A 53,894-nucleotide genomic window follows, 5' to 3' on the forward strand; every position below is an offset into this window, starting at 1 on the left:
CTTACCAAAATATGTATGAAACAAAAAGTACAGGTAAAGGTGCGTTGATTTTCATTTCTATTTAGTTTGATTGCTTGTGTAGTTGTAATAAATAAATAAATCATAATTCACATACATATGCCGATTTTTTTTTTTTTAGGTTTCATTATTTTCCCGCTCTTTAATTGTTCTGGTTAACCACAGGTTCTGAAAACCCTCCTCGCACACCACGACAAAAAACCCAACAAACTTATACAATTTGAGGTTAGAGATTTTTTTTGCTGTTCTTATTGTCTCGGTATTGGTTTCAGTTGTCGGTGGTGGCAATTGTCTCATTACGTTGGTAGTGGTTAACGATCCTCTTCAGTTCCGTGGTTTTTGGGCAAAAATAGGTGTTAAAACGCGCAATGCGTCGCGTCTTCAATAGCGTTAACTTGACGGAAATAAAACGGACAAAAATATAAAAAAAAATAAATATATTTTTGATAAAAGAATTGTAATCGGATGAAGTGTAATATTAAGAAGATATTTAAATAAAATAATTTTCTTAAAATAAAATAAAAAAAAATTATAAATTTTTTATATATACTTTTTTATCGCTTGCTTATATGCAAATATTAAGTTCCATGGTGTGTGAAAGTGTTATTCACTCAAAAATGCATCTTAAGGTAAATTCAAGAATAGATAAATTATCTTTGAAATATTATTATCATTGATTATCATAAAAAAGAAAATAAAAAAAGTATAACAAACTCAAAGAAACAATTTTTGATAAAAAATAAAGAACTTAAAGTAGCAGTGTTTATCAAGTGTATGTGAATCGAATATTTTAAAAACTGGATTAAAGTGCCAATTTGTCATATCTTAAAAACCAAAAATAGAGATTTATATTCGAAATGGTTAATTTATAACAAGTTGCAACAATAAAGCTGTTACAACAGAATGCAAAATAGAAGTAGACTTCGCAATTCTGGAATCCTGAAAAACAGCTATGCAACTGCCCTACGATTAATGTTATTCCTTTTTGATTGTTATTCATTGAATCAGAAGTTGTTCTCTTAGTGAAATATACAAATTATGTTGTCATTAGTGTTCTTTTTAATTAAATCAGAAAAATATTTGCAATATTAATTCAAAATTTCTCCACATTTATCAAACTAATTGCATTTGAAGTCATAGTAACTTATTTTATATTTCCTATCCAATAAAGGAACAGAATTCGGAAGAATTACAAAATACTCACCTGTATCTAAGTACTTTTGAAGTGTTAATATTTAATATTGAAGTATTTTATTAAAGTATCGACATTTTCATTGGAAAGAAGGAAAAAACCTAATAAAATTTCAGGAAGAACCTGTAAAAATGTTTTTCTATAAAATGTATGTAATTTGTAACCATAAGAAAGTAAATCTTGTAATAAAAATGTATTTTGGAGTACATTAAGATATTGGGAATACGATATTTTGTTCGTTGGGAATGAAGCGGCTCGAAGTGAATTCAAAACTCTGTGCTAGTCAAGAATTTCTAGAAGTCTTGGAATATATTTATAGGGTTAATCGTATTCGTTTAAGAACGAAAAACGATTAAGGAAAAAAGCCATTTGTAATAGTGAGCGCCAATATTAAGTTTTAAAGCAAAAGTTAATCGAAATAAAAGTCGAATATATTTAACTGAACAATTCTAAATATAATTAAATTCAAGAAAATGATTTTATGTATTAATATTATTTAATACATCCCTTGGTCACTTCCACCAAAATACGGAAATTTAGTTTACTGACAGAAACATTTAATCAAAAGTGTGTTTCATCTCTGAACAAAATTTTCAAATGAACGCCATATATGCGCTATCGGCGCAAGGTGGCTCATATCTCAATTTCATCGGCCAAAAGTCCAACTTTCTGTTAACTCCGATTTCAAAAATTTTAATGCCATTGAATAGTAAACACATGGAAACTAAGGTAGCCAAAAAATTAGATAAAAATATTGTCAATTCTGTGCGTGGCATGTTGTTAAAGTCAAATATTTTATGTCATTTTATAAAAATGTGATTTTTGTAAATTTGATCAGAAGTAAATTATCATTACTGGCAAACTATTATAGATAATTGGATGATTTTTCTTTTGTTATGTTGGTAGGATAATAGTCTTTAAGAGCTGATATGAATTGTCATTGTACCGTTTATACCTGATGTGTTATTAATTTTTTTCTCAGGTTTTGTATTTTAGCCAAATTTCAGTGGAGTAAAAGTGCTTAGGGTCAAAAGGGGTTAAACAAATTTTACAACCAGGAGAAAGTCCAAAGTGTCCTCTTTAAGCATATATATACTTGTTGACCTGTTTGTTGAACACTTTTTTCATTTGAATGAAATTACTCCCACATTTTTGTTCTATTTTTATTTTATTTGTTCATATGACTGGTGCAAAGTACAAGTCGCAATTTTGAAGATATTGCGATAAAATTTGATACATAAATTTTTTCGGGCCCGAGGACGAATTCTATTGAAAATTACTGGAATCGGTCCACTATTTCACCTAGCACCCATACAAATGTTCTCCCGAAGTTATACTTTATCGGTCGTAAATGGTTAATTTATATATGTATCTGCACAAATTTTGCTCCAAATAAGTTTTATATAAACCGAATTAATGTCACCTAATTTTATGATGATCGGTCCATTATTAGTCATAGCTCCCATATAAGACCCGCTTCCGAAAATCACTTTAACGAGCATAAATCTCTTAAAAATGTTGGTATAAACATAAAATTCAATAGAAATAACATTCATATAGACGTAAATCACACGACCTAATTTCATGGCGATAGGTCCATAATTAGTCATAGCTCCCATATAAGATCCGCTTCCGAAAATCATTCATATATAGTCGAGCTTGGCTGAACATACTTCCTTACTTGTTTTTATCTGCTGATAACTTTTTTAATAAGTATAGCTGATTCAAAAAACAAAAAATTTGCATTTTCATACTAAATGCTATAAAAAATTAAAAGTTCAACTTTAACCTTAAATTGCGCAACAACTGCTGAACCGATTTAAATGAAATTAAAACTGGAGAAAAATTAAAGAAGTTATCTGTCCACCAAGAAGTTATCTGTCTAAAATATCTCTATCGGTTCAAAAGTTACAGAGTTTTGGCCGATGATAAACGAAAATGAGCCACTGTGCGGCGGCCACTTGCCCGAAATCAAATTTCAACAAGAATGCCATAAAAATAAATTAATTAAGCCAATTGTATTAATATTAAAAATGTTTTTCTCAGTTTCATTTCAATTTAAAGTTCTCCGCCTCTAAAAACAAACCCTTTATACTTTGAATATCCCATATTTCTGGCCTTTCTCTGGATTTAAGCGATTAAATTGTTTACGAAGTTTAGTTTGAATGTCCTTCAGATATTTCACAAACCAAAAATTGTTAATTATTAAACAATGGAAAATTAGGTTTAATTTTTACAAAACCGACTTAGTATTTTGTTGGAAATCCCTTGACATTTATAACTGCTTCAAAGCGACAGTGCATTGAACCAATTAAAGATTCAACCGACTCTTTTGAACTTTTAAAGTTTGAAATTCACTTATAAACGCATTTTAATAATATAATCATTTTGAGTCGGTGTTTTGCAATCTACAATATACCTCATCGGATTGTAACTGCTTGATTACAACCATAGAGTTGTGTTTGGGATCATTTTACAGATGCTTTTTCACAAAATTCATATATTTTTTAAAGTAGTTTCTTTCAATATTTAGATTTTGTAGATTGCAGCAAACTCTTAATTAACCTCCTTACTTTTTAAAAAACCTAACTTGAAAAATATAAGATGCCAATAAGTTTGAAAAATAAAAATATTCCGATTCAAGTACAGTGTAATATGTTCGTTTCAAAATTCAATTCTTAATTTTATGTAAAAAATTACCTTTTATCCTCATCAATGAATTAATAAAATCCAAATTTAGATTGAGGAGTTTTTAAACATTTTGAAATTGAGGTATATGTATTTGAAAATCTAAAAAAGAAAAGATTATCAAGCAAATTAGATAAGGAAGGTACTCCATAGGATTAAAGATCAGTTGGATACACTTAATATTTGATTGCTGACACTATAGTTACAATTTAAAAAAATAGCTTCCCTTCATACACTTAATATATTTTGAATCTAATCAGTTCGGAGCATTTTTAGAAAGTTTCTGGAAGTTGTATTACCTATTCAAATAAATCTATTTTTTTAAAAAAGATAACCAGTTATTATTTGTATACGCCCAAGAATTTCTACAGATGCTCACGAAATCTTTTTATATTTTCCAACTCAAAAAACAATCGTTTTGGGACACACCTTTGCTTGTCTTGTAATTTTTCTTAAAGTTACAATATTCAGATTTGTTGTGATGCCCAAATTTATTGCTAATTGAATTATTCTATATAGCAATAGATTGGCAAAGAAGTATTACGGTTGAAATAACCGAATTTTTTTCACTCAAATCAAGTCACAGGATTTATTAAAGTGCCTAACATTACAACTTTAAATGATATTTATATTTAGAGAAAATAATAACAATAATAGTGGTTTAAATTTTTTATCTAAAATCTGATTAGAAAAATTGCTCTTTAGAAACTAAAGAGCAATAAGTTTTTAATAAAACAATAGAATTTATTGATTTTATATCGATGAACACTACGTATGTGACAATACCGATTAAATGCCTCTATTAAATTAGAAATTGAACAACCAAATATAGTTTAAAAACGCTGGTTTTTGGTATAATTTAGAATTAGAAAATTCCCGGGATTGAAAAGATTGTTTAATATCATCCCGGGAAAGATTCGGAATCCTATTTAAGATGCAATGTATGCATGAAATTTTTTGGTATTAAGTTAGAAATAGGTTATCATTGTCAGAAAATATTTATATTTTATATTTAAACATCAAAAAATATTTCTTTTTGGAATTTTTTCCATAAAATCTGCTGTGGTTTTTAATAATAATAATTTTTTACTTTGATAGCATCAAAAATCAGAAAAATGCAAAATAAGTCCAGCCTAATGTATGATCGCGGTACAAGTAAAATTAGACTTTATTAAGCTTCGGAAGTAGCTGTAAGATTATTTCTCTTGTCTTTAAATGATCTTAATTTTTATCTTAAAGCATAGCTTTGCTATAAATTATTGCCTTGAAATTTTTTTGATACAAATGTTTGATACAATGTGCGATCCTCAAATTTTTAACACTCCTTGTTAAAACAAAATATTTTCACACATTAATACTTTTATTATTGTTAAATTAAATGAGCAATATAATAATGAAAATAATTAAATGACAGCCAGCCTTTAATGACAGTTTAACACGTTATAAAACTAATAAATTATAAACAAAATTAAATGAAAGAAAAAATATGTACAGAAAAGCCCTAAAAAAAGAATTAAAACTAAAACTCTAGAAAAAAGTGGTAATAAAAAATTAAGAGTGGGTTTTATGGGTTTTTAAAATAAAATTTAAAAAAGAACACAACAGACACCAGAAATAATAACGAAGGCATTGAGAAGGCGGCATTTTATAAACAATTAGGGAAAAAATAAATTGATAAGAAATTAATAAAAATAAAAAAAGGTTTTAAGCCCACATAAGAAAACACTCACAAAATATAATATAAAATAGAAATAGAAACGAAAAATGAGTGTAAAGGTGAATCTTTTAATTTTTTGAAAGATAGAAAATATCTGTCTACAATTGAAAAAAAGAAAATGAAAAGTGTCACTTAAATGCCGCAAAATAATTTTAGGCGCGTGTCTAATACACATATCTAAAGATGCAGATAAGAAATTGATATAGAATTTCATTAAAAAAACAGACATATGAAGGGATAAGTTTTAAAAAGGTTATAGAAAATTGTTTGGCTTTTTCGAATAGCAACTGCTTTGCCGCAATGATCATTTATGTTAAAATTGATAGAAAAAGTATTTGACACTTATGGTTACTTAAGGAAGTTTAAGAAATCTAAATAAGGAATATGTTGCAATTTGAAACTTGCAGTACTTCAATATAATTTACTTACTTAAATTGATTTGTTTTCAAATTCGGCCAGATCGGCTATATAGCAGCTATATGAAATTGTGCCCCAAATCATTTGAAACTTGGCAGGTCATCTTGGGAGTATAAAAAATGTATACAAGCCAAATTTCAATTCAATTGCTTTTAAATTAGAGTTTATGCCAAAAACCAGTGTGCCCTGGTGGTTATGATGCCCGATCACTGCTTTAAGTACCTTTAAACAAATTTTAATTTTACGAGTATATATCGCATTGGTTTCTCTAAAGAGCGTCAACTCAAAATTTTCCAATTTTCACTTTTTGCAGTGGTCATATCTACCCACTGTAAAAATCTGCTATTATTTTCTCTACTCTTTCGTCAAAAAATACAGTTGTATCCGTACAGTTGTTTCATTGTAATATACTGAATACTGAACATTTTAAAATTTTGAGTTGACGCTCTTTAGAGGAACCAGTGCGATATGTATTTTACTGATTTTAAAAAGGAATAAGAATTATTTAAAAATTAATAAAAGATACACTTTTATCTAGAACGACTGACTTTTGTCATGAGTCATAATCGCAATTGACAAACAGTTAAAAAACGTTAAAAGAAAACAAAACAATATCATAAAACTATAAATCAACAATAAAAACAGCCATCCATAAAAATGCAAAATCAATTTAAATTGAAACAAACAGCCACAAATAAAAACTCTAAAATTTTAAATTTCAACAATAACGAAATCAACAAAATAAGATGAAAAGAAACAAGTAAGAGTGCTATATTCGGCTGTGCCGAATCTTATATACCCTTCACCAAATTATACTTCAAAATTTTAAATATTTTTAGGTAAACAAAATTTAATTTTTTTTCCAGATGTTTTTTGAATTTTTTGGAAAAAAAAATTTTTCGATTGTTATTTTAAATTTTTTTTTTTAAATTTTAAAATTTTTTTTTTTTTAAATTTAAAAAAATTTTTTTTTTTAAATTTTAAAATTTTTTAAATTTAAAAATTTTTTTTTTTTAATTTTAAAAATTTTTTTTTTGTTTTTTAAATTTTTTTTTTTTTAAAAAAAAAATTCGGGTTCAAAATTTTTTTCCCGATTTTGACCCATTGTAGGTCCAACTTACTATGGTCTTATATACGTCGTTGCAAATGTCTTTGAAATATCTATCATTAGATATCCATATTGTCTATATTAATGTCTTAGTAATCCAGATATAGGTAAAAAAAATAGGTCAAAAATCGAGGTTGTCTTGGTTTTTTCCTCATATCTCAGCCATTTGTGGACCGATTTTGCTGATTTTAAATAGCAAAATTCTCGAAAGCATGTCTGACAGAATTATTGAAGATTTGGATCCCGAAGATATCTAGGGTCTTCAGAAAACTGATTTCAACAGACAGACAGACAGACAGACGGACAGACAGACAGACAGACAGACAGACAGACAGACGGACATGGCTTAATCGACTCCGCTATCTATAAGGATCCAGAATATATATACTTTATAGGGTCGGAAATGAAAAATGTAGAAATTACAAACGGAATGACAAACTTATATATACCCTTCTCACGAAGGTGAAGGGTATAAAAATTAAATAAAATAAAAGCTGAAAGATCCATTATCTTTACGAGCAGTTAAAATAAAATAAGATCCGTAGGTAAAGTGGCGTCAAAATTCCTTACTACCTCACGCAACAAAAAAAAAACACAGACAAAAACAGTCAATTAATTTTTTTTTCGGTTTCAAAAGTGTCACTGTGTTTTACAGCACTCATGACGGTAAAACCAAAAAAGAACAAATATAAAAAAATACATGGCATTGGGTCAAAAAAAAAGGGAAAAACAGCATACAAATGATTAGAAATTATGTCGCCTAAATCCATTAGGATGTCATTACACAACATTCAAACTGAATAAAAAGAAAAATTCATTCATAAAAATTTCAGCCTAGAACATGACAATTGAAAACTAAATTACTTATCAATTTGACAATATTATCACCTTAACGAAAATATAAAATGCAAGACAAAACTAATGGGAAAAGGATATTAAGGATAACACTTACATTGCATTAGATATGACAGGTAATTTACGACTATTTTAAGGAAGTTACAGCAGAAGTTTTATGAATGAATTCTGGTTTTTGTGTTGGTTATAAATAAAAACACTTTTTTTTAGCCGAAATTTATATTTTAATGTAAAATAATCATTAAGTAGGACATTTTATGTGATTTGCAAAACAAGGATACTAAAGGCTTTTTAAATGTTATTAAATATGTTAATGTTAAACAAATCATAAAATCCTTGATAAATGACGATCATAGGTTTGCATTTTTATTGAAGTTTAATTGTTTAGCATTTAATGCAAAAATGGAAAATAACACAAGTTTTCAAAATTTATTTATTTAAGTTCATCTACCCTCACACATTGGTATCGAAGCGATTTTCTTTGGAAATAATTTTGTATCTCGATAACTATTGGAGTTATTGTTACAAAATTTCATATGGTAGGAGCTGAGGTGCTTCGAGTTGATCTACAGTTGTTCAGCTTCTTAGGGGTACTGGGGGCCAGTGAGAGGCTCTTCAAAGTAGGTCACCTAGGGTCTCAATTTTTTTTTAAAAATTACCAAAAATCCATTTATGATCTGAATGAGCTGAAATTGAAAATATAAACAGTCCTTGAGAAGGTCTACAATAACTATGCTTACATGTGCAAGTTATCTCTTTTGTTTTAAGAGATATTTAGGTTTATTTATTTATTGTTTTTTTAATTTTGCTCGATCTATTTTAGTTTTTTAGATATGGCGGGCTTATGTATATTGGAGATAAAATTGTAAATAAAATAAAAAAAAACTTGCTAACTATTATCTCGCCCCTATAAACAGCTACACGCATCCAAATTTGGAACATGTAAAAAGGTCCTTACTTTTTACGTATTTTCCCATATAAGGGACAATATACAATTTTAATATGATCCGGAAAAAGAACTTACTACAAAAGTGTGAAAAGTTAAGTTTGACTGACTTAGGCGGACATAGTATCCCCCAGAACTATCCAAACTTGGCCAATTTAAAAAAATTTTAGGATTGAAAAAAAATTTCTAAAAACGCAAAGCACAGATTCTCGAAAAATCTTCCAATTTGTATAACCCTGTATATTATTTAAATGCATACAAATTCTTCTTACTATCGCACGGTAAACAACGTCACAGTCTGCACTTTTCTAAAAAAAACTCAGTTTATGGAACACATTTCCCACGTTTTAGGAATTTCGGTATTTACAAATAAAAAATGTCAGAACTTTAAGGACATTTGGATTTACATTAGTTTTGATATGTTTAGCCGTTAAAATTTTACATTAATTAAAATTCTATATTTTTCTTCATGGCAAATTACCATACTATAATTATACAAGTTTGTCATTCCGTTTGTAATTTCAACATTTTTAATTTTTGACCCCACAAAGTATATATATTCTGGATCGTTATAGATAGCGAAGCCGATATAGCCATATCCGTCTGTATGATGAAATCAACATTCCGTAGCCCCCAAATAACTTACATGATTCATACATCAATATATCGGCTCACAATTGGATGAGATATAAGGAAAAAACCGAGACAACCACGATTTTTGGCCTATTTTTGATCTATACCTATGGATATCTAATGATAGATATTTCAAAGTCCATTGCAACGATGTATAAACGGCTATAGTAAGTTAGATCTATGGGTCGGGAAAAATATTTTTTAACACGAATTTTTTTTTCATAAAAAATTTTTTTTCTCAAAAATTCTTTTTCCAAAAAAAATGTTAAAAATTTTTTTTTCGAAAAAACTATAAAAAACAAGTAAAATAGCTATATTCGGCTATACCGAATCTTATATACCCTTCACCAAATTATACTTCAAAATAAAAATTTTAAATATTTTTAAGTAAACAAAATTTATTTTTTTTGCAGTTATTTCATTTTTTGGTTTTTTAAAATTTAAAATTCTTTTTTTGTTTTTTAATTATATTTAGCGAAAAATAACTTTTGGTGAAAAAAAAATCGGGTTAAAAAATATTTTTTCCGATTTTGATATACGTCATTGCAAAGGTCTTTGAAATATCTATCATTAGATATCATCCATATTGTCTATATTAATGACTTAGTAATCCAGATATAGGTCAAAAATAGGTCAAAAATCGAGGTTGTCCTTTTTTTCCCTCATATCTCAGCCGATTTTGCTGATTTTAAATAGCAAACTTCTCGATAGCATGTCAGACATCCCGAAGATATCTGGGGTTTTCAGAAACTTGATTTCAACATACATACAGACAGACGGACATGGCTTAATCGACTCCGCTATCTATAAGGATCCAGAATATATATACTTTATAGGGTCGGTAATGAAAAATGTAGAAATTACAAACGGAATGACAAACTTATATATACCCTTCTCACGAAGGTGAAGGGTATAATTAACAAACAATTTGGAAAATTTAAGCAAATAGAAAACAGAACACATTAGAATCGATTTAAATTTAAATATTAAAACACGGATGCTTAAATTTTTATATGAATTTATATGAAAAAAATGTACTTTTAATAACATTTTTCCTTATAACTCCTGAACTTATCGAGTCTCCAACGAAATTTTTTTACACGAATATAGTAGAGAGTGTCCTCATCCGTGTTCTTTGATATTTTTAACATTGAAATATATACTCCGAAAATTGACCTATAACCTTTTGGAAGTAAACAATTTTATTAACACCGTTTTAAGGACAATATCTTTGGCTTTAAAATGGAACTTTGAGTAGTTCCAAAGTATATAATTTTAGACAATTTTAACAAATTTTTCAATTTTCAAATCGCGGTATTTTTACATTGAAATAAGTTTCCATTGAAAAAGTCACTGATATAAGGAACATATTGGATGTATTATATATGTGGTAAATTTCATTAAAATCGGAGATGGTAAATCCGACTGCTGTCCGATTTCACATGGATCTTACCATTTGTAATACACAGTTTGAGACCCTCCAAAAAAATTTATTTCGGCTGGAAATTAAAAATTAGCAAGAATTTTTCCGAATCTGTAGCTATCGATACTCCTTCAGAGTTTTCATTTAAACAATGAATTTTAATGAATTAAGGCAGTAAAATCTGTTCAATAAATCTTTTAAACATCATTCCAAATGAAGAGTAAACGCCTGAATTATTTCAAAAAGTTACTTGATTAACATTAATTATGATTGGAGACCAGTGTTCTGGGAATTTTGTCCAATTTTACTCAGTGGCACCTGCTGTATGTAATTACTTTTAAATTACTTGTCCCTGACCTTTAAAATCATCAAACTTATCTCAAGTACATAAGCGATTTTCAAAAGATAACATACTTATGTAGATGTTCAAATAAAAAGTATATTCGTTAAAATACATAGATTACAAATGATTACGATGAGTATTTTACAAAAAACAACCAATTGGCAAACTATAAAATACAATAGCGAAATATGAATACCATTTGTATGCTTTCCTTTCAATAAACACTGATTTGTAAATATTATTGAAATCGAAAGTTTCGGATAAGATATTACCGTCGTCTACAGGCCTTAAAACTTTATTTTGTTACACTCTTTGTTTGTCGTTCATAAGCAAATATGAATTTCAATATAGATAAAACCTTAACTCACGTGAGATAAGTGGCAAATGGAAACAAATTATCAAATCAGTTAAAAAACCTGACACGTTTTTCTCCAAAAACGCATACTTACTCGTATTATCATATATTTACAGATCGATAACCCTAGAGAAGTGAGATAATGAATGACACACAAATAAAAATACATAAAACAGTACATTACATACATTTTTTTACTAACTGGTATGATGTGATCTTGTCAAACAGATAATTAATAAATATTTGCTAGAATTTCAAACAGTGTTTTATCTATCAATTTAAGCACAACAAATAGAATTTTGTTTAAAGCTTAGTTGTCAAACAAAACTACTTTTATTTGAACTCCTACTATTTACATATTTTATACAATATTATATATTTTGTTTTATTTACTGTAAATATCAGAGTATAGCCTTATAGAATAATATAATTTTTTTGCATGTTTATTATCGATAAATGTCTTACACTATCTTGTATGTGGTTATCGCAATCAGTGATAAAACTATAAACATAAACACAGGTATTTAGGTGATATTTTATGCAATTTTTGTTATTCTTTATCGTATGACGTTTTATTTATGTTTATCTTGTATGTAATGACGTTTCAAATGTTTACCTTTTCATTTTTGAATGACACTCTTTTAAAAGCTCTAATTTATTTTATTTATGATTTTTTTTTTAATAAAAATTGTTAGTTAGTAATTTTGTTTAGTGTGTATATTTATTTATATTTAAAACATATTTAATTTTCAAACATATTTCCAATGAGTAATCGTTTAATTATAGTTAAATATTTGTGTAATATTGATGACCTTTGGAATTAATTTGATTCATCAAATTTTATTACAATATATGACTCAATGTTAATGTCATAAAGTAGACACATGACACCAGACACTATAAAAATAGAAGCTTAAGACTAGGGTATTCATTCGACTAATGATCGTTCGATTAATCGAATAATTACTTACGATTAATTATTCCAACAATTTAAAAATGGCCATTTTCGAATAACGAATAATTCGAACAATTTTATGTAGAATAATCGAATAAAACGAATAAATGTTCATATATATTTAAATTTATTAAATTGCTTAAAATTTGTCATAATTTCAAATTTAAATAAGTTATAATGACTCACAAAAATTGTATTGTTTCTGTAATTCGACAAATAACTAAAGACAAAGGAACTTTCGATCACTGTAGATAAGTGTTCCGATAGCTCCTTCTATAAATATTACTGCAAGAAGTTACAATTCCAAAAACAAATCTATCAAAATTGTTAACTTAGGACTTGAACCAATGAAAATAAAAGGTACGGAATAAAATATTTGTTATTTGTTAGATTAAAGTGGAGTTGAATGTGATGGAGAATGTGATTTTGAAACGGTCGTCGAAAGTGATATTGAGGTTGACATTTATAATGATTATATTGAAATAGATGAAGGCCATAATCTTAAAATATATGTATATAAGTGATGTTATTAACCGCGTACGTAAGTGTTGGAAAATATTTAATAAATCGAATGATAAACACAAATATTGCAAACTAACGTTGTGTTGCAAGAAAAGCATGAAGTTCGTCTTATACATGATTTTGAACATCGTTGAACATCTTTGTCTAACATGCACATAAAAAACAGATTCGTGATAGCAACCGAATTTGTTGCCAATCGAATGATTCGGTTGCACACATAGAATTTTTCAGTTCTAACAACAGAAAGTCAGTTGATAAAGAAGAATTTCAGTTGAGGCAACCAAACTTTAGTTGTTCCTTCCAAAATATTGTAGCCACAACTGTAAAATTCGGCCACTAAGACAGAATCATTCGATTGGCAACAAATTCGGTTGCTATCACGAATCTGTTTCTCTGTGTGGTAATAAACTTTTTGCGTATTTGTAAATGCGTCAATCATACACTGCCTGACTTCAAATTAGCCACGCTCACTGACAATGATATCAAACTTTGGACAGATTCCCTTTATTGTGTAATTCCCCAAGACCACTTTATTAAGCAAAGATTCGGCAACGTTGATAGATGTATAATACAATTTGTTAAAAAGAACTTAGAAATAGTGTATAATTAATTTACTAAAGAATTAGTTATTCAATTTAAAACCCGAATTAATGAACGACATAAAAAAGTTTTATAATACGTTTATATTGTATTTGAATTCAGGATCATGTCCAACTAGCTCAAATTTTTTAAAGCATAGCTCCAAAACGGAAACTTAAGGGATTGCTAGTAAATTGTTTTGTAGATTGTTCGGGAGTTAATCTGTTCAGAATATTTCTGTTTAAAATTTAATGATGGACTTTGTTTTCGAATGTTTTTTAACATTATCAATACTTGAATTGTTAACTTTAACGTTATTTTTTGTTTTTCTTTAACAATAAAATATTAAAAAACCCGACATCAAAACTTCATTCTTTACTTTTTTAAAAAAATTGTAATTATTCGAATAATTCGATTAATTTTAAACTTGTGATCGAATTATTCGAACAAGTTAAAATCTCTTATTCGAATTATTCGTTTTATTCGAACAAGACAAAAATCGAATAATTCGAATACCCTACTTAAGACATTATTTTTTACTAATTCATAATCACCATCAAGAGTTTTAACATTGTGGTTTCGTATCTATATTAAAAATTGTATCCTGGTTTTGAAAGGGTTAACGATTCCCGATTTCAGTAAAGTTGTCAGCATATTTTCCATATAGTTTAAATAATAATATTCCACATATCAATAGTGAACAAACGAATATTTAATTTTACATTATTAGATGATCACCTCGACTACTTATATCAAAAGCATTGTTCCAGCTAGCTTTCTTCGTGGTATAATGTTGAGTCCGTGTTTTGCTATATGGCGATTGGGCATTCAGTCAAAAATCGTATCTCATTGGATTGTAACCACTCAGTTACAATTGTTTGGGTTCATTATCGTGCTGGAATCAGCAGATATGAATTGATCCCATACCTTTCCCTGAAAAACAAAAATTAGCATAAATTATAATCACTAAAATATGAAACAAATATTTCACTGCCTCACACTTAAGGTGGTTTTAATTGAATAAACGTTCATAATTTTTTTATTATTCGAGTGATCGAACGAATAACGAGTACAAAATCTTATTTCCATAATTAAATAAAATATATTTAAAATCAGAACATGTTTAATGAACTTTAAATGAGTTTTACTAAAAAAGATTATAAATTATATCTATAGTATATTGTTTATTATTAATTGGAAAATCATTAAAAGTCTATTGCTGATCGTTTTTAAGTTAGATTTCATAATGTTCTGATATTAATTTTATAATCCAAAGTCGATAGAAACATTTATGCAGAATGTCGTTTATAATAAAATTTTCAATTTAACAGACGTTATGAAATATTGGTATAGTTTCATTGAGTAGATAGTTTTGTCCAAATTTTTGTTTATATAAACTATTATTTTATCTTAGAAATAAATTTATTAAAATAATGGCAATTATTGAACGAATAAATTTTTATTCTAAACTGAAAAATGCTATTCATTCGAATAAGAAATATTTGTATTCCTCGATTTTTCTTGGAATAATTTTTACACGAATGAGAATCGTACTCACGATCGCCTTAGAGCGTGAACATTTGTTGAAAAAATTCAGTTCTTTGAAACGGATTTTCAAAAAGTCTCTTCTGTTCGAAAGGTAAAACATGTATCTTTTAAATAAAAGAAATTATTTTAAAATCAATTTCAAACCAACATACTTCCCAATAAGCATCAAAGCCCTAAAAATTCAAGTACTTGAACATTTTGTTGGAATTTGACTTGAATTCAAATGTAATTATGTTTTAAACTTGAAAAATTAAATATTTTTCAAACAAAAAACATATGGCTTGAATTTATGTTTCCTTTTTACTGGAGAATGCTATTGAAATAAAGTGTAATACAACTGTAATTCAAGTGTTTGACTATAATTCAAGGCTTGAATTACACTTGCTTTCAACTTGAATTCCAGTAAAAGTGCTTAATGGGTTATTATATTTTGAATTTGTAGCTTTAAGATAATCGTTATTTCACTACATTTGCTAATATAAAAGTACTAAACGAAGTGATCGAGAATTGCTACATGAGAATCCCTGCATATATTTGATGTAGCATAGTGTTATCTTTCCGAGGTCTTACTCCTTGTGTTTATACAGTACCTGTCTCACGAATTTTTTTTATAATTTTTGAAACGGCTGATTTATTAATTGAAAATTTATCACAGATAGCTTTTTGCTTCAATCTACACACAGAAAACAGATTTGTTGGAAATCGGTTATGATTATTAAAATTTAATAATATATATCGAATATTTATTGTAGTTATTAAATAACTACAAATTTAACTGAATTTCGGTAATAAGAATCGTAAAACCATAATTGCAATTGAAATATGGCTGAAGCAGCCTTAAAGCACCGGTTTGTGTCTTTACTAAACTTAATATAATGAATTCGGAAAACACTACCGAATTATATTCAGCATATTGATGGTTGCAAACGAAAAATTCCATTATGATATACAAGTATACTAGTTTATCAACCAATGGAAAATTTTTTAAGTTTTTTGTCATTTTATAAAAAGAATTATTAAAATAAAATGAAAAATCAAAATAATTATATTTATTGTACAAGAAGAAATAACCAGTAATAATTATAAACGAGAAGGTAAGTTCTTCATTATTAATTAGGTCCAGCTAAATACATTTTTGTACATGTATGTATACATTTATGTACATAAATTTAAATTGTCTCTAAAGATTTTTTAACAATATTTCAGAGAAAAAATCGTGACTGTATCTGCAACACTTGTCATAAACGCAGAAATCAAACGCTTTGCTGGATCGCGCATAATGAAACCTGAACATGTCTCCAATTTTGGTACCTACTGTGATGGACGACTCATATATAGGACAAAAAATGAAATACGGGCCTGTTCCAACCTTCGCAAGATCCTCTTATTTTAAGAATTATTTTGTATTATTTGTGTTATGTTTAGATATAATTAGAGATGTAGCATATTTACATGTAATTTTAGTATAAACGAATAAAGAATCACAAAAAATAATTAAATTATGTGTGTATGTATTTTGACAAAACAAAAAATATATTAATTGTTCCAACTGATACTTAAAGTCCTTACCACTGAATTATTATTTTCGAGCAGTTGTGTGTATCGTTAATTCAGCAAAGGAATATTGTATATACTAATATATTCAGTCATTGCAACCGAATAGAATGTTAGTACTTGCAACCGACAAAATTCGATTGGCGCCAAATTCGGTTGTGAACACGAATCTGTTTTCTCTGTGTAGTACTAAAATCATTTATTATTTTTCTTTATACTATTTAAAAATTTATTGTTCGAAAACAATTACAAAAATAAATGATCAAAATAAAATAATTATTGAAATACTGGTAAAACATGATGTTTTTACACCATTTTTTTTACATATTTTTATTTTAGTTTAATTTCTTGCAGAAGTTTTTATAGCCACGTTTTATAAATTAATTGTATTCTTTTAAAACTTTGAAATTTACTATATTTCAATAGAAAACCTAGTAAATTTGAATTTTATTGCCACGTAAGCTAATGGTTGTATCAAAGAAAGGATACAGATTTTCTAATTGCTTCTATTTGCCTTGTGAAACTATTCTAGAACTAGTTCTGAGGTGAGTTTTCTTTGTAGATGTATAGCTTTGGAAAACTTCTATATAACTTGTTCCGTGTGTGATAATTTCAAATAAAAATCTTTAACTAAACAACTGGTTTCAGAAACGTTTCAAATAAATCTAGCTCCGTAATGCTTGTGCATAACAAGTTGTGAACGTGACAATTTTTCTAGTGTTCTTAAATTCTCAGTGGATTTTTTATTAATAAAATAATGATTAAAGTTTTTTACCATCAAATTGTTGGTGAATTTTTTGGTGTATAAGTAGGGTTTTTATCCTGGGAATTCCTACTACAAATTTTCCCGGTATTTTACCCTACAATTTTACACTTCAAGGTTCCCGAGATTTTTTGTCGGGAATTCCGGGAATTTAAAACAGATGAAAATACAGATAGGAACGCTAATTGCCTCACCAATAAATGTGTAAAGGTGATTTTTACAGTTGTTCGCTTATATTATTATTATTAATTTTTTGGGGGCTTTTGTTAATCTAAACAGTCATACGAACCACGTTCTATCGACTTCGGTAAATGAAAATAGTATAAATATCAAAGTGTTATGTATATACTTGCCATTCATGCTAAAGGGTTAAAAAGTAAAGTTAATATTTTCAGAAACAGAATGGATCATAGGTATTTAGAACTTATTCATGTCGTATTTTTGGTTCATTTTAATTAAATTTTTCTACAAAAATGTAATTAATTAAACACGAAATTCTGCACTCGGGGACATCTAAATTTAGATACTACTAAAAAAAATTAACTTTAGATACCACAAGATATTAAAGCTGGAAAAATCTGCATTTAAATAGAATTACAGGAAAAAATGATATAAATTTCATGCAAGTTTCTCGACGCTTGCAGTAGTATCTTAAAACAATTGTTATATTTAAATTTTTTTTTGAATTTATTGGCTTAATTCATATCTGAGAATCTAAAAGATTCAAAAACTTTTGATAAAATACAATTTTTTTTTACAAATATCTCAAATAATTTCCTTTGGGCAGATGAACTGCGGCTTATCCATCGACACTTTTTTAGTCGATTAAACGATGCACAGTGGTATGAGAAAAAAAAAAGATGGAAATAAATCTGTAACTTCTAAACCCTTAGTCCGATTTGAATGAAATTTGAAATGCGCATAGACGAAGTGCTGTCGAGTTTAAGTTTTGAATTTTGACCACACGAGCTCATCGCGGGTGCGGCCAGGGTTCCCCAAAGTAGGACACCTCTGGTATGTTCAATTTTTAAAACGATCCTATTTCTTCGGCTGTGTTCCGATCACAAATATAGAATCTCCTCGTTGAGCACTACAAAAAACCTAACCTAGCTATCAATTATCTCTTATAACATAGGAGATATTCGCATTTGAAATTTAAATTTTCATCAGTTTTACCCACCCTACTCCAGTTTTTTTATAACAGCTGGTCCAAATATTTCCCGATTTTCTCCATTTTTCTTTTATTGAACTAACAATAAATTTATGTATGAAATATAGAAAGAATTGTTTAAAAATAATGACTGAGTCCAAAGTTACATACATTTAAATTTTAAAAATTTTAAAAAGGCGATTTTTCGCTATTTTTTGGGAAAAAAGTACTATTATTCTTTTTAAGTTATCTAAAAAATTTATAAAAGGATGTGTAAAGAATTTGTACTTTTTAAAAAGCTAACTTTACATCGAATATTTCAAATTAAAAAAAAATAAAATTTTTAATACCGAGGGGACCAGGTCCATTAATGCAAAAATTCTCAAATCGCATACTCGATATCAAAATATAGTAACCCATTTTACATGGCCCAATATGTTCTTAATTATTTTGTAAAGGGTTCCGATAACCCCGCCCCTGGTATGAATATTATAGCTTAAAAACTAAAAAATCCCATTTTTGGGATTTTTCAGCACTTTTTTGGGAATTGCGGGATTCCTGATTACAAATTTAAAAATTGGTGTTCAGGTTTTCATTTTAAATCGAAAAATCTATATTAATGTAAAATTTTGTTAAAAAATATCCATAAATAAAAATTTTATTTCAAATTAAATTATTTGTATCTTTGCAAAAACTCAAAAAAAGCATTTTTTGTCATATTTTTCAAAAAAGTATTCCATGATTTTTTTAGTTGTAAAAAGTTATATATATCTTTGAAAAGTAGACAAAATTCCTATCCGCTGACATATAATATGTCTACCTTATATTTTTTAATTGCCAAATTAATTAGGGAAAACTTAACAACTCGCAGAGAATTTACCTAACATAGAAATTCATAAAAAGTATGTTTGCCTGCAAATAACATTTTTATGAATGTAAACAACAGTGCTAGGTAAATTCTCTGCGAGTTGTTAAGTTTTACAGATTTATTTCCATCTTTTTTTTTTCTCATACCACAGTGCGATGTCCGTCCGTCTGGCTGGCTGTCCATGTTAACCATGTGCGCAAAGTACAGGTCGCAATTATGAAAACATTTCAATAACATTTTTTACATAAAATTCTTTCGGGCAAAGGATGAAGTATATTGAAACTGTCTGAAATCGTACCATTATTTCACTTAGCCCCCATATAAATGAATTTTGAAAATCCTATGCATAAGCATACATTTATATAACCTTCCCCACCCATGATGTTAGTACAATTCTTTATAATTTCATGTTGGCTTAAAACTTCCTATACATACAAAGAAATTTCACTACTTTGAATTTTTTGTGTATTTGTATTTGTTTCTCATTTCCTTTGTCACCCACATAATTTATGTCAATAAATCTGTTTTTATTATTGTCTTCTGACAAATTAAAAGAAAAGTAAATCATGTATTAAAGACATAAACACACAACTATATAAATAATGGTAAATATGTGTTGAGGTGCTCAGAAAAAAACCACAAAGAATATTACGAGTTGTTACAAACCTAAAAGAAAAGAATGGCTTAAAACAAATGAAAATAATGTTAAGAAAAGACTGTCACTATTGTTTGTCAATTTTTCTTGTGTTTTTGGGGAATTCTAGAGCAATTCTGTGACACTGAGTGAATGAATGAGCGCGCTTTCCTGTTACTCTAGTTAAAGTTATTGGCTCTTAACTCATTTGTGTTCTTATTGACGTTTTGTCAATGAAACGTTTCAATGATGACAACTCATGACGTTATAAGTTTTTGTTTTAAAATTGTATTTGTTCTGTGCTCATTTTTTGTACTCTTTTTTTATTGTTTTAAAGGTTGGTTGTAGGTGACAATTTGTTTTTTTTTATTTTATTAGTTCTATTACAGATTTTTGATGTTTTACCGCCTAAAAAGAATTGTGATGTCAAAAAAATTTAACACTTTTTTCGTTGTGGTATTTGATGAGTTGTTGTGCTGGCAGTTCTGTTTGTTTAGTGTTTAGGGTTTGGTGATGTATTGAAATAAAGTAATGGGTATTCTGTATGTGGGCTTTTTTAAGTTAAACAAGTAAGAGAGCTATATTCGGCTGTGCCGAATATTATATACCCTTCACCAAATTATACTTCAAAATATTTTTAGGTAAACAAAATTTTTTTTTCAGTTGATTTTTTAATTTTTTGGAAATTTTTTTTTTCGAATTGTTATTTTAATTTTAAAAAAAATTTTTGGTTTTTTAAAATTTTTTTGGCTGAAAAAAATTCGGGTTAAAAAATATTTCTTCCGATTTTGACCCATAGTAGCTCCAAATTACTATGGTCTTATATACGTCGTTGCAAAGGTCTTTGAAATATCTATCATTAGATGTCCATATTGTCTATATTAATGACTTAGTAATCCAGATATAGGTCAACAATAGGTCAAAAAACGAGGTTGTGCTGGTTTTTTCCTCATATCTCAGCCATTTGTGGACCGATTTTGCTGATTTTAAATAGGAAACTTCTCGAAAGCATGCCTGACAGAATTATTGAAGATTTGGATCCCGAAGATATCTGGGGTCTTCAGAAAATTGATTGCAACAGACAGACGGACAGACAGACATACGGACATGTCTTAATCGACTCCGCTATCTATAAGTATCCAGCATATATATACTTAATAGGGTCGGAAAATGATATTGTGGAAATTACAAAAGGAATGACAAACTTAAATATACCCTTTTCACGAAGGTGAAGGGTATAAAAAACCTACTTTAACTTGGAAAAAGTGTGAGCGATGATTAAGAAGTTATCCCCATGATAACAAAATTATTGTCGGGATAATGTTTTATAAGGCGGCTGTTCTCAGTTGTGGATTGATTCTCCCAAAGTTGGGGGCAGTAGTTGTATTTACAAATACATAAATATGTAATTGAGGCATTTGTGATCAAAAAATTCTTATATCGGTAGGATAGTACCGGACAGTTTCTATACAAATAAGCAAATGCAGTAACCGATTACTCATTCTTGATCAACACTAACCATCTATACTATAACGGAAATTTCAAAAGTAAATAAATCGGTAAAGGGCAGGCGTTTAGCACTTGCCGATAAACTGTATGCATACGTACAAATGTCCGGCCTTAAGACCGGAACTTGCAAAATTGAAAAAAAAAAATATACTAAACATTTTTTTAAAGAAATATTTGTTACTTTTTTTTATTAGTTGTTAAGTAAACAATGTTAAATAATAAGCAACATAAGACACTACAAAATAATGTAATTTTTTTTTAGTCATACGGACTTGTAAAATAATTTTTTGAAAGACTAACAAGTTATTTTCAATTTGTACTTCATTGCAGATGGAACCACAAGCGCAACAACAGCAACAACAAGATCAATTGCAGCAGCAGCAACAACAACAAAGGTATCAACAGCAACAAGTACAACAATCGCCTGAAAAATATCACACACATTTATTGGATAAAATCAAAACGGAAAGTAATGGTCCGGAGCATTTAAATCATACAAATGTTAATACGGTAATAGAAAAACAAACGTCAGTTGAACAACAGCAGCAGCCACAGCAATTAACCACTCAGCATCATCAACAACAACAGCAGCAGCAACAGCAGTTACCACCAGCAACTCAACAACAAGTACAACAGCAACAAAATCCCACCACCATCATACATTCCCAACAATCCCAACCCATTAATGCTGTAATACAAACACAAAACAATCAGTCACAACAACAACAGCAGCAACAACAACAACCTCAACAACCCCAACATCAACAGCATCCCAGTCAGGAAGAATATGCACCCTTACAAAGGACCCAACAACGCAGATTTATAACAACATCCGGAGAACTGTAAGTTGAAAATGTGGTAATAAAAATTAAAAAAAGTTTCTGCATTGATTAGAATTTGAAAAAATTTTGGAGTGGCCTCCCACCACTATCCTCCATTCCATTTTGATTAGTTTTTTGTATAACATTTTAAATAAGTTAGAATTAAATTAAAATTATGATTGAATTAATATTGTTCCAAATGTGTAATCCATATCCTTTATTTGTTTACCTTTTAGAGTACATCGTGATTCCGAAGATCCCGAAACGGTTGGAGAATACCAACGCCAACATCATTCACCGCCCGAGTATGTACAAATGGCTCCACGCAATGAGGAGCAACAGCCACCACCAGGTACCACTGTCTACACATATACGACCAATGAGAATGGTCAACCCATTATATGTACAGCTGATGCCACAAGTGGCACTATTAAACTAGAGTCCATTGATAAAGATCAAGTGCAAAATGAAGCCACACAACAACTTCAGCAACAACAGCAGCAGCAGCAACATCAACAATGTCCCACCCCTAATGGCAACTATACTACCGAATCAATGGTGGTCCCAAGTTCAGCATTACATCATCAAAATCCCCACAATTTGTCCAGTTCAGGTCACGCACCCCTACCCCACCCCACCCATTTGTTGCGTTTTGAAGAGGACAATCGTTTTGGACAAAGTCTCCACGATAATGGTAATGGTCCCGCCACTCTATACTATGAAACGGCTGTTGTTGATCCCAATGGTCATCCCAATGAATCGAAAACTTTTACAGATTTGGGCAATGCCCAATATTTGAACTATTCGTCCACGTCTTCATATCAGTTGAGTCAAAATAATACCATCTATAGTGTATCACCGGCACCAAATCAATTGATAACCAAAAATGATCCCAGTTTAAATATACTCCGGCAACCAGTGCAATATCAATCAATGGCTTTGTTTGATTCGGTCAATAGCTCGGTGACCGAGCAGAGTATATGGCCTACGGCGGGTGTGGAATATTCCAATATGGGCTTTGTAAGTAACTGAATTTAAATGGTTGAACATCATTTCCTTTAGCACTTCATTTCATTTTCATTTATCCCTCTCTATTTATTTTCTTCCCCTCCATACATAAATTATAAAACAAATCGTCCTGAAATTTGTTTTCTAATATAGAATTATCATCAGCAGGTGGTTGAAGATTATCCATCGGGCAATATAGCCGCTGGCTCTTGGGCCCCCACCAGTTCCATAACACACTATGAAGCTCCTCCCCCCTTAGCGGACAAATGTGAACAATGCAATTCTCCTTTGGGCAGTAAAGTGAACGGTTATTGTCCTTCATGTTATGGAGGTCCCATACGTCAAAACGTACGTGTGGGTCCCAGACAAACCAAACCCAAAGCTTCTGCGGCCGCTGCCAATAATAGACGGACTGGTGTAACCTGTGCCAACTGTCAAACGAATTCGACGACTTTGTGGCGCCGTAACAATGACGGTAATCCCGTTTGCAATGCCTGTGGCCTGTACTACAAACTACACAACATGAATCGTCCGCTTTCCATGAAAAAAGAAGGCATACAAAAACGTAAACGTAAACCAAAGAACAGTGGGGTTCCACCCATGAGACCTCAATTACCCAGTAAGTTTTCATGCTTCGAAAAATGGAATAAAGGTTTAATTTTTGTCAACTTTATGTTTTCTAGGTCTACCACCAGGTGGCGGCAACTTAATGGTGCACTCCAATGGTCCTTTGTATCCCTCACAAGTTCAAACTATAGGCCTACCCTTAAATGCTCAACCTCCGAATACAGCTGACTTGCAAGACATGACTACAACAGCACCTCGAACGATATCTATTGGTCATCCTGATATGACTTTGAATATGTCACGGCCCCATGTGACTTCGGATAGTCATTCTCCATATAGCAATTCGCCATCGCAGAGTCAGTCACCTCATCTACCAAGTACAGCGAATTTTAAGTGAGTAGAAAATATATATCAAGAGTAATTTATATTAAGAGTTTCTATAAGATTGAAAAATGCTTTGTATTGCCTAGGAAAAGGTTTTGAACTTTTCGAACTAAAGAAACTACTTCTAAAATGAGTGTAATCAGTCAGGACAATTTTACAAATACTTTTCCAATAGAATTTTATATTTCGGATGCTAAAAACAAATCGATAATCCAGCGCTTCGATTATTATAAGTCTTCTTAAGTTAATTATATAATTGATCTAAAGAATTATCAACAGTTTCTCGAAAATTATTTTAATCATTCAGGAACTGTACCTGAGAAAGTATGTTTGCTCGATAGAGCATCTCTAAAACTAGTTATGACATTGATTAAATAACTGGTTCCAGAACCTTTCTAAATAACGTGGGCTAGCTCCGCGAAAATTCTCTGGTGCCAGAACCTTTCTAAATATAAAACTATGTCGAATAAAAAGAAACAAATTTTATGAAAGTCCTTCGGAAGAATTTAAGAAACTGGGTGCTTTAAACTCACTTTCCTTACCAAGGAAATGGCAGTCCGTTTTTTAAATTCTTTGGAATAAATTTTATACACATTTATTTAGACTCACTGTTCTTTCGACATTGTGAAATGGGCATTTCGTTCCGAAAATTTAGTAAAATCAATGAAATATTTCGTATATCGTAAACTGAATAATTCACTTTGAAAATTTCGACTAGAAAACTAACGATTCGAAGGCTAATTTTGATTCCATTATAATTTTTTTAAGAAATCAAGTATTTGAATCAAAAGAGATTTTGTTTAAAGAATGTTTATATTCAGAAATATGTTCGATACGAATGCAGAAATTTCAGAAAAGGGCAGATTTTGTCTAGAAAGCAGAAAGAATAATTTTTAATTTAGAAATATGTTCAAGTCAAGTACATATTTATAAATACATGCTACAGATTTTATTTAGAAAGGGGTTCAAATGCTGATTTTGGTTCGAGTGAAGACCAGATTTTATTTAAAAAACAGGCTACATCTTCTATATACATATATTTAAATTGATACTTTTTGAGTTAAAAGCAAGTAAGAGAGTTATATTCGGCTGTGCCGAATCTTATATACCCTTCACCCAATTATACTTTAATATTCAAATTTTAAATATTTTTAGGTAAACAAATTTTTTTTTTTAGTATATTGATATTTTGGAAATATTTTTTTTGAATTGTTATTTTAATTTTTTTTTAGTAAAAAAAAATCGGGTTAAAAATATTTTTCGATTTTGACCCATTGTAGGTCCAACTTACTATGGTCTTATATACGTCGTTGCAAAGGTCTTTGAAATATCTATCATTAGATATCCATATTGTAATCCAGATATAGGTCAAAAATTGGTCAAAAATTTTACCCACTCTACACCAGTTTTTTGGTTCCAAATATTCTCCGATTTTATCCATTTTTCTTTTATTGGATTAACAATAGACATATATATCAAATAAAGGAAGAAGTGTTTAAAAATCATGACTGAGTCCAAAGTTACATGCATTTGAATATAAAAAAATAAAAAAATTCTTGGAATACTTTTTTGAAAAATATGACAAAAAATGCTTTTTATTGAATTTTGCATAGATACAAATTTTTCAAATTGAAATAAAATTTTTATTTATGAATATTTTTTTAATGAAGTTTCACATTTATGTAGATTTTTCTATTTAAATTGGAAAAATAAAAACATATTTTGAAATTTGTAATCAAGTATCCCGCAATTCCCAAAAAAATCTTGAAAAATCCCAAAAATGGGATTTTTCGTTTTTTGGCTATATTATCCATAATAGGGGCGGGGTTATCGGAACCCTTTACAAAATAATTAAGAACTTATTGGGCCATCTAAAATAGGTTACTATATTTTGATATCGAGTATGCGATTTGAGAATTTTTGCCCTAAAGTTAAATTTTACATAAAAAATAGACATTTTTTGAATGGACCTGAACCCGTCGGTGTCAAAATTATAAATGTTTTTTTCATTTAAAATATTTGGCGTAAAGTTAGCTTTTCAAAGAGTACAAACTCATTATACATCCTCTTAGAAAATTTTTAGATAACTTAAAAAGAATAAAAATACTTCTTTCCCAAAAAAATTGCGAAAAATCGCCTTTTTTTATTTTTTTATATTCAAATGCATGTAACTTTGGACTCAGTCATGATTTCTTTCTTTATTTGATATATATACATCAATTGTTAATCCTATAAAAGAAAAATGGATAAAATCGGAGAATATTTGGAACCGCGGTCACCAAAAAACTGGTGTAGGGTATAATTGATAGCTACGACGAGGTTTTATGTAGTGCTCGACGAGGAGATTCTGTATGTGTAATTTTTTTATATCGGAACACAAACGAATTGAAAATACCCGAGGTGTCCTACTTTGGGAACCCCTGGTCCCGCTCCTGGTATGGTCATGAGGTCCAAATTCAAAACTTAAACTCGACTACACTTGCGCATGTGAAATTTCATTCAAATTGGCTTAAGGGTTTAGAAGTTACAGATTTATTTCCCTCTTTTTTTATTCTCATACCACTGTGCGACGTCCTTCTGTCCATGTGTTACTTGAAATATGAAAAATACGGTCATGAGAATGTTGCTATTGAAAATCAGCAAAATCGGAACATAAATGGCTAAGATATGAGCAAAAACCCAAAAACATATTGGATATAACTAATGCTATCAACACCAAAAACGGGTTTTCACAGTTCAGTTCTAGTGAAATTTTTTCTATTACATTCCAATTTTTACCTCTAATAAAGTCTAAAGTTGTGAGTACAAAAAATTTTAAATTTAACACTTTTCGGCAACGCCTACTTTCCAGTGAGCGTGACATGTGCATCCAATGTATTTCCAACAACGTATAAAGCTCAATTTTATAGAAATCTTGAATATCCTATATTTTTATCTAAAATTTCTCAGATATTTGCCGATTTTACAAATACTGTTTTTTGCATTAAGAAGAAGGGAATATAAGATTCGTCACAGCCGAATAAGCTTTATTTATTTAGTTTAATTATGGTTATAGTAATAAATAAATATCTCTTTCATTACAGAGTGCCAAAAATTGAAGTGCCGCAAACAACACAGAGCAGTGAAATACCCACCAGTGTTATAACACGTACTGGTCTACCAGAACGTGCATCGAATAATTAAAGTCAATAATAAGGAAACCCAAAATACAAAAACTATTTATGCCAATATATTTTTGAGATCGAAGGTTAAGAATTTATCAAAATGAGTGAAAGGAAAGATTGTGCCAAATATTTTACATTTAAAAATTAATTCACATTTAAGGTATAAAATAGAATAACTTGCTGAAACAATCATTGCACGAGTATTGTACAATATCAAGAAAAGAAATTTGTAAATTAAAAATATGGATTTGAAAATCAGATCCGAGTTGTTTTTTTATTATCTTAAAACTGAAAAATTTCCTTAATTTTCAATTAAAGACATTTTAAATATTTATTTAAGTAACACCCAGTAAATAATTTTTTTTATATATTAGTAATTTTAAGTATAATAATATTTAAAACAAGAGACTACTTTAATTTTATATACTTTTTAATAATTATTAATAATTTTCCATTTGTAATAATTTAATTAATCAAATTATTTTAAATGATTTGTAAAATTAGTTGAATTTTTTTTTAGTAAATAAATAAATATTGTATTGTATTTTTTTTATATATATGTATGTAGAACTCCAAAGAAAAACAATTTGTAAATTAATGAAAAACAAAAAATAAAACTAAAATAAAATAAATGAGTTATAAGCCAAATTAAGCACTAATGACGACATAATTTATTAATTTAGTATAAGCGTAAGTATGTTATGGGGATTTTTGTTTGTTGTTGCGTTGCTGAAGCATTTTATTGGGTTAAATGTATTTAGAACAGTGGTTGAGAGGGACATATTTTCCATCGAAGTTGGCTAAGTAGAATATATGTAAATATAGGTGAGATTAAAATTTGATCCAAATATTGTGGACCAACTTATAAAATCAATGTCTTCCGATCGTGATAAAATTTACACCAAGGTTAGACCTATTGGATAGTAATTTTTCAAGAAGATTGGTCAAGAACTCTCTGGATGGGGTCAAAATTTGACATTTTGGCCAAACATATTATTTTTCTCATCCATGTAACTTAATACCTATTGTTCTTAGCAAAATGTGTTCCAAATAGTTTCTTCAATCTTTCGAAAAAAAATATTAAAAAAATTTTAATATTTTTTTCCGAAATCAAAAACTTTTTTGACCTTTTTTTTCAAAATGGGCCTTTTTTTCTTAAAATAAAGCTTAGATATTTTCCTTAAATACCTATTTGTTCGCTTAGTGGGATGTGTGTTCGATATCTATCAAAATAAATGTTTTGTAACTCAAAACATGAATTTTTTTACTTTTGTTTTGCAAAATCTTATTTTTTCCAAAATGGGCTTTTTTAAAATTTTTGTTTTTTTTTTGCTCAAAAGAAAGCTTGGGTCTATTCCTTTAAGACCTATTTGGTCGCTTAGTGGGATGCGGTTAAGATATATAGCAAAATACATGTTTTGTAACTCAAGATATATTATTTTTTATTTTTTTTTTTTGAAAAATCGAACTTTTTTACAAAATGGGCCCTTTTTTTGCTCAATAGAAAGCTTAGGTCTATTCCACTAAGAGCGTTTTAGTCTCTTAGTGGGATGCGAATGGGATAGTATCAATCATCCCGATCGGAAGACATCGATTTCAAAAGTTGGTTCACTTGACATGAACCAAATTTTAAATTTTGGAAAAGAAACTATTTATGATTAAAACCAGAAAGAGTATTATATTCGGCCGTACTGAATCTTCTATGGGGATTAGAATCAGTTATGGTCCAAACTGTACAGAAGTTTATAGAGTGATTAACTTCTTAAAACTTTAAATAAAATTTGTGTTATTGGATGTATTAAAAATGCGCGATTTTTTCAAATTTTTAACTTTTATTTTGAAATATTTGTACAATATAAATTTATTCAAAGTATCTATCATCTTTCTAGCAACATTCCGGTTTCGAGGCAAAAGAACTGCTCATCTTTTGAAGACAAGAACAAATCAAGCCAATATCTGTAACTCTGTTCCAAAGTGAAGAATATCCCAGAGAGAGCGTTCTGCATCGATCGAAGTCGGACGGGGCACGGTCTGTACTATAAATCGGGTTAGGCAAAACTTCCCAACCACTTCATTCTAAATACTTTTTAATGGATTTTGCAACATGTGGCCGAGCGTTGTCATGATGGAATATTTTTAGGCCAGTACTCGCGATTTTAGGCCAGTACTCGCTTCAAAAAATTCAGTTTCATTCGGCACAGGTTCCCTTTGATAGTCTGGTCAGATTTCAGCAGCTCATAATAGATAGGAACCTTTTGCTCTCGCCAAATACAGAGAATTACCTTAGCGCTATGAATATTTCGTGTCGTTTCGGCTGGTTGTCCGGGCTTTACATATCTTACGCTTCGGGTCATTGTAATGCAGGCGCGGATCCTGGTCAACCATTTGGGGGGCGGGGGTTATGAAAATGAAAATTTGTTCTTTTTTTTTAAAAAATTTTTAATATGAAAACTTTTCGATTTTGGAGGGGGGAATTCCTATTTCACCCTATCCATTTTTCATCGCAAGTAATGATTCGGTGCAAAAATTCAAGCATCAATGCAAAATCGTCTTTCAAGATCTCTCGGCCTAAATTCATATGGTACCCAATTTCCCTGTTTTTGGATGAATTCTGCTGCTCGCAAAGGTTTTGAAATTCCTGCTTGAGTAGCTTCCAATGATTTTGCAAGCTCTTGTTGAATTTTACAACAATGCCTTCAATTTTTGGTCTTCAAACTTTTTTGACCGGATTGGGTGATCTTTGTCTTCCGTATTAAAACACCATTTCTGAACGCACAAACCATCTCTCGCACATTTTCTTCAGCGGAGCTTTTTTTTCAAATTAAAGAAGTAAAGAAAAACTGCCCGCAATTAACGATTCGTTGGTACTAAATCGACATTTTCGAATACATATTTATGACTGCTCAAACAGTATTCCTCCTGGGCTAAGTGAAATCATGCAATTTTTTGGAAAATTTCAGTAAGCTAGCTTAGACAGACATAACTAGATCGTCTTAGAATCTTATGAGTACCCAAAATATATGTACTTTTTGGATATACGACCAATAATTGGATATGTTACAAACGGAATATCAAAATCTAGTACCTCAGTAATTTATGGAAGATTTTTGGGAACTTGAATATGCAAGATATGGGTCCGCAAAATATTTAGTGACTTCGGGAAGTTGATTTGCAAATTGAAAACGTAATGACAATGTTTCATTCATTCCATGAAAGATTTATAAAAAAGTAAAATTTTTGTTAAATTTGGCACACGGGTATATGAAGCCTTTTCGACATTTAAATTTAAAATATTTCTAATTTTCTGAAACTTGGCAATGAAGCCAAAATACTATATATTTTAAGATAATTATCGGATATAATTTTGAAAACATTTTTGCATGACATACCACTGTAACACACGTAAAAATGAGAATGAACAAAAAAAGGCTAAAGTGTCTGAGAAGTGAACGAATGACTGAGTGCATTCTTTGGTGATGGCGATCGTTGGGCGATATTTCATTGTCAACAGTTTGGCAGCAACTAAATTGAACCAAATTAATTTTAATGACCCTTTTTCGCCTCACTTGGAATCGAGGATTTACTCCAAAACAAAGCACACAACAACTTATTTTCCATTGTTGTTGTTGTTTTTGTTGTAGTAACCATAAAAAACAGCTAAATAGCAATTTGGTGTCATCGCTTAAAAGCCTTCTTCTTTGAGCCGTCTTAAGGTTTAAAATGTAAAATATTCTTAAATTTGTGTATGTGTGCCGTTTTGCATTCTTTGGTTTCTTACTCAGCCCAAAGAGGAAGCTCTACACACAGCTGAGTTTGGTTTTGAACTCATAACGCCACTTAAAATCAACTTTGCCCACCACCAACAAAGCCAACAACAAAAGCCTAAAAATCACAGCTTTGTACCTTTTGTTCTTCGGTTTTTTTTTTTTGGATTATTTTCATTTTAATGGCCTGTTAACACAAAAAGGTTTTTTTAATACTGCCTTTTCTCCTTCTACTCCTGCTGTTGCTTTGATCCTACTCAGCCTGCTAACTAAAAACTGATCGGTTCATTTTGGAACTCCTCTCGCCTGAAAGATCTTTTGATATTTGTGTGATTTTGGTATATTTTTTTTTTGTTTTGTTAATTTGTTTGTTTTGGTTGTGTTTTTCATTTGGCGTACGCTCGATCAATTAGGCAAACTTGTTTTACGATCGTTTTTATTAAAGTCCGAGTTTTTGTGAGGTGACGTGAAGAAGCGTTGTTTGTTATTCTTTTCAAGTTTAGCCGACTTTGCGCCCTATTCTTGCATTGGTTTACTTATACTTACGTTTATAGACTGAAATGTATTTCTACACTTGATACACGTTTAACAGTTTGGAATAAAATTAATTTCTTTTAAGGAAATGAAATTTGTAACATAATATTAATTCTCTCTCTTTGTTGTTACAAATATGAATAAGGAAAAATAGATCAGTGGAAGGTTTCTGAAGGAAAGCAACTACAAACTGAGATATTTTAATGAAAATATAAGAGGCAGAATATATGAAATTTATTATTTGAGCTTTGCAAAATCTATTTAATAGACAAGCTTAAGTTTTTTAATTAAAATATAATTCTGAAATAATATAATCTTCGAAGAATGTCAAAAACTCGTCAAAAGAGTATTTAGTGTCCTCTACACTAGCGTCAGTGCGTGTATGATTGAGTATTCATACCAGAGTGTATGCAAAGTATCATCATCATTCTTTAACATTTTGCAATCATACCTACATACATATTTACTTACATTTTATACTCGAACGAGGAGAGTTGTGGAATTTTCAAAAGTTGTATGACTCTTTGTGCGTCATTTTGACGTTAAAAATTGATGACATAATGATTTGATTTTGTCAACATAGTTGACATATTTCAAAATAACAACGTTATTTAAAAATATTTTATTTTTAATGGTAATTTTCGCATGAATTTGATTTTCTCATCAAAATAATAAGTATAGTAAATGGATTTAAATACCAAAAAAAAAAAAAAAATATTAATATGTAGAAGTATGTATATATATTTGATAATAAAAAGGGTATGACTTAAATGATAGCATTCCAAATGAGTTATTTAATGACAAAAATTCAGTGGCAAATTTGGCAAAAATTTTATATTTAGATAGACGAATATCAAATGAGGTTTCACGAAGAATTGTGAATGTTTTTTTTTATACATTTTAGTTTATGTTCTAATTTAAAATATAAACTTAGTTATGTAAATTTTTTTAATTATTTTACCTTTTATGATTTCGCAGCATATAATTACAATCTATACATTTTTAGCTATTTGAGAAAATGGTTTCTCCTCCATTGAAAACAACTAAAAAATTAAAATAATTAACTAATTTTTTTATATTAAGACAACGATATAAAATTAAGTATAAGTACTCAATTGATCATTGAATTTATATTAATATATCCACATTGTAAACTCCTATGTCTCTCTGTCAATATAGAATTTAAAATACACGCAGATATCCATATGCTGAGACCCCTACCAAAATTAAATCCTTTTTTATTGACTTATTGAAAATATAGTTTAATAAATTAATTTGTTTCAGTTCAATTTTCTTGGACCAGCTTGCGGATTTGTGTTATTTGTATAGAGAAGGAAAGTAAAGATAAGTACACAAAGAAATTATATTTTAAATTATAAAGTATTATACATAGACTTGCCACCTTTTGAAATTTCCAAAACGGGACACCACTAAATGATCAGAGAACGATGAAAAAAAAACATAGAAAATTATCTAGTGTGGGTATAGACTTGCTGAGTACATTACAAATTCTGTCAAAAAATTTCAGAAACACCTTCAAATTCAGAAGTTATTCTGAAAAAACCGTTTACAGTGATGTTTTTCAACTTATCGATCTGTAACTCAGTCAGTTTTTGTTCAATTTTTATTTTTTTAACGTGTTGGGAAAGAAAACTTATTACGCTTCAAAATGACATGCATTTATTGATACATTTGTAAGTTATAAGTATTGTTTTTGTTACGATCTTTTTTGATTTGAGTCGCTTTTCATTGCTTATTTTGATATGAAAGCTTATAAAAATTTATATCAATGTATAAAGAAAAGTTCTTAATAAAACATGGTTTTAATTTTTCAAATCGGATGAAAACTGTAAAAGTTATTCAACTTTTCATTAATAGTATTTTTGAGTATTTTCTCCCCCAGCGCATATAAATGTAAAAAAAAACAGGGTAAATATTTTCGAACTTTCTTCGAAAAAGTGCAAATATAAACCGATTTTAATAAGTAATATCTCCTTTTTGTCTATATAAAATTGTCTTTAAAGCACTATGCAAAAAAATTTGGTTTTCATAGAAAAAAATTAAAATAACTATTGTTGAATTTGAAAAATTAGGAAAAAATAAAAAAAAAATTTAACTTTTTTAATAACTTAAACAATTTCTTAGATTATTTTTTAAATTTTGAAATCGGTTTTAAAATGTCTGAGTTAGAGGTATTGAAGTACTACCTACCCTAAAACACTTGTTTCAAAATAACTCAAAATTTTGAGACTTTTGAAAGTCTTCGAACTTTATACAGGAGTAAATAGTTATTTTCGAATATCTGGAGAACTATAATTGTGGAAGTCTTAAAATTTTGCCCTAATATCACCCTTACTATTCTACATTTTTTGGGTGAAAATGTTATTGTATTAGTGGGCGTGGCATCTCTCATACAAAGTAAATAGTTAATTTCGAATATCTGGAGTACTATAATTGTAAAGTATTTAAACTTTGTATGAATCAAATTCTTGTCACTATACGGAGATTGGCTGAAAATGGGCGAGACTGAATTTTTTAAAGTAAATAGTTATTTTCAAATATCTGGAGTACTATAATTGTGAAATTCTTCAAACTTTATATGAATCAATTTCATATCACGACATGAAGTTTAACCAAATTGGGAAGAATCGGAACAAGGTTTAAGTCACCTACCACACAAAGGAAAATAAATATTTTCAGAACTATAATTGCGAGATTCCTCAAACTTTGTCCGATAGCTCACTTATCATTTTACATAGTTTGGCTATAAAATGGTCGGGATTGGATTAGTGGGAGTGACACCTCCCATACAAAGTATATAGTTAATTTCGAATATCTGGAATACTATAATTGTAATGTATTTAAACTTTGTATGAATCAAATTCTTATCACTGTACAGAGTTTAGCTAAAATGGTCTAGATCGGAACAGTATGGCATCCCGTTCAGAGTATTGCCGGGACACGGGACATTCGACTCTAAAACTGGTCTGTCCCGACGAAAACGGGACGGTTGGCAAGTCTAATTACACATGGTGGTCCAGGCAAATCATATGTTATTTTAAAAAAGAATGGGGGGTACATTTATTTTGTCATTCCATTTATAACATATCGAAATATTGGTCATAGAAGCAAAAAATATATATGTATATCTTGGGTCCTCATATACCATGTCCGTCCGCCTGTCTGTTGAAAACACGATATGGCCAAATGAAAGTTGGCTGAATTTTTCCACTAATAACATAGGGCAACAAAATCGAAAAAATTTTAGAGGCTTTTTAAAACACTACACAATTTTAATGTATTGTGGTTCCAGTAGTACAAATATGGTCCAAATTTAAAATTCTATGGAGAGGTTTTTATAATAACAAATTGAAACAAAAAATATATTTTTTATGTGAAAATAGCTAATTTTGTTTAAAACGGCAGATATTGTTCAGATTTATCACTTTATCGCAAAGCCAAATGTAATGGGAACAAAATGAGATATCGATCATAAAAATCGGAGGATTATTTTCGATTTTATTCACAATTAATTGAATTCGCTCATTTTATAGAAAATTATATGTGCTTACAAGCGTACTTTGAATGTAAATTTAACATGTGTTTTGTTTTTGTACCCTTCGCCATGAGTGGCATAGGGTAATTTCTACATTTTTCATTTGCGACTCCACAAAGTATATATCGAGCCCTAACCCCGAAAATAACGTAAGCGCCAAAAATCAAATTTTATAGGAGAGAGTTTTTTTCGTTTTTGTTTAAGTTGTACGAAGGATTTCTTTGAAAATTAAAATGTAGTCTATTATTGGTATCATACATGCGATAAATGCATTTTTAAGTTAATTTTGTGAGCAACAAATTTGTTTTGAGCTTACGTTATTTTTACCGTCTCTATTACAGGCAGCTGAGACTAAATTGTGGCGCATACGATAAATGCTTTACAAAGAAAAAATATTGTCTTAAGTTTTCTTAAAGTATGCAGTAAATTAAACATTATTTATAAATCATAGTAAATATTTAACATAATATAGTAGGCACATCTTCTTCATATGTTTCGTTTAAGGCGTCTTTAATATTTTGGGAATGTTTTAGGCCAATATAGAGGAATACTATTTTTATTGCAATGAGCTTTTAGGTCATTGAATTTATGTGACAAAATTTTTTAATTCTGTGTTGTATAGCGAAGGAGGTCCATGGACCGTAGAAGTATTTAAATCAATGTTAATAGTCTTTTCCTCGCGATTTCTAAATAGCTGTAATTGTAATCACGGTTGTATCAAAAATTGCAGACCACATCGGGCTTAATTTTATTTTCTTTGAAAGAAGCAGATCAGAAAACATTTTCCAGTTTAGAAAATCATAGTGCTTTAACGATATACACTCATAACCGTAAGCTTGTGAGCAGAGTACAGGTCGCAATTTTGAAGATATTTCGATAAAATTTGGTACATATAATGTTTTCGTCCCCAGGACGGAGCCTATTAAAACTGGCTGAAATCGATCCATTATTTCACCTAGCCCCCATACAAATGTCCTTCCAAAATTGGACTTTATCGGTCATAAATGTTTAATTTATATGGATATATCCAAAAATTTTGCTCCAAATAAGTTTTATATATACAGAATTCATGTCACCAAATTTTATTGTGATCTGCCCATAATTAGTTATAGCTATATAACTAAATTACTTTAACGTGCATAAATCTCTTAAAAATTTTGGTATACACATAAAATTCAACATAAATAACTTTCATGTAAACATAAATCTCACGACTTAAATTCATGGTGATCCGTCCATAATTCGTCATAGCTCCCATATAAGGCCCACTTCGAAAATCACTCGAAAATATAAATTATTGAAATTATAAAAGAAAAACGATTTTGCTCTTTTTCTTAGTGTAGGGCTTGAGCAACCATACTTTCTTACTTGTTTTACTATGAGGCATATTCAAAACTTTTTGAAGGTCGAAACTAGCACATAAAAACAAAATATTTTCCGTCCTTTGTTTTTGTTCCTACAAAAAAATTCTTAAACTTAAATCACATCCAAGACTGCTGTCTAAATTTTTTCCTTGATCACAATTTGATTTGATTTTCTCTCTAGTTCTTCGGCTGCTCTTACTTTCATTTACTGCCCTTATTGCTTTTATGTCGCTTACGTTATTTTTGCGGTAAAGCAAAAAGGTGAGTGTCGCTTACGATATAATTGAAATTGCGTTATCTCTGTATATATTGTTACATTTTAACCTTTTCAAAACGCTGGTTTATTTCCTTTAAATAAACCGGATACTTTTGATTGCAAATAAAAGCCGTTTAGTAGTTTAAAAATTGTAACAACTCTTTATTTAAAATGTACAACAACAGAATTAAATAGCCACTCAATGTTTTCTTATACACGTTTATAAATTCTCAGAATTTCAGACACAATTTATAATATACACGAATTTACTTTGAAAACAAACACAACACACTTTAAGGCACTTAGATGATGTTTCCTCGAAAAGCGTCTCTGATCAACTCAACTCACGACTGCAACCTCTGCCACTATTTATAACACTGCATTACCATCTAGAAAGCTCTTTAACTGTCAAAGTTCGAATATTCTAGATCATACGCCATCTGTGGTGTACTTTCTACAATGTTCTTTAACTGAATATTCGAATACAGCGTTGCCAACTTACGATCAAATCAAATCAAAAGTCGATATAGTCATGTCGGTCTGTCCATCTGTATGTTGAAATCAACTTTCCGTAGCCCCCAAATAACTTACATACATGATTCATACATCAATATATCGGAAATTCTTCCGGCTCGGTTGGTATTTAAAATCGGCCCACAAATGGCTGAGATATAAGGAAAAAACCTGGACAATTTTTTATCTATATCTGGATTACTAAGTCATTAATATGGACAATATGGATATCTAATGATAGATATATCAAAGTCCATTACAACGATGTATATTAGAATATAGTAAGTTGGACCTACAATGGACCAAATTCTAAAAAATATTTTTTAACCCAAATTTTTTTTTCATCAAATTTTTTTTTAAAAATTAAAAAAAAATTTTGGAAAAAACTTTTAAAAAAAAAATACAAAACAATTCGGAAAAAAAAATTTTTTTTAAAAAATTTATTTTGTTTAAATAAAAATATTTAAAAAAAAACAAATATTTTTAAGTATTATTTGGTGAAGGGTATATATGAATTGGCACAGCCGAATATAGCTCTCTTACTTATTGTTACAGAACACTTACAATGAGCGAATTCACTTAATTTTGAATAAATTGAATAAATAAACTGGAAAAAACCGAAATTCCGCAATAAAACATTTTTTTAATCTGCGTCGTCGTCGTTTTTGAAATATTTCCAATTTCTTTCCGCATTTTCCAATTTTTTAAGCCGTTTTAAAAACCAAAATTTTCGCAATTTTCTAAAAAAAATGTTCTTTGTGATTCATAACACTATTACTATAAATTGATTATTTTGTTAATTAATACACAAACTTTTATGTGCAACATATCTCAGAAAAGTGGAAATATAAACAGTTTTGGACTATTTAGCACAAGTTTTAAGATATAAAAGATATGCTCGAGAAAATAACACATAACGATAATTGTTTTCAAAATTTTAAAAGTTCAATGATGATATTGACACAATAAATCTGGAGGCTACAATACAAAAATTTACGAGTATAAAAAGAGTCAAAAATACAATACCAAGCCCTTCTTTAATTTTTAACACCGCGATTTTTGATATTTTTTACATTGATTTACCTTTAAACATTTGGAAGTAAACAATTTTATACACACCATTTTAGACATAATATCTTATTGGAACATATTGGATATATTATGTGTGGTAAATTTATTTAAATTCGGAGATGGTAAATCTGACTGCTGTTCACTTTTACATGGATTCTCCCTCATATCAACCTATATTTGAGTGAATTCATCCACTCTCTTATAACAGCGACTGAAGTATGTCTCTTCATACCATTCAAGAATGTACTGGATTCTAGGAATAGGCTTTAAATTGGTATACATATTGACCGGTCTTGATTCGAATATCCTAACCGCTGAATACATAAATACTTTTTAAGAGTAATCAGAATAAAAATTTTGGCATGCACATAAGCACTTGATTTACAGCATCCAGTTCTAACAGTCATGGTGATTTATTAGTAATGATTTAATTCATTATACACACATGATCATACCAAATGTGTACAACTAAAACTCTAATTCTAAACCAATAAACTTGTACCTACTTATTCACATAATAGTTGTTAACTAGGAAAATCTCCATTACCCAAATGCGGCAGACATTAAAGCCTATAAATATTTACAATATTCTTTAAATAAATTCCAAACTTAAAGCACTAAGTATTCATTAAATAAATATTACGCTTAAAAACGTATAAGGAAATTCCTTTCATTTCATTATTCCTTAGAACTTTACTCTTCATTTTAATTTATTTACTTCAGCCATAAGTTTAAAATTTATAAAAATAAAAAAAATAAGAACTTTTAATTCTAATAAAATATTCATATGCCTTCAAGGCGGTATGTAAAGTTTTATTTGTGGGCCCGCTGTTGCAGAGGCATGCATAATGCATCAGCATTTTTTTGTAAATTTTATTTTTTTATCATTTTTAAATTCAAGATTATAAAGCGCATTTTCTTGTCATTTGTCGATTTGTTATAAAACGTGCTGCTGTGGCCCAATGATGGCGAGCAGAGATGGTGTATGATCATGATCATCGTACTGCAGTTAAAGTTGATGTGGCTGCAACATCATTTGCTTTACCCGCATATTGTACATCGCATACATATACTACGTCGGCGGCGGTATTAAGCCTTAATCTCTAAACAAAAATAAAAGCCTAAAGAAAAAAAGAAAAAAAAGATGCTTAAGTGGCGCCTAGTCACCAACGATATCAACCCATATATCTGAAAAATGTTTATATGCAAATCAGTCTTTTTTTCTCTGTCGATCTCTCTCAAAAATTCTAAACAATTGCAGCAGTATTTTTTTCGTTTGAATGCGTTTTTTGCCGGTGAGAGTGTGAGAAAGAGTCACACATAATAAAATGTCATCGTGTGAAGATCATTGAACTTAAATGAAATACAAACACTTACTCAAACATTTACATACATATATGGATGTAGTATATAGATATACTGAAATTGATTTAAACGACTTTTAATAGCACAAAAATCATAGTAATTAATTAAGCTTAAAAGCAATTAAAGTTATTTATTAGTTTTTAATTTCGAATTTAAAAGATACGAAACTATACTTAAAAAGCTAAACATATTTAATTGTGTATTAGTTAAATATTTTAATAAGCGCTAAATAAAGATATATGTTATATGATATGGTCCATATAAGGTCCTTGTTAGAGCAGTTCATTATGTCTAGCAACATTGCTTTAAATATATTTTAAATGTGTCAATATCATTTGCACTTCATACTAAAGATCGCTATAGGTCATAAAGGATAAGATTTAATGCATCAAATATTTAGTATCAAATTTTAATGGTCGAAAAGTTTAAAGTGTCCATAGCTAAGACTTCAGAAATAGGGCCCTGAGAACCTGTTATTCATTTTCCATGGTCGATATTTGGTACATTCCTCTTCTGCATATCTTGGTGAAGTATCTGGCTAAGAAAAACTCAATTCGCTTACCTGGAATAAATGGCGTAAAAACCGAAACATGGCGAAAAATAGGCGAATTCGCAAATTATTTGATTGTGAATCTAGCTACCTTAGTCTGCCAATGAATGTCGTTGAAGATAAATTTTGTTCATTCCCATCTGATTTTTCCTTAAAAACTTAGTTGTAACTAGCAATGGTATAGGTAAACGACTACACCAAAATTTAAAAAGAAATAGAAAATGGTATAGAAGGTTTTTTGATAAAGGTATACTGAATGATTATTATTTGTTATTCAGAAGATGGATCTGAAAAAACGATATATATATTAGAAATACTACTACCAGGTGGCCAGTTTTTCTAAGCGATCTACACTGACGGATAAAATTGCTTTCATTTGGGATGGTAGACGCTGCATCCAAAGTTGTTTTAAAATATCATCCGATACTCTACCTTGGAACGCATTTGACTTAACAAATCTGATGGCTTTCTGTCTGATAATTCGACTTCTGTCAAAAGCTTCTTGAGACGCTTATCTTCAGAGTCGGAAAATGAACAGATGAGTTTCGCTTTCAAGGTTTCATACATGTTAGCAACCGTAGGGTTGATTATGATGTCTTGCACTTTCTCGAGAATGTTGCTCTCTTTAAAATGCGCTGTCACCAATTTGTTGGCACGTATTTAGTTTTCGAATAAAAAGACCAACAATATATTTCATATTTTATAAAAAATATTATTTATTAACTCAAATTCAAAAAACGATTGAAAAATTATTTTCTCATTTGTTTTTATAAAAGCAAAGTAAATACGATTAATTTAAAAAAAGTTTTATTTGTAACAGTTTTTTGTGTGACAAATATTTTTAAGCCTTCACCTTCGTGAGAAGGGTATATATAAGTTTGTCATTCCGTTTGTAATCTCCACAATATAATTTTCCGACCCAATAAAGTATGTATACATATATATTCTGGATCCTTATAGATAGCGAAATCGATTAAGCCATGTTCGTCTGTCTTTTGAAATCAATTTTCTGAAGACCACAGATATCTTCGGGATCCAAATCTTCAATAATTCTGTCAGACTTGCTTTCGAGAAGTTTTCTATTTAAAATCAGCAAAATCGGTCCACAAATGGCTGAGATATGAGGAAAAAACCAACCTCGATTTTTGACCTATATCTGGATAAGTCATTAATATAGACAATATTGATATCTAATGATAGATATTTCAAAGACCTTTGCAACGACGTATAAGAGACCATAGTATGTTGAACCTACAATGGGTCAAAATCGGAAAAAATATTTTTTAACCCGAATTTTTTTCTCACAAAAAAAAATTAAAATAACAATTCGAAAAAAAAAAATTTCCAAAAAATTAAAAAAACCAACTTTGGAAAAAAAATTTTGTTTACCTAAAAATATTTAAAATTTGTATTTTGAAGTATAATTTGTAGTGTTTATAAAAAACCGCCTTTTTAAAACCGGTTTTCGGTTAACCGACTTCGAAATAACCGGTTAACCGACATATATGTGAAGAAAACATAAAATGTCCAATATAGAATACATAGCATTAAAATTTTTGGTTTTTAGTAGTCAGGAATGGTTAATATTAAATAACTATAAATATACAAAAGTGGTAAGTCCATTTTATTTTGTAAAAATTTCAAAATTATTATCTCAATCAAATGGAATTGGGTATAAATATGTTACTAAATACATATAATACTTGTTTTATTTATTAAATTTCCACAAAAAGATGTAAATAAATTTTTTAATTAAATATTTGATAATTTTGAAATTTATTATCACCTCGACTTTCTGATATGAAACAGAAAATGTTACAAGTCCCAAAAAAGGACCTATAAGATGCAAACACACTTCTTTTTAGCAGTGATTATTGCACACAGAAAACTGATTTGTTGGAAATCGGTTCTGATTATTAATATTTAATAGTATAAATCGAATATTTATTGTAGTTATTAAATAACAATAAATTTAACTGAATTTCGGTAATAAGAATTGTAAAACCATAATTGCAATTGAAATATGATTGAAGCAACCGTAAAGCACCGGTTTTTGTCTTTACTAAACTTAATTTAATGAATTCGGAAAACACTACCTAATTATATTCAGCACATTGATGGTTGCAATCGAAAAATTCGATTATGATATTCATAATGTATGTATATTAGAGTGCTCCAAAAAAATAAAATTGCGAATTTTGACCGTCCCCCCCTCTAGAATTGTTCTATGTATTGTAGAAACACGTTGTGTAAAATATTAGGATGATAGGATAACGTTAACTGGTGGCGCAACGACGCTGAAGTTTTGAGGTGCATTTACAAGGGGAAAATATGCAATTTTTTCAGTTTTTGTAAAAATTTTGCCATTAAATAATGACTTTTACAATTTAATTTAAAAGAATCGAAATGTGTACGTAATTGTCGTTATAATAAGATATAAAAGACAAAAATTGGTGAAAAAATTTTAAAGTTATTAAAAAATCGCCAGGCCATTAACGTGTCTCAGGCCACTAGAACAAGAAATTTATGAACAAAATTAACATATTTTGAGAAATATTAAAATAAAAGCTTATTTTTACTTAAAATATATCCATATTTACTTATATATGAGTTTTTGTCCTCGTAGGATACCGTTAACCTATTTGCAGGTATGACCAAAAAAATTAAATTTTTTTAACGGCAGTTTCAAAACTCCAATTTCAAAATTTTAAAAATTTTGTTAAACAAATTTTAGAATTTTTTGATCATCACATGGGGATTTATTGACAACATAATAGGGAATAAAAATGTGAAAAAAGTATGTCAATACCTCCTATAGTTTTTCCGTACCTGCGATATACATTTTGCGATTTTCGAGAAAAACTAATTTTTTGGCCATATTTTGGGGAATGACCAGAATTTCCTTACTGTAATGATTTTTAAGTAAAAGCTGTTCAGAATAATATAGTCCAGGTAATTTTAAATATAGTCTGAAAGTTTTACTAAAATCGGAAAACTTTAACCCTTAAATCGTGAAGGTCAAAGGTCAATTTTTTCAATATTTGGAATTTCTCATGGAAAGATAGCGTAATGTTATATATTTTTGGGCCGATTTTGATGAAACTTAAGAAAAATATAAAATGAAGTCTAGTATTCACAATAACAGTACAAAAATGGAAATTAACCCTTAATAGCACTTGGGGTCCAAATGACCCTCAACTTTTAAAATCACGAAAAACACATTCATTTTGACCCCAAGTACTCTTACGGGTTAATTTCCATTTTTGTACTGTTATTGTGAATACTAGACTTTATTTTATATTTTTCTTAAGTTTCATCAAAATCGGCCCAAAAATATATAATATTTCGCTATCTTTCCATGAGAAATTCCAAATATTGAATAAATTGACTTTTGACCTTCACGATTTAAGGGTTAAAGTTTTCCGATTTTAGTAAAACTTTCAGACTATATTTAAAATTACCTGGACTATATTATTCTGAATAGCTTTTACTTAAAAATCATTACAGTAAGGAAATTCTGGTCATTCCCCAAAATATGGCCAAAAAATTAGTTTTTCTCGAAAATCGCAAAATGTATATCGCAGGTACGGAAAAACTATAGGAGGCATTGACATACTTTTTTCACATTTTTATTCCCTATTATGTTGTCAATAAATCCCCATATGATGATCAAAAAATTCTGAAATTTGTTTAACAAAATTTTTAAAAATTTGAAATTGGAGTTTTGAAACTGCCGTTAAAAAAATTTAATTTTTTTGGTCATACCTGCGAATAGGTTAACGGTATCCTACGAGGACAAAAACTCATATACAAGTAAATATGGATATATTTTAAGTAAAAATGAGCTTTTATTTTAATATTTCTCAAAATATGTTAATTTTGTTCATAAATTTCTTGTTCTAGTGGCCTGAGACACGTTAATGGCCTGGCGATTTTTTAATAACTTTAACATTTTTTCACCAATATTTGTCTTTTATATCTTATTATAACGACAATTACGTACACATTTCGATTCTTTTAAATTAAATTGTAAAAGTCATTATTTAATGGCAAAATTTTTACAAAAACTGAAAAAATTGCATATTTTCCCCTTGTAAATGCACCTCAAAACTTCAGCGTCGTTGCGCCACCAGTTAACGTTATCCTATCATCCTAATATTTTACACAACGTGTTTCTACAATACATAGAACAATTCTAGAGGGGGGGACGGCCTGTACCTAGAAAGTTTTTTTCGTCCATACAATCTTGGAGCACTCTAATGTATATATATACTCGTTTGTCAACCGATGAAACATTTATTTTAGTTCTTTTGTTATCTAAACAAAAATATTAAAATAAAATGAAAAAATTTATTTATTTTACAAAAGAAGAAATAACCAATAATCATTATAAACGAGGATACGGGAAGGTAAGTTCATACTTATTAATTAGGTCTAGCTAATATATATACTTAAATTGTGACTAAAGTTTTTGTAACATTATTTCAGAGAAAGAAATCATGACTGTATCTTCAACACTGCTCATAAACGCAGAAATCAAAAGCATTACTGCATCGCGCCTAATAAAACCTGATTATGTCTCCAATTTTCATACCTACTGTGATGGATGTCCCATATATATGACAAAAAACGAAATACGGCCATGTTCCAACCTTCGCGAGTTCCTCATATTTTAAGAATTATTTTGTATTTTTTGTGTTTTTGTTTATGTTTAGTATAAACGAATAAAGAACAAAACAAAAAATATATTAATTGTTCCAACTGATACTTTCAGTCCTTACCACTGAATTCTTAATTTCGAGCAGTTGTGTGTACCGTTAATTCAGCTAAGGAATATTGTGTATACAATATATACAGTCATTCCAACCGAAGGGAATTTATAATAACCACACAGAGAAAACAGATTGGTGTTCACAACCGAATTTGGAGCCAATCGAATTTTGTCGGTTGCATGCACTAACAAAATTCGATTGGCGCCAAATTCATATTCAATGAATATTATTCATATTTAGAAAAAATAATACAAATAATAGTGGTTCAAATTTGTTTATGTACAATCAGATATGAAAAATGTATAGATTTAACATAGTCGAAATTCTTAAGTTTTCTTAAATTAACCAAGGAATTTATTGATTTTATACTGACTAAAACTACGACTGTGACAATAGCGATAAAATTCCACTATTAAATTAGAAACCCTTATAAAGGCTTGACCAACATTGTACAACCAAATATAGTTATTTTATACTTCTTTTAAAACCTTGCAGGGTTTTAAAACCTACCAGAGCCCTGGTACAATTATAAGTGAATTTATTCGAAAAAAATTTTCTGATTTTTGGTTTAATTTATTGTTAAAAAATTCCCGGAATGAAACGATTTTTTAATTTCCTCCCGGGAAAGAAAAAAGTCCGGAAAATTAGGAACCCTAGTCACCACAGACTTCTCGACGCAAACGCATTTTGAAAACAATTAAAGAGGACATACATAATTATTATTCAAATGAATCTTAAATTAAAGTAACCAACTTGAAATAAAATTATAAAACTATTGGTCTTGATTGATTCAGATAGCTTTGTCAAACTTTTTTTTATATAAAGTATTTTTTAAAATTTGATCTTGAAAATAAATTTATTCAACTATTCGATTATTCATACGAATAAAAAAAAAATAAATGTTTTCTTCGCTTATTCGAATAATTTTTATTCGAATGACAACCTGTCTTGCGAATGCAATTCCTAGTATACCTAGCACAGTAATAATCCGAGTTCACTCCGCTAACAACGACAACAACCGAATATGATCAACATCGATAGACCCAAAGTTAATTTGATGTGATGAAATATGGAATTTGTGATATATGAAATAAAATAAAATGAAGATTTCGCATTTAGGATTTCTATACATTGTATTTCAGAAGTTTCTAATTGAATTTCAGAAATTTATAATTGATTTCAAGAAGTTTCCATTTGTATTTCAAAATGATTCATTATACAAAATAATTTTCTAATATTCCTCTTCATTTGAATTTCATAACTTTAAATTTGTAATTCAGAAATTTCCTATTCTATTTCAGAATCTTCTATTTGTATTTTAGAAATTTCTGAAATACAGTTAAAAGATTCTGAAAAACAAACAGAAAATTCTGAAATACAATTAGAAATTTCTGAAATATAATATAAAAGTTTCTGAGATAAAATTGAAATACAATTAAAAAATGTTAACATATAATTGTAAATTTCTGATATTCAATTGGAAAATTCTTAAATACAAAAACTTCTGAAATACAATTGGAAATGTAGCAGTTTAGAACTCTATTCCTAGTAGAAAATGCTTTCTCGCACACTTAAGCTGGTTATCGAGAGTACTCCAATAGTTTTTTTTTTAATTTTTTCTAAACAAACATAACATTCAACTAATAATACCACTTTTAAACATATTTTTAATTCTCTTACCATTAGTTACAAAAGCGATTAAGCATTGCATGTATTGGCTGGCCGGCCAGTCAGGCTGCTAGCGATACTTAAGCTTCTATCTAACATTTAATAAATGCTACTCATTCGTTAAGTAACTGATACATTTGTTTTTAAGAGCTCATTTGGTAGTGCAATGGAATACGATGCTGTTTCTGTTTCGTTAGCGTTCATGTCCAATTTAAGCACAAATGCATTTTGAATGAGCATGCATAGTCACACAGTTGTCATGTCATCATAATTTCAGATAGCGACGCCAAATGCCACAATCAATTCTATTCTACAGCAATTCATACACATACATACACATGCTGTTTGCCACGAATGGAGTCATAAAGTAAATGATTGCAACAAGTGGCACACGTTCAGCTAAAAGCCAAAAAAAAAAATGAATGCAAAAAATTCGAACATACATACTTGCACATTTCTTCTGTTGCCGATACATTTCCTAGTTGTACATGTTTATAAATTGTATCTAAAAATTAAGGTGATCTTAGTTCAGTTTACGTACAAACACATGTTACTCCTCTATTTCTGTTCAACAGAACAGAACTTTTCTTAGCCATTGCCTTCTCTTACATTCTCTTTGTTGCATTTTAGTTGAAGCAAAACGTGAATGAAAATAAAAATGGCGTGAATAAAAATGGCTGTTATCATTATTATCACCCCATGGAGTGTGTGGCAAGTGTGATAAGTTATTATTTTATGATTTCATTCTAATTTTGTTTTTTTCTTTCTTGCTCCCTCCCTCTGGCTGTATTATTTTGTTTTTTTATTCATTATCTTGGTTTGTTGGAATGCATACTTGTGCCATAGTGTCACAGAAGTTAAATTGTTTTCTGTTATTTTTATGACACTGGTAATTCGGAAATGTTTTCCCATTTGGCGCTGATTATTACAGGTTGTTTATTTCTGTGTCAATGTTGTGTTGTTTTGTGGCTTAATAAAACATTAGATTTTGATACATAAAATTATGAATTAATGAATACAGGTGATTAAAACTACAATAATGAATGTTTACTTTGTATTTACTTGGATTGTTTTACGGATAATCATTTATAATTACTATTATATAGTGTTGTCATTCGAATAAAAATTATTCGAATAATCGTGGAATAAAATAATTTTTATTCAAATGAATATAATTTTTCAATTTAGAATAATAAACTCATCGATCAATAGTTGTCGAATAATCGAATTCATGAATAAATTTACTTTCAAGCTAAAATTTAAAATAATTGATTTTATAGGTAGAAATATTATATAAATAATATTACCCCGCATCTCATTGGGATGCAATGGAATTGTAGGAAAACAATACTGTGCTTCAATTATAGCTACTCACTGTAAAAGCTTTCAGAAATGCAGCAAAGAAGCTGTAATGTAAGGGAGGCATTTGAGATTTTAATTTTGGATGCAAAATCTATTTTAAGCGGCTCATCTCGAACAAAAATCATGCCTTATAAATGCACAGCTGTAATGATTCCATTTTTATACCCACAATCAAATGAAGTTATAGGTCTAAAATCAAATCCATTTCGTCTTTTATCCATTAAAAAAAACTATTTAAAACAAGTAAGAGAGCTATATTCGGCTGTAACGAATCTTAGATACCCTTCACCAAATTGTACTTAAAAATAATTTTTTTAAATATTTTTAGGTAAACAAAATTTAAATTGTTTTTTTTCGAAATTTTTTTATAAAAAAGTTTTTTCGAATTTTTTTTTTTTATTTATTTATTTCAAAACATGTAATATAAAGCCATAGAGGCTATCGTGGGGTCGCAAATGAAAAATGTAGAAATTACAAACGGAATGACAAACTTATATATACCCTTGCCACACATGGGGTATAAAAATAAATACTGAAATATCATTGAATAAAAGACGAAATGCGCAAGATAGGATTTGATTTTAGACCTATGGTTTCTTGGGGAAACTTTCTTAGAAATTTCCGTAGAATGCGTTTCTGCTATACGATTTTTCGTGAAAAAAATTTACCCACCCTAATATACATACATACTTATCCTCAACTATTGATCGTATCCTCAAAAATGATCCTCTAAAATCTATCCATCGATTAAAATTTTAAAGTTTTGACTTATTGGAGATTGGGCTGAATAATAGATTCGGTTCTGAAAAAAAAGATTTAAGCCAGACTATAAAGATTTTCATGATCTGAAAAAAATCAAAAAATTCACTCACTTTTGAGGCTCTCTGTATTAGTCAATTTATTTCGGTTTAAATCTGATAATATATTCTATAATAGAATAAATATTCTATAAAAGAACGGCCAATGCTAAACCCTTAAAGTGAAATGTTCCAATTGCATCGCAATAGTTGTAAACATGTTGCCAAAAATCTAAAATTTTTTGGGGAATTTCACCTTTAAAGATCTCAGTCCAATTGATATATGCTAATTTTGATTTGCAATTCATATTCCCCTGCAGATACTTTTCGATTTAAAAATAAAGTTAATGAATTTTAAACTACCGAAAATTTGACTTCTGTCAAAGGGTTTCCACATTTTAATATTGAAAATTCATAATGTGTATGTAAGTTATTTGGTGTTTCGGAAAGCTGATTTCAACAGACAGAAAGACTCACGTACAGACATGGCTTAATCGACTCTGCTCTCTATTAGGATCCAGAATATATATACTTTATAGGGTCGGAAAATTATATTGTTGAAATTACAAACGGAATGACAAACTTATATATACCCTTCTCACGAAAAATGAGAGCTTTTCCTTCTTGTTATTCTTTGATATAAATGTTCACATAAATAATAGAATTTTTGGGAATTGCTTGTAAACTTCTATAAATTGATATATGTATGATAAAACATTTTTTTGAACTGTAATGTGCGGCCTCCAAGTGCGACATTAATGTGGTATCCTGTGACCATTATATATAAAGTGGTTCTCTATATAGTGGAAATTGCACCTTGTATGTTCTCCTCGTATAGTCAAAAGTATTTCCTGACATACACAGAGAAAACAGATTCGTGTTCACAACCGAATTTGTCGCCAATCGAATTCAGTCGGTTGCATGTACTATCGACTGAATTCGGTTGAAATTACTGAATATATGGTACTCCCAACCGTTTAAAAAAATAATTCGGTGATAACGACTGGTACGATTCTTTTATTTTTGTGAATTGAAATAAAAACAGTGTTTTTTTCTTTTTTTAAATTTATTATAACATACATCGTATATGCTTCAAATACAAATGGTTTATCAGATGCAATTATAAGGGACAATAATTGTACATTGTATATTGTACATATAATAAATGAATTGTTCTTGATGAGATTCAGCTTGGCAGGATTCTTACTCAGGACACAAAATTGTAAACATGAAAATACATCTACAAAATATGTTTATGTATAGATGCAGAAGCATAAATATGATTAAAATTACATTTCAAGATACTGAACTTACCTATCTATTTACTCTGATATATCAAAATATTAATCTCCAATTAATTATTTATATTTTTCCATTTTCTGAAATTTTGTATTCTAAAATTTTCAATTAATTTTAATTTATTTTATTCTGATGTCAGAAACTCAACACCATTTCATTATTGCTTTCGGTAGAGAACATCGAATTAATTTGTATTGTAATCAATTATTCAGGTAGAGTAATCGAATATTTAATTCTGCAGTTAAGGTTTTTATTACAAACAATTTGATGGTACAACAACCAATAATTTGGATTTGGAGCGAACAATGCTATATTCAATTCAGTTGTAATTTTCGAATTAGTAAAATAAAATTTAGCAAAGACACATATCGGTTAAAGTGAACAATTTTTCAATTGTTGAAATCATGATTCGATTGCAATTGTGATTTTGCATTTCTACACAGAGAAAACAGATTCGTGTTCACAACCGAATTTGGCGCCAATCGAATTTTGTCGGTTACAATAACTATCTCAAAATTCGATTGGAATTACTGAATTTATTAGTACTCGTAACTGTTTTCAAACACAATTCGGTGAAAGGGACAGAACGTATCAATGACTACTGTGAATTAATTTCAAAATAATTTGACTTTTCTTTTTTAATATAATTTATTTAATAAACATTCGCTTGAAGAAAGATGCATACATAAACATAAATTACAATTGTTTTTAGTGTTTTAAAGTATGATGTGATTTACAGTTTGCAATCCGTTTGTTCTTCCTTCTTTTTAATTTTTCCTGCAGCCACTGAATTATGCATGCATCCAGCAACTATCCAGAATAGTATCATTTATGTGCCTCCAGTCAAATTGGTTTCTGTTGACGGAGTCAACTTAATTGTACTTGTACGGATGTTGGTTGATCGTATTGTTGGCCTCAGCATTTGGGCAATGTTAAAGTTATTAGCGTGTTTTGAACACTATCACTTCAATAAGTGACAACCACTGAACTGCAATAGAATACTTTTTAGCTTTGTGCATTATTTTCTCACTGAATAGATTTTATAATGGGAAAATATTGTTTTATGGCTAGTTGAGAATTAGTTTTCGGTCTATTTCGGTGGTTCCACACACGATTTTTTCTTCCTTAAACTCCTAAAAAATATTAAAAGGTCCTTAATGAAACATACTTATATTTTAGGAAATAAATTGGTGTTAATTACTTACACTTCCGTATAATTTAATTTTTGTTACCCAAAATGTATTCACAGATTAATAATTTTTGTTTTTAAATTTATTTTAATAGTTTTTTCTTTACGAATGTCAATTTATATATAATAACCGAATTTATCGATTACAAACCCCAATAGTGTTGGTTGTCATTTCCAAATTAACCAAAATTATATTAGTAAAGACACAAACCAACATTTTACAGTTATTGCAACCACAATTCCACAACAATAACTGTATTTCAGTTCTAAACATTAAAAAACGATTAAATATACAGTTATTTAATGATTAGAATATAATGTTGTTTAACGTAATTAAATTTTAATAATTACAACTGATTTTCAACCAATCTGTTTTCTGTGTGTAGACATTGAAAATGGGTTGTGTTTATATATTTTTAAGATTAGCAACTAATTTTTATCTTATCTTATTTAACATTAATATTAATAACCGAATTCCGACCAATCTGTTTTCTGTGTGTAGGAGCAAACTAAGGAGTGTAAGGCCTTTCATTTTAAGTTGTCTAAACTTTCAGTTATTTGCTATCAGTCCAAGACAGTCATTAAGGTTGAATTTTGGCAACTTTGAATATTTCTCCACTGGGTATAACTCTATCTAATGGATCTTGCCCATACCTCTCGTATGCTCGAAGGACATTTCTGTCATACCTCGGGACATTTCTGTCATACTTAGGTACTTATTTCTCAGCATGACGCTGTATACCATGACTGAGAGAACCTTCGTTTTCTCGTGTACTTGCAGGCTAGAAAAACGGTTTTCCGTTTTGGATAACCGTTTTTTTCATCTTTGTAAACTCAAACGGTTTCGATTTTTTTTAACTTTTCGGTTTTTTGACAAAACGGTTTTTGTAAGACGGTTAACCGGTTTTAATGAAATATATTTTCTAAAGCTCAATCAATTATATTTATGAAAAACATTGATACAATTTTTAAAAATATTGATTTATTTTATAGAAAATTATAGCATTTGACAATATTTCGTAAAAGATATAAAATAATTGCATAAAAATTCAAAAATGCTAAATAAAAATTTAATATAAACCGGTTACCGGTATTTTTTGAAGACAAAACCCGAAACCCGTTAAACCGGTTTTTGAAAAGACAATAATAAAAACCGGTTTTTTCAAAAACACGCTTTTTCGGTTAAACCGGAAATTGGTTTTTCAAATTTGCCGGTTTTTTGGACACTCTATTGCAGGCCATAAAAGTCCTTAAGGAACATTTTGGCAGCTTTGAATATTTTTCCATTTTAATACCACCATATAATTTTACGTCAGGAAGTATTACCACAATTATTTATAGGCTATAAAAATGTCCAAAATTTAGCGACTCTAATTTATGTTGGATTAAATCTGCAAATTATCAAATTTATGAAAAAAACTCTTGTAAGTTTAAAAGCATATTTTTAAATTTTCAACTTTTAAATTACCCTAAGTTTACAGCTGAAACATTGGTGCTATGGTCTAGCGATATGTGTCACTGATTTCCATTTCGAATTCAATTACAACTATTCTCCAACATTTTTGATTTTTCTCATATATCACTGTGGTTTCAAATTAAAATCTAGCTAGATATAATTATTGGCGGTGTTTTCATATGTAATTGGGGTCTCAGAATCAAAAAATTGTGTTTAAAAAGCTCTAAAATTGTCTACCATTAAAATTGGTAATAAAATAAAAAGATGGACGAGGTGGGATTAGATTTTTTTAGACACATTTCCGAAAAATTACCTTAACTCTGCGGTTTGGTGGTTAGTTAACTAACCACATTTTCTATAGTCTTTAAAACACAGTTTATTGACATCTATTGCCATTTTACTAAACAATTAAATTTTTTTTGAAGTCATCGTTTATGATTTTTTTGCAAAACTTTGCCGTCAGGCTGCTCTGGTTAGATAAACATATTAATTTAAAAATATTGTAAAAATCAGTTTTTTTAAGACACTTTCACGCATTCAAAAAAAAAGCACAGAGTGTTTATTGTTCATCGAATTCAGTGTTACGTTGACTTCAAAACTTCAGCTTCGTTGCGCCATCAGTTAACGTTATCCTATCATCCTAATATTTTACACAGC

At 29.2% G+C, this 53,894-nt stretch overlaps 1 protein-coding gene across 4 annotated transcripts; it reads left to right on the forward strand.

The window, feature by feature from the left end:
- Window positions 1-290: 290 nt before the first annotated feature.
- GATAe (endoderm-specific GATA factor) lies at window positions 291-28,380 on the forward strand. Of its 4 annotated transcripts, none has more exons than XM_065509741.1 (6): window positions 291-647; window positions 22,108-22,619; window positions 22,835-23,618; window positions 23,760-24,225; window positions 24,281-24,566; window positions 27,641-28,380. In XM_065509741.1, exons 1-6 carry the CDS (start codon window positions 588-590, stop codon window positions 27,738-27,740), a joined length of 2,208 nt encoding a protein of 735 aa, XP_065365813.1. In that variant the 5' UTR covers window positions 291-587; the 3' UTR covers window positions 27,741-28,380. The 4 variants fall into 4 exon arrangements, with proteins under 4 accessions (XP_065365813.1, XP_065365830.1, XP_065365838.1 ...); XM_065509758.1 differs by having other exon boundaries at window positions 23,772-24,225; XM_065509766.1 differs by having other exon boundaries at window positions 293-647; window positions 23,775-24,225.
- The last annotated feature ends 25,514 nt before the right edge of the window (window positions 28,381-53,894 follow it).

This window comes from Calliphora vicina, chromosome 1 (genome assembly GCF_958450345.1).
Source record: "Calliphora vicina chromosome 1, idCalVici1.1, whole genome shotgun sequence".
In the NCBI taxonomy this organism is placed as follows: domain Eukaryota; kingdom Metazoa; phylum Arthropoda; class Insecta; order Diptera; family Calliphoridae; genus Calliphora; species Calliphora vicina.

Bases quoted from the DNA above. Each gene is read 5' to 3' on its own strand.
- GATAe (XM_065509741.1), top strand. From the start codon at position 588: ATGCAAATATTAAGTTCCATGGTGTGTGAAAGTGTTATTCACTCAAAA. The intron at 24,226-24,280 runs GTAAGTTTTCAT...TGTCAACTTTAT, and splicing joins CATGAGACCTCAATTACCCA to GTTTTCTAGGTCTACCACCA. The intron at 24,567-27,640 runs GTGAGTAGAAAA...CTTTCATTACAG, and splicing joins CCAAGTACAGCGAATTTTAA to AGTGCCAAAAATTGAAGTGC.